Source organism: Gossypium arboreum, chromosome 6, assembly GCF_025698485.1.
Source record: "Gossypium arboreum isolate Shixiya-1 chromosome 6, ASM2569848v2, whole genome shotgun sequence".
Lineage (NCBI taxonomy): Eukaryota > Viridiplantae > Streptophyta > Magnoliopsida > Malvales > Malvaceae > Gossypium > Gossypium arboreum.
In genome coordinates, this window is record NC_069075.1 from 80,194,068 (window position 1) to 80,266,156 (window position 72,089).

A 72,089-nucleotide genomic window follows, 5' to 3' on the forward strand; every position below is an offset into this window, starting at 1 on the left:
ACTCACCATTGCCATGCCATGGCATGGTCTTACATGGGATCTTTGCCTTATAGTAGTTTATCAATGCCATGTCTTGACATGGTCTTACATGATTTCCTTGCATTTTAAAACTTACCAATGTCATGCCTTGGCATGGTCTTACTTGGTATCTTTAAACCCTAATGTCATTACATTTGTATCCTACACATTCCTAAGGTTTAACCAAAACTTTTAAGTATCATTTCTCCATTAATTCTTACTTGAATCATCAAGAAATAAATTTTCAAAATAAATATATAAATGCTGAAAAATAACATCATTAATTGTAAATAATAAAACATTGCATTTATTTAACGCAAACTTACCTCGATACAAAATACAATCAAATATTTTGATTTAGTCCTCAACCTTTTTCTTTCCTCGATCTAACCCCGTATTTCGTTCTTCTTGATCTATAATAGCAAATTTAACTTATTTAATATTCAGATTTATCAAAACAATCCTTAACTCTAACTTTGTAAAAATTACAATTTTGCCCCTAAACTTTTGCTTATTTACACTTTTTTCCCAAGGCTCGGAAATGAAACTTTATCCCTAATTTTTATGTTTTATGACATGCTGATCATTTATTTACCTACAGCAACATCAAATTCCCACTCTAACATGTACTTATGACCATTAGGTATTTTTACCAATTATGTCGTTTTACTCATTTTCGCTTAAAATCGCTTAGCTCAAATCGTTTAACATAATTTCAAGCTTCATATTCTACCATAAAACATCAAAATAAACACATTTCACCTATGGGTATTTTTCCAAATATGAACCCTAGGTTAAATTATTGCTAGAATAAGCTAAATCAAGTTACCGGGACTTCAATAACGTAAAGAACATTAAAAACGGGGCTTGGAGTCACTTACTATGAAGCTTGAAAGCTTGACAAAACCCTAGCTATGAATAACCCTTGAAATTTCGACCTAATTAAGAAGATGGGCACATTTTTCCATCTTTTTTCCCTTTTTTAATCTTTTAATTTCCCAATGACTAAAATACCCTTCATTAAAACTTTAGTTATTTTTATCTATGTATGTCCATTTTTTTCCATGAAAACCTAATGGTCTAATTACCATTTAAGGACCTCTACTTCAATTAGACTCTTCAATTTAATCCTTTAGCATCTAAAACTCATATTTATCAACTTTTGCAAATAAGCCCTAGTAGGCAAATTAAGCATGCTATCTATAAAATTTTCCATCAATACTCTAACACATGCATCTAATCACTCGAGAAATTATAAAAATTGATTAGAATAAACTTTTCTATCTCGAATTCGTGGTTTCACAACCACTATTCTGTTTAGGCCCTATTTTGGGATGTTACATTTCTCCCCCTTTAGGGATTTTCGTCCTCGAAAATCTTACTTGTGAAAATATTTGGATACTGTTTTCGCATAACCTCTTCAAGCTCCCATGTAGCCTCGTCTACCCCATGCCTATTCCATAATACTTTCACAAGTTCAATACTTTTGTTCCTTAGTTGCTTGACCTCTCGAGCTAAAATCTTTACAAGTTCTTCACCATAAGTCATATCTTGCTGAATCTCAACCTCTGTCTATGAAATCACATGTGAAGGATCAGAACAGTAACGACATAACATGGACACATCGAACACATCATGAATCTTCTCTAAATTTGGTGACAAAGCTAACCAATATGCTAATGGTCCAACTCTTTCAGTCACCTCAAACGGTCCAATAAAACGTGGACTTAGTTTGTCTTTCTTGCCAAATCTAAAGACTTTCTTCCACGGGGATACTTTCAAGAACACTTTGTCACCAACTTGATACTCAATCTCTTTTCTTTTCAAGTCTGCATAAGACTTCTGTCTATCTGAAGCTGCTTTCAAGCAATCTCTGATAACTTTCACTTTCTCTTCAATTTCTTTAACTAAATCACCCCGTAAATCTGATTTTTTTAAGCTCTGTCCAATACAAAGGTGTGCGACATTTAAGCATATCCTCAAGCATCTGAATAACTCTCTCTAACTGACCATCGGTCTAAGGATGGAAAGCTGTACTAAAACTCAACTTTGTGCCCAAAGCTTCCTGAAACTTCTTCCAAAACTATAAAGTGAATCTCGGGTCTCTATCTGAAATAATCGATAATGGTACTCCATGAAGTCTAGCTATCTCTGAAATATATAACTCAACCAAGTTTTCAAGTGAATAATCCATATGAACTGGAATAAAATTAGCTGACTTCGTTAGCTTATCAATCACAACCCATACTGCATCTTTCTTTCTCGGTGTCAATGGCAATCCTGTCACAAAATCCATGGCAACTCGGTCCCATTTCCACTCAAGAACTAACACAGGCTGCAATAAACCTGAAGGTACCTGATGTTTGGCTTTTACCTGCTAACAGATCAAGCATCTAGAAACAAACTCTGAGATATCTCTTTTCATTCCTACCCACCAATACATTTTCTTCAAATCATTATACATCTTTGTACTACCTGGATGAATAGACAAAGAACTGCTATGTGCTTCCTCTAAAATCTTTTGAATAAGCTTATCATTATTTGGTACACATATTCGATTTTTAAACATTAAACAACTATCAGAATTGATCTAAAAATCTAACTCTATACCTGACTCACACTGAGCTCTTTTGGCTTGCAACTCACTATCATCTTTCTGAACATCACAAATTTCTTCAAGAAACATTAGCTTAGCTCTTAATTCGGCTAAGATAGAACCATCATCCGATAAGATTAAACTAGTGTTCAAAGCTCTTAATGCAAATAAAGTTTTTCTACTCAAAGCATCAGCAACTATGTTTACCTTACCTGGGTGATAATCGATCACTAGTTCATAATCTTTAATCAACTCTAGCCATCTTCTTTGCCTCAAGTTCAAATCTTTCTGAGTCATCAAGTATTTCAAAATTTTATGATCAGTAAATATTCGGCACTTCTCACCATACACAAGTGATGTCTCCAAATTTTCAACGTAAATACAATGGCAGCTAGTTCTAAATCATGTATCGAATAATTTTTCTCGTGTGGCTTTAGATGTCTAGAGGCATAAGCAATTACCTTTCATTCTTGCATAAGTACACAACCTAGTCCATTCAAGGACGCATCATTGTAAATCACAAACTCTTTACCCAGTTCTGGTTGTTCTAAGATAGGAGCTTCAGTCAACAATGCCTTTAACTTGTTAAAACTTTGCTGACACATTTCAGTCCACTCAAACTTGACATCTTTCTATAGCAATCTTGTCAATAGAGTAGCTATCATAGAAAATCCCTCTACAAATCGTATGTAATAACCGGTGAGACCAAGAAAACTTCCAACCTCTGATACATTTTTGGGAGGCTTCCAATCAACCATGGCTGAAATATTGCTTGAATCAACTCTAATACCTTCACCTGAGACTATATGTCCAAGAAAACCAACTTTCCATAACCAGAACTCGTTTTTCTTAAACTTGGCATAAAGCTGATTATCTCTCAAAGTCTATAAAGCTGTTCTCAAATGCTTTGAATGCTCAGTCTTATCATGAGAATAAATCAAGATATCATCAATGAACACAACTACAAATTTATCCAAGTAAGGTTTAAAAATTTGATTCATTAAGTCCACGAAAATGGTAGGAGCATTAGTCAAGCCAAATGGCATCACAAGGAACTCATAGTGGCCATACCTAGTCCGGAAAGTAGTCTCTGGAACATCTGACTCTGTAACTCGCAACTGATAATATCCAGATCTCAAATCTATCTTGGAGAACACAGTACTCCCATCAATTGATCAAACAAATTGGTAATTCTAGGTAGTGGATACTTGTTCTTAATAGTCACCTTGTTAAGTTGCTGATAATCTATGTATAATCTCATCGAACCATCTTTCTTTTTCACAAAGAGTCCTGGTGCACCCCATGATGAACAATTAGGTCTTGCAAAGCCTTTCTCTGTTAGTTTCTACAACTGAACTTTCAATTCTATCAATCCCATTGGAGTCATTCTATAAGGAGCAATAGAAATTAGTGTCGTACCTGGAACCAATTCAATACCAAACTCAACTTCTCTGATAGGAGGCAAATGTGGTAGTTCTTCTGAAAACACATCAGAAAACTCACATACCATAGGTAGTAATTCAATTTTCAACTCTGGATCTTTAGTATTCAACACAAAAGCAAGATAAGCTTCATATCCTTTTCTCAAGTATTTCTGAGCGGACATAACAGAAATCATGGCAATTGAACTATCCAAAGAATTTCACCATTTTCGCATTTCAACTCAATAAATTTCTTTCCACAATTCACTATCACGTCATGCGCAGTCAACCAATCCATACCAAGAATCACATCAAACTTATCAAATGGCAATAGCATGAGACCGACCGAAAAACAGTAACCTCTAATAATCAAAGGGCAATTTTTACATACTTTGTCTACTAATACATACTGATCCAATGGATTCGATACTTTAATCACAAATCCCGTAAACTCTATGGACATGTTCATACTAGGCATCAATTTCATGCAAACATAGGAATGGGTCGAACCCGGATCAATCAAAGCAATAACATTAACATCATGAAGAGAAAATGTACCCGTAATTACATCGGGGGAGGATGCCTTTTCACGAGCACGGATAGCAAAGGTCCTTGCAGGTACTCTAACATCGGGTCTCACTACTGAATCTCTAGATGCACCTCTACCTGCCCCTATTCCAGAACTTTTTCTGATGTTTGCCTCTAACGGGGGTATTGCCTGATCTTACACTCGGTATTACTTCTCTTTTAACCATCTCAAGACACTTCCGAATGAAATGATCCGAGCACCACATCAAAAACAACTAGTCTCAATTGCTCGACACTGACCTGGATGACGTCGATCACATTGAGGACATTCAGGTCTATTAGGCTGAATACTGCTAACACTCGCAATTGAAGTGGTCTGAGCTTTGTGACCCATAAATATTCTACCTCTATTTCGGCTAGAATACCTTGTTGAAAAATTAGAACTCATAGAGAACTCTCTAAGCCTCTTGGATGTAGACTGAAATGACTTGCTCATCTGTCTTTTCTTTGTGTCTTGCATCTTAATTTTAGCTTTACCCTTTCCTTTCAGCAACTCCTCTGCCTTACAAGCTCTTTCAACTAAAATGACAAACTCTTTTATTTCTAAAACACTGATTGACAGTCGAATATCATCATTAATGAGCCTATCTTCAAAATTCTTGCACATAATAGCTTCAGTAGACACACACTCTCGAGCATAATTACTGAGTCTAACAAATTCACGTTCATATTCAGTCACTGTCATCTTACCCTGCTTTAGTTCAAGGAATTCTTTTCTTTTCTGGTCGATGAACCTCTGACTAATGTATTTCTTACAAAACTCCTCCTAAAAGAAATCCCAAGTAACCCTCTTTTTCGGTACTACTAACACAAGTGTCTTCCACCAATGGTAGGTCGAGTCTCATAAAAGTGATACAACACACTTTATGCACTCTTCAGTTGTGCAGGATAACTCATCAAAGACCCTGATAGTATTCTCGAGCCAAAATTCAGCTTTCTCTGCATCGTTATCTTTAGTAGCTCGAAACTCTTCAGCCCCTTGTTTTCTAATTTTATCAAATGGTGACTTCTCTCTTCTGACTGTATCTATGACTGGGGACGCTACATGGGTAGTCTGAGAATCATGAGGGGTTGGAGGTCTAATAGCTGGATTCATACAAACAAACTCGGCAAACCATTCATTCATAGCTTGAAAGAAGGCTTCTCGAGCCCCTCTTCCCTGACTAACTATAACGGGCCTTTCACTACTATCTGGTGGCACTGTCCCTTCTACAGGAGCGAGAGTGTTACTTTCCACATCATCTGCACCAACTCATTCGGAATCCATAACTATAAAAGAAAAACATTTTAAAATCGCCAGGAGTTGTCACACTATCAAAATATAAGTATGGCTTGTATAGCTAAACTCTTACGAATACTGAATATTCTGAGAACCAACTAAAATCTTGCTTTGATACCAATAAATGTAACACCCCTTACTCGAGACCGTCGCTGGGGTCGAGCACGAGGCGTTACCAGACTTATCTTACTTATTCAGGGTATAAAAAAAATTTACTTTAAAAAAATTAATTCACTCACATTCATCTAATAAATCCATAAAAAGTGCCCTGGAGGCCCTATAATGTGCAATTGGAATGGTTCGGGACCAAACCGGGAACATTAAAAATTTTTTGATTACTTACACAAATCAAAACAATTTATTTCACTATTCATAATAAAACTGTCCATCTACATAACAGTCACTAAATTAATTATAACTTGAGCTACAAAACTCAAAATTTAAATCTGTAAATTTTCCCTGAAACTAGACTCATATCTTCTTACAATAATTTTTATAGAATTTTTGGTTTGGTCAATTAGTACAGTTTATTCATTAAATTTTCCCCTATTTCGTAGTTCATCAGACTTGACCTCTTTTCACTAAAAATTGATTATGTCATTATACAGAAATTGGATAATGTTCCATTTGTTTCTCATGAAAATAGACTAACTAAATAATCTATACATATAAATTTTACTTATAATTTTTTTTTACAATTTCTAGTGATTTTCCAAAGTTGGAACAGGGGATCACAAAGTCACCCTGAACCAGTCTTACAGAAATTTAAATATCTCAGAATATAGACTTCCTTTGCTTGCTTTGTTTCTTTCTTATGAAAATACACTCAATACGCTTTAATTATATATCTCATTCACCATTTAGTTCCATTTTTACAATTTTTAGAGATTTTTTAAATCCACATCACTGCTACTATTTCCTAACCGTTTCATGGTCAACTCTTACTCTTTCATAGTTTCTTTGCATCAAAACTCATTTAGGCATACATAATACGAGAACATGTTCTTATTAGCTATATCATATGCTAATCATTACCAAGTATTCACATACCATTCTTTAATCAAATCATAAGGACATACACACAAAATAACCAAGTCCCTATACATGCCATAACTTAAAATATTTCTAGTCACAAAATACCGAGATAACTCGTTGATAGTGTGAGGCGATCTCCGACATCCTTACGATGTTCAGAGTTGGCTTTACGATACTACAAAAAAGAGAGAAAAGAAAGGGAGTAAGCCTCAAGCTTAGTAAGTTTGCATGTAAATAAATAACAACATTCTAAACGAATTATCAAGATAACCTGAACCTTTCGAACATGGACTTATCTTACCTTCCCTTTCGTACACTCTTTGAATTTTTCGTTGAACCATTTGAAATACTAAGGATACACAGGTAACTTTCCTTTTTAAACTTACCATTGCCATGTCTTGACATGGTCTTACGTGGTATCCTTGCCTTATGAACTCACCATTGCCATGTCTTGGCATGGTCTTACATGGGATCTTTGCCTTATATTAGTTTATCAATGTCATGTCTTGACATGGTCTTACATGATTTCCTTGCCTTGTAAAACTTATCAATGTCATGCCTTGGCATGATCTTACTTGGTATCCTAAATCCTAATATTGTGACATTTGTATCCTACACATTCCTAAGGTTCAACCGGAACTTTTAAGTATCATTTCTCCGTCAATTCTTACTTGAATCATCAAGGAATAAATTTAAAAAATAAATATATAAATGCTGAAAAATAACATCATTAATTATAAATAATAAAACATTGCATTTATTTACCGCAAACTTACCTCGATACAAAATACTATCAAATATTTTGATTTAGTCCTCAACCTTTTTCTTTCTTCGGTCTAACCCTAAATTTCATTCTTCTTGAACTATAATAGCAAATTTAACTTATTTAATATTCACATTTATCAAAGCAGTCCTTAACTCTAACTTTGGTAAAATTATAATTTTGCCCCTAAACTTTTACATATTTACACTTTTGCCCCAAGGCTCGGAAATGAAACTTTATCCCTAATTCTTATGTTTTATGACATGCTGATCATTTATTTATCTACGGAAACATCAAATTCCCACTCTAACATGTACTTATGACCATTAGGTATTTTTACCAATTATGTCGTTTTACTCGTTTTCGCTTAAAATCGCTTAGCTCAAGTCATTTAACATAATTTCAAGCTTCATATTCTACCATAAAACATTAAAATAAACACATTTCACCTATGGGTATTTTTCCAAATATAAACCCTAGGTTAAATTATTGCTAGAATAAGCTAAATCAAGTTACCGGGACTACAAAAATGTAAAGAACATTAAAAACGGGGCTTGGAATCACTTACTATGAAGCGTGAAAGCTTGACAAAACCCTAGCTATGAAGAACCTTTGAAATTTCAGCCTAATGAAGAAGATGGGCACATTTTGCCATCTTTTTCCATTTTTTAATCTTTTAGTTACCAAACGACTAAAATGCCCTTCATTAAAACTTTAGTTATTTTTATCTATGTATGTCCATTTTTGTCCATGAAAACCTAATGGTCTAATTATCATTTAAAGACCTCTACTTCAATTAAGCCCTAGTAGGCAAATTAAGCATGCTATCTATAAAATTTTCCATCGATACTTTAACACATGCATCTAATCACTCGGTAAATTATAAAAATTAATCGGAATAAACTTTTCTATCTCAGATTCATGGTTTTGCAACCCTTTTTCCGTTTAGGCCCTATTCTGGGATGTTACATTTTGTTTTAGGCACTTTTGTGTTTGTTCGGGTTGTTCTCTTTTGACGTTTTAGTCACCAATCTCTTATGCTCTTTTTCTCTCTTTTGTGTCAGGTCTCTCTGGCCGAATATCCTCCTTTCTTCCTCTCCATCTCTTCAATGTTACCTCTCTTGACTGAAGAAACTTTCTTTCTTTCATATTTTCCTGTCTCCTTCTCCCTTTGACTGATTATACCATCTCCCATCTTTCGAATCTCGTATTTATCGAAGTGTGTTTCTGATTATCTAGCTATAGAGACCAAATACTCCATCCTCTTTTGGTTGCGGTTTGGTGTTGTTCATCAACAAGTCGGTAAGTACTCTTGCACTGCTAAAGCCGAGTGTGATTCCCTTCTTGTTGTTTCTTACTCTCTTTTTCCCTAGGTGTGGTGTATCTTGCAGTTTCTTGAGTTTCTTGGAAGGTGAAGGAGTTGCTAGTGAGTACTGAGCAGTCGAACGTTTCCCTTTTTACTCGATCAAGTTAATTCTATTTACGATTATGGTGTTCAATTGGTGCATGTTTTGTTTAGGAAGGTGTTGGTCGATTGCCTACCTTCTCTTATCCATGGGTTGTATTTTCTTTAAACCGTATTTTAGTCTCATGTCATGTATTCATTTTGTGGCCATTGTTAATGGGTTTCGCTGACAATGCAGCTATCCGATTAGGAGAGTAAACCAACCTTCATCAACGGTTCGAGCAGGGTTAATCACTCTTGCGATCAAGGCAAGATCAAATGTTATTATGAGTTGGGAATATAGAAGGCTGATTAACCCTAGTAATAATTGACTAATGGATTATCGTGGTTGAATGTAGGTTTAGGGAACTCTTGGGCTAGACGGACGTTTCGCAACAGGTGTGTAACCACACTACAAAAACTGTTAATCGGCAAAAGCCGAAAAACTTGTCCATAGACACTATACGAGCATGCGCTTGTTCATATGGTAATTCGAACGTATAACCGTGGGCGTTAGACAGTAGAGGCCATGTTGGGCCTAAATAAGCCGTGTGGGCCCAAATAAGCTGTGTGGGCCCCACGATCTCGTGGGCCCTACATGGGTAAATCACACCGACGCATGGGATTATTGGGCCTGGCTGTGCAGTTCACATGGCCAAGGCCTTTTATGGGCTTATTAAGCCACATGAGTGTGTGGGCCCACATGGGTCGTATTATGGGCTGGGGCCCATTTTCATTGTTTGACTGCTAAGGTCGCATGGGTCGCCTAAGACGACTATGGGCCTACTAATGGATCGGTAAGTACACTTAGACCCCATACTGATGAAATGACTGTTATACCCCTATGCTATATTTGACTGTATTCGAGCATGACATTTTGCATACATGTATATATTATGACATGACATGTTGCATGAGGGTGGGTTTGATATATATATATTGGAGGAAGTGTACTATCTTGGCAAATTGTCTTTGCAATTCTTGTGACTTCTCTTTGCAATCATCGATTAGTGTCGCAACCGGTGCTATATTTAGAGTGTAGGGATGGGTGGGTCAATTTTATCCCCACATGAAGTGTAAGGATGGACGGAGTGGAGTGTAGAGGATGGATAGGTAGAATCTCTGTTGCATTTCCTAATATTGCTATTGTAATGGGCTAAGGCCCATACTAATACTGAACTGTAACTAAAATGGTCTTAAGCCCAACCTATTTTGCCTACCGATTGTTTGTTTATTAAAAAGGGATTACACACTGAGTTTTCATAAACTCACCCCTCTGCTTTCCTATGCAGGTAATCCTTAGATGGGCCGGTGCTGCGAGGGACTCGATGGGGGCCACACAACTGATTTTAACTACTGTTTCGATTTTATCCTTAAGTTAATTAATTTGGATTTTTGGTTATGTAATAAGGCCTCTTAAAGTTTCATTTTTAAATTTTGGAATTTCTAAATCTTTTATTATATCTGCTAGCTTTAGGATACATTTTTTCAAAAGGATATATGTTTTCAAAACACCACGAATACGCAAATGTGTTTCTCTAGCTTCTGCAAAAAGAACGTTTTCAAAAACTAATAACAATTCAACATACTTTGTCTATACAAATTAAGTTTTTATCAACAAACATGATACTTAGAGTTTTGTTGAAAGATCACCACAAGGGTTTTAATATTGTACGAACTTTTGTTTGAACAAAATGATGCTTTCCAAAACACATTTCAATGTGACATTGCAGATTCGACCATAACGTCTAGGCCGGGTTTTGGGTGTTACAAAAGGCGTATAAAAATTTTGATAAGAAAATTTTATCGATTTCATGTTTAATTATGGAAATGACCAAACTGTATAAAATGAAAAAGTTGAGTTCTAGTAGCTATAAGAATCAAATAGCTATAGAATTCAAAACTTGAGGTCCTTATATGGTAATTAGACCATTAAGAAAAGTTAGTAGATATTTTTGATGATTCATCCATGGAAATTTAGAAAAAGAAAAGGATTAAATTGGAAATAGACATAAATAAAATATAATAAATAAAATAAATGTTTCTTCATGCCCAAATTCTATGGAAACCCTAGGAAAGAGAAAGAAATCAACCAAGCCTAATTGGGTAAGCATTCATATCTCGTTTTTAGTAATTTTTATATTTTTGAGATCGAAATTCCTAATCTATCTAATTTGGGGATCAATTTGAAAAGATATTAAAGTATTGAAATTTTTCCATGGATGAATATGCTAAAAATTTGAAATTTATGGTAGAAAATGAAAGATTGTTGATAGATAAACAAATTTTATAAAGTGAATTTTCATAAAATTTTGATTTAGGGACTACATTGTAAAGATGTAAAATTCGTGGAAAATTTTTGATTTTTATGAAATATATGTGCTGTAAATATTATATGAAAATTTTAGTTAGGCTTGGAATATGGATTAAATTGCATGAAATTCATTTTCGGAGCCTAGGGACGAAATCATCATTTATGGAAAGTATAAGGGCATAATGGTAATTTTCCCTAGGATGTGAATTGAATTAAATTGAATATGAAATGGATTAAATTGACGTTAAATTCATTTATATAGATCTGGATAACTCAAATATGATGTTAGATCGAGGAAAAGAAAGTGTTTGATTAGTATGTTTCTGTATACAAACAAGTGACGAGGTAAGTTCGTGTAACTAAATTGTGTACTTATATGTTTGATTTGAGTGTGGTAGATGTGAATTGTATAAATTCATTATATATGAAATTGATCACATGTCCAATTATGCTCGATAAATAATGAGTCTCGTTTGAATAGAGGGAATTCAATTGATACAGGATTTCCCGATTGGTTGTAGTCTTGCATATGTTGTAGACACACCACAGCTCTTACGAGCATCCTGTTATAAGTTCTCTTGAGCTTCTCGATACATGGTTCCTGTGAGCATCTTGATTAATAGTGATCCTGCATGTGTTGCGGACTACCGCAGCTCTTTGTGAGCGTCCTGTTATATGATCGGTTGTGATCCTACTTATATTGCGGACACAAAGGTAGCTCTTTATGAGCATCCTGATATAGGATCTTTAAGAGCATCCTAACATGGTAGTTTTAACATCCTATTATATGGCTATCTGGAGCTCCCTGATAATAACTCTTCGAAGTTACCTGTTAAGCTCAATGAGATTCTTGTTCTAAACTTTTATGAGTTTCCTGATTTAGCCTGGGTAAGCTTCCTGTTACATGGCTCACATGAGCATCCTATTATATGGCCCGAGAGAGTGTTTCTTGATTATGTTCCCTGATCGGGTACCCGTGAATATGAGTTGATGGTTTACAGCGAAGTGTACTACATGTGTATCCATCGATGTTTCAAATAAATTCAACGAGAACAGTTTTGAATGGTTGAATTGAAGCTAAGATGAGTGATTATGGAAATGAACATGTTATATGGAAATATGATATGGAAAGCACATGTTTATGAAAGTTATTACATGATAAGCTCATCTTTGATTTTTGATGTTTACATGACTAACAAGTTTCTTGAGATCATATGTGTTTAGGCAAATGGACATAATGATTTTAATGCATGTTCGTATACTTATTTTGAATGTACATGATTGGTAAGTTAAATTCTTGTTATACGAACTTACTAAGCATTTGAAATTCTTACTCAGTTTTCTTTTCTCTATTTTATAGTGCTCGGAAGCTCGTAAAGGTTGGAATCAGTCGAAGCATCATCACACTATCCTTTAGCTCATTTTGGTATAAATAGTAAACTTGTTTTGGTATAATGGCATGTATAGGTTAACTTGGCCAATGTTGGCATGTAAATGGTTGTTTGTAATCTTGCCATTGGAATGGCTAGTATTGGTATATGCAGTGAATAAATTCTTGAGGTTATAATATGATTAATATATGTATGCTTGGTATGGTTAGATTGAATTATGGTAAACATATATGTCTTTTAAAAAGGTAAGTTTGAATACATGTGATGATATATCAAGTATAATGTTAATGTTGGCCTAGTTTTAACATCTTGAATTGGTTCGTATATGTATGCAAGTATTAATATAGGTACAAGGAAAAATTTGGGTGAGAAATAAGGCTTATAAATGACCTTGTTTTTGTCCACACGGGTAGACACACGGGCATGTGTCTCATCTGTGTGTTACACACAGCCATGAGCATAGAAAGGTGGTTTGGCCGTGTATCCCCTACATCTTAAAAATTGAGAAATAGAATGCTCAGAATTGGTCACACGGACAGAGACACGGGTGTGTATCTCAGCTGTGTGAAACACACGACTCAACACATAGGTGTTTGTCTTGGCCGAGTGAATCTTGCACCTAATTTTCAAAAATTAAATTGTCCACACGGCCTAGCACACAGGTGTGTGGTTGGCCATATGACCCAATTCAGAGAGTTACACGGGTATGAGCACGGGCTGGGATACGGCTGTGTGCCTCATATCGAATGCCCATTCGGCTTAAGACACGGGCGTGTCACTTGGCCTTGTGAACCACATGACCTAATCACACGGGCGTGTATCCCTTACACCTAAGAAAAATTTTGAAATTTCGCAAAAATTTTTTTGAGTTCCTGATTTAGTCACAACTTGTTTGTAATGTATAAATAGGACCTCGAGGGTCCATTGAAGGGAAAATAAGATTGAATTATGATTTGATTCAGATACGAATAGTAAAAGATATGAATTAACTCTATTTTTTCTATAAACTCTGGTAATGCTCTATAACCTTCTTCCAGCGACGGATATAGGGTAAGGGTGTTACATCAGCAACTTCCACTAGTCTCGCTCCATCTAGCTCCAAAGTATCAATAGTTGCACTTACAGTCTCGGGTGAGGTAACAATGTTCACGACATAATCTTCCATTTTTCTTTCTTTTTCATTTTTAGCAACTTCTGCTTCTTCAGCAACAACTTCCTCTTCCGCAGTAGTAACTTCCTTCTCAACAATAGTGTCCTCTTGATCAATAAAAATACCATCCTCAAACAAGCTATTAATCTTTCATAGGCATTCTTCAATTTCCCTAGATTCCTCTTCTTTCTCATTATTAGAGACCTACACAATGGGTGGGGATGCCACCGATCTGTCTCAGTGTTCGAAGTCGTCATCTATGGAAGAGATGTAACACCCCAAACCTGGCCCGGACGTTATGGCCAGATCCAGCATGTCACATTGAAGAGTTTATCGAAAACCTTATTTTCATTTAAAACCCTTCTTTAAAATAAAAACCTTGAGTAAAATCCCAGCTTGTATTTGTTGCTTTCAAAGTGAGGTGTATTTTAAAATAACTATTCCTTCTTGTATGATAATAATTACTTTGTAAAATCTCTTTTCAGTTGCGAAAGCTTTATTTAAAACAGATGATCTATGAAAACTTGTCATTTAAAAAATTGGGTTGCAGAAACGTAGTATTTAAAAACAGTTATGGTTTTAAGAGAACCATGTTCTACTTCTAGCAAATATAAATCATAATAATAATAAATATAATCCTAATTTGAATAATAACCAAAGGAAAGGCCTTATTACATTCTGAACTGAAATAACTTTAAATACTAGAAATTATAGGCTTAAGAAAACAAGTCCAAGTCGTCTTGCTAGCTGGTCACCTCGGAGTCCCTCCAACCGTCGAACCACCTACTGAGGATCACTTGAGAAAAATAAAAGAGGGGTGAGTTTACGAAAACTCAATGTTTACAACCCTCATCAATCGTAAAGCATGCATCACATCAATTTGGGCCTAAGCCCATTACAATAACGGTGGCACTTGGGCCTTAGCCCATGGTAGCCTCAGTTGGGCCTGAGCCCATGTCACAATCAGAATCAATTTATGCAATGCACAAATGCCAATCTAACCCTACACTCCATATCCCGTCCAACCCTACACTCCGGTGGGGATTTAATCGACCCAACCATCCCTACACTCCTGATGTAGCACCGATTGCGGCACTAACCAATATCGCAGCAAAGCTGGCAATCACATAATCGACTTAAAGCCATCGGTGGATCGACAGTTGTCAAGGAACCATGCGATCCTCAATTCTATCTCTGCTCCATAATTCCCAACCCATATGCAACACAGGACAATATGAATGCAGCACGTATACATGCAACACACTTGAATCCTACATTTAACGCATAGCGGTATTTTAGTTATTTTTTTCCTTAAAGGAATTTTGGTCATTTCTCATTATCAGGGGTCTAATTACCTACCCTGGCCCGTTAACAAGTCCTCGTTGGCTATAGTGAACAGATACTATGCACCAGGTAGGATTCTAGAGAAGGGGAGGTGAGTCAATAAGACCGCTTAAGTACCAAGATCTCCCTAGATCCAATCCTAGACATGCATATACCCATTGCCACACCTTAACCTTATGACTTGTCCACGGTCACAATTAATTAATTATTTATGTTTTATGCCTGATTGAGTAGTTACCAAAAACTGGGTCCACAACCCCTTACTAAACACTAACAGATCCATACTTATTCATTTGGCCCCTTTAGGCCCAATCTCATTCATATGGCCTATCGGGCCCAATCATAGTCATATGGCCGATCAGGCCCAATCACTTTCATATGGCCCGTCAGGCCCAATCACTTTCATAGTTATGCAATCATATGATTTTTCATCACATAGTATCAAATTGCCAATTTTACCTATTATGGGCCCTATAGCCCATCTGGCCCATTTAGCCCATACTGGCCAGGTCGGCCAATACACGGCCCAAGTCCATGGAATCACTCATGTGGCCTTTGATAACCTATTGGTTTCCCACCTTACGAGTGTTCGCACACTCGTAAGATTATTGTAGCCAAACTTTCGGCATTTCGGCATTTCGAGATTTACCGGTCTACTATGTGTGTGCAGTGTATGTACACACCTGGTACTAAATGTGTTACGATCTCATTAGCCACGAACCTTGAACGATATGCCTTATAGCCCTTCCTTGATCACTATTCACGAGTATTTCTTAAATCTAACCCCAAAACGCTTAAGGAGCAATTCGGCGTAGATCTGAAATCCTAGTTTCGATACTAATCCCACAAGAATCGGGCGAAGTAAAGGGAGTATTGGCGGCACAGAGGGTCTTCAGCCAAAGAGGTATTCGGCTTTTGAGATTTGTATGGTGAAAGGGGTTATTCGGCACAAATAAGAAAAAGAGAAGAAGGAATCGGCTAAAACCAAAGGTGAGTCAAAAGAGAATTTGATAAGGGAAAGAATGGAAAATCGGCAAGAAAGGAATAAGGAATTCGGCTTCTGAGCACATTAGAGAGAAAAGTTTTCGACAAAAAAAAAAAAAGGAATTCGGCTAAAGAAAGAGAAGCAATTTCAGCATTACCTTAGAATCCCCAAAATTGGCACCTATATATACTATAGTCGAATTTACCTATCCCTAAATTCCTTATTCGGCTCCACTTCTCTACACCCTTCATCTCCTAACTTTTCTCCCTAATAACTCCTTAATCCCTTCCTTAAATTTCTCCTCTGATCACTCCCTTCAGATTTCACATTCAACGCCACTACTGGCCATTTATTGAGCAAAAAAATAAATCCTTCTTTTGAGCAAGGAGGGATCTGAACCCCAAACCTCCTTGCCATGTATGTGACGCCACCTCTAAGCCCCACATGTGACGCTACTTGCCACTCCAACACAAGGCTCCTTGTGTCCAGATCCTCCTTCATTTATTTAAAACCCAAGCTACTTGCCATTAAGGTTCTTTTAATTATTAAACTATATTTTCCTTCACCCCAAAGTTCGAACTCAAAACTTAACCAAGGCCTATTATCAATTAAATATCACTTGACTAGGAATATTAAGAACAACTTTTATAAAAACTGAAAAAAAAAAGTTCGAGATTTTTAGGGCGTTACAAGAGAGGTCAAAATTTTGAATGATTGGTGGAAACATTGGAAATTCTGGTAGTGGGGATGGGCTCTGTTGGCCTAATGTGGCTACAATAGAACTGTTCCAGGCTTTAGTATAAGCATAAAATAAATTTTGGGATTTCTCCATATCCTCTACTATAGCGACAAGCCTGATCTACCTATTTGAAACAGTCCGATTTAGACCCTATTCAGAATAGTGGTTTCAGACCACAAATCCGAGTCAAAAAATATTTTAATATTATTTTTCGTGCTTATAATATGTGATTAGCATGTGTAAAAGTTTTGTATGAAAATTTGATCATTTCTGTGTTTAATTTTGAAAAAGGACTTAATCGTTGAAAGTGTAAAAGATGTGTTCTATTTGCTAAAGTGCCTATTTACTATGTCTTTATAATTGAGAGGTCCTTATGTTGTTATTTGACCATTGAACATATGAGTGGACATTAATGGCCTTGATATTAATGTTTTAAATGTTCATAATGTAAGGGTAAATTGGTAATTGGTGTATTAATGTTAATTAAATTAAACAAAACATGAAAATAGTTCATTATATGTTCATCTTGTAGAAAATTGAAGAACAAATGAAAGAATAAAAGCTCTTAGGGTTTCGGCACTCGTGATTGTGGATTAAGGTATGTGTTTTGATCGGTTTTTGATAATTTCTACATTTTTGTAATCGTTGCTTAGTAATCTATCAAGCCCATGCCCTCATTTTTCATTTTTTTTGACGATTTTGAGTTATGCCATTGTTGATAATATGAGCTTTATGAAGTTTGATGATGGTAAATTAAAGATATGTGTCAGATTACTAAGTTTTGTCGTTGATTTTTTGATGTATTTGAGTAATTTGGGCTAGATTGTGAAATTTGTAAATTGAGGGACTAAAATTAGAAATAAATGAAATATATGGACTTATATGAATACTATGAAAATTTGGCTAAGTATATGTGTAAGAAAATTTTGTGTATTTTGTAATTTTGTGAATTAGGGACTAAAGTGTCAAAATGTGAAAATGTGAGGGCTAATTTGTAAAATTCCCTAAATGTGTGTTTGTGGATTTAATTGAATGATTTGGTGAATAAAATGGTTAAATTTGAATGTGTTTAGATCATAAACCAAAGGAAACAGATTTAGATTGAGGAAAGTTGAAAGTCGTCGAGTAGTCGACTTAGTTTGCCCAAATCTGTATGAAATAAGTCAATATACAAATAAATGTGTTTGAATTGCATTATTATTTCTTATATGGTATTGAATTGTGATGAATGACTATTCGAGCTCAATAAGTGTTATCCAAGAAATCTTCGATAATGTGACAACGTCCGAAAAGCCCCGTATGAGCCATAGGAATAGTTAGGATACATATGTCATGACATAGGATCTGATATGTGTTATTGTGTAAGACCACATCTGGGATGTTGGCATCGACTTATGATTTACGTGTAAGACCATGTCTGGGGCATTGGCATCGTATTTGATTTCATGTCAGACCCTATTTGGGACAGTGGCATCGATATTTGATTACATGTAAGACCACGTCTGGGACATTGGCATTGTATGAGCTTTCTAAGCTATCCGCGTATCCTTATGATTCCAAACAATTCAACGGGCATTTTGAGAAACAAATGATTCTATGAAATGTGTATCCGATTCAGGTACGTTTGACATTGAGTATCACATTTGATGTTGAAAGGTAAGTATATGTATCTTTGTGATCAAGTGATTATATGTGACAAAAGTATGAGAAAATATGCTAAATGTGCAAATGAATGGGGAATATATGAAATGTATTTGAGCTATGTGGTTTGTGATAGCATTTGGTTAAGGAGTATATAGATATTATGATGATTATATGTTTATATTGTTAAGCTTATTTGTAGATGGCTTACTAAGCTTTTGAAAGCTTACTTTGTGTGTCTTTCAACTGTTTTATAGATATCGTAGCTACTGGGAGCTCGAGGATCATCGAGGATCATCATCACACTATCAAATACCATTTGAAAATGTGTATATTGAAGTATGGCATGTATAGGCTAGAAGTAATTGTATATGTTTTGGTAATGTGTATATCTAGCCTTGTGATTTGGCTTGGTTTTAGTAATAAATATGAATGAGTTTTTGGTATGAATTATGTGATGCAATGTTGTCTTTATGATATGTTCTTGAATGGCCAAAAGAATTGGTCAATTTGGTAAGTTTTGATATGTGCCTATTATGGAATTTGGTAAGAATTTGGCATGAGATTTGATTGTGTGATTAGAGATTATGAAACCTATGTTTTGGTATAATTTTGGCTTAGGGTTTGGGTATGTTTTGGTTTATATATTGAGCATGAAATTGATGAAAAATGTTATGGCATGAATGGTATATGTTTTGTTTGAGAAATAGTTGAGAATTTGGTATAAAATGATGTTGTTTTGATGCCTATAGGGAGGACCCTTAAAGGGGTGGCAAATTGGCCCGTAAATGGCCTCTTTTTTCCCACACGAGTAGGGACATAGGTGTATGTCACAGCCGTGTTGCTCGAAGGCCATTACGAAATGAGCCTGGGCAGACCACACGGTCACACATACATAGGCATGTGCTAGGCCATGTGGCCAAGTCATTTTTGACAACGGGCTAGACACACAGGTGTGTGGTCAGCCGTGTGACCCAAGTCAATAGCCTCCCTAATTTTCAGACGGCCTGGCACACGGGGGTGTCTAAAGCTATGTGAGGCACATGGCCTGTTCACACAACCGTGTGACCTGTACAACTTTGAAAAATGTTTAAGTTTAGAAAAATTTTGTATGCATTCGGTTTAGTCCCGACCCTTTTCTAAAGCATGTTCAACGTCTCGTTGACCTAAGTAAAGGACTTCGTAATGATATATGAATATGTTTGAATGATGCTTGTGAATTTATTTGTGAAATGTTTCGATTTGTCCAGTAATGCCTCTTAACCCTAGTCCAGCAATGGATACGGGTTAGGGGTGTTACACTATTGTTGATGGAATTGACTATTTTTTTGACATCCTTCAGTTTGCGCCACAATGATGTCTCTAAATTCATGTTTGTTCCTTTACTGTTGGCTTTTGCTTTGTCCTTCCTTGTCTTGCTGGCTTCTGCCTCCTTCAATATCGACGTGTCCTTGCCACGAGTCATTCTTTCTATAGAGGATTCATTGATTAGGCCCTTATTTTCCAAGACTTCCTCACCAGCACCGGGTACGATTCCTCTTTGCTGGCACAATAACATCACCAATGACGGGAAAACCAAGATTCCAGTTTGCCTTACAACGCAGTAAGCAATGTCCTGGTGAAGTATTGCACCTATATTAATCTTTTTGCCCTTGACAATGGAATGTATTAGACACATTCTATCGAGGGTGACTGTGGTGCTGTGAGTAGAGGGCTTTAGCCTTCAGTTGACAAAATGAAATCAGATTATGCCTTGTAGCGTTAGGAAGTGACGATGCATCGTATAATTCTTTTGATGGGACCCCATCCACACTGCTAACTCCACACCGTATAATTTTTTTATCTATGATGTCATCAATGAACTTGGAGTGTTCATCAACATCGACCTTGGTGTTGTACAGCTTGTTGATTTTTTCAGCGTCCTATGGTATTAAGCCTTTACGAACAACAATGAACTCTAACTCTTGATCATACAGGTTAGCATAAAACTCACGTACTAGTGAATGAAAGTAGCTTCAAGGATAGGTGCAAAAAGTTTCCCACTTTAACTTCGAGATGGTTTTGTAGACTTGCATACCCAAGTTGTAACATCCTGATTTTCGGGTTTATTCGCGATTTTCAATATTTTGTAAAGATTTTTAAAATTTTGTATTTGGATGTGGAATTAGTATTTTGAGTAGGTAAATGGGCTTATAGAAGGCCCATGAGTTGGCCAAAACCCAGTTGAATTTTTGGAATTTTAGACTTAGGAGTTAGGGGTTACGGCTAAGTGGCCTTAAGTGGAGTGATGGGTAAATTGCATCACAAATGAGCCTTTGGTAAAGTGGCTAAGTGGCGCCACTAGGGAGCTATGAAGGTGGCGTGTAAGTGTTGGGGAAGACACAGGTTCGATTCCTTTGTTGGCAAATAGATGCATTTATTTTTTAGTGCGGGAGGGTAAGTGTTGGAGTTCGTGGATTCGCTAGAGGAGAGTTGGATCGGTTTAAATGCTTGGATTAAGGAGTGATAAGGGAGAGATTTAAGGGATTGGGATGAGGCTAGGAGTTAGCCGAATGGGGGAATTGAAGAGGAAAATCGGCGGGGGATTATGAGGTAGTATTTGACACTTAGGGTATTGTTGGTGTCGTTTTCTTACGCTTTTACACCTTAGGATTGTTCTTTTCTCTCTTTTCCTCTCTAGCCAAACTACCACCTCCCTATTCTTCTTCTTCTATTTTTTTCTTCTTCAAACTATTCATCATACCTACTATTCATCAACACTTTTGCGAATCCATAAAAGCCGAAATCACAGGATCCTTTGCTTGTGCCGATTTCTTCAAAGCCGTGTTCTCCTATGTTCTTTTGCTTTTATTAATTTACAAATTATCTTTTCTTAATCCTGGATTCTCGACCGCAATTCTACTTCAAGGTTGTAACCTGCATTATCATTTCCTTCATCACACAAAAGCGAAAACCATAGAATTGGGGGCTTATAGCGAAACTTCGAACTCCGGAGTCGAGTTTTTACCATCGCTTGAAAGATAAATCGCACTGATTGCATGGAGATCAAAAAGGAGTAAGGGTAAGTGTTCATCATCTCGGATCTGGTTATATTTTACAAAGTTAGGAAAAGCCAAGTCCCTAAAATATAGAGAGGCTGTCGAATTGGGCATGTGGCTCTAAAGGTTGGTGTCTTCTTAAGTGTTGGATTAAAGGCGTGGGTTGTTGGAGCAATCGGATTCGGAGCTAGCTACCGTTTTTGGCAAAGAAGGTAAGGTTTCAAAGGCTTTTAGGGATATGGTTTGAGCATGGATGAGTAAGTTTGGGGTTTAGTGATTATGGTTTGTAAATAAGAACTGTGATAATCAAGCTGTAGGATATCGGAAGGGATCTCGATGGCGATCGTCGCAAATCGGTGTGTCTTAACACCCTTCTTTAGTTCAATTCAAAAGCCGAAATGCCAAATCCGGCGAGTTCATGGTCATGTGGGTATGCAAATGCTCTCAAGTCATAGAATAATTGTTAGATCTGGCACCGCAAGGTGGTAAGCACGTTCAGCGTGAAGTTTTAGCGTATTTTCGGAAAAAGGGGCTCGATGGGCCAAAAGCGGGCCCAATGGGCTTATAGACCAATATGGGTAAGAGATGGGCAAATTAGCACATTAGGTAGATGGTGGAATCAAATTGCATAAAACCGATAAAATTATGAATTAGCTTGTGCAAGAACGTGATCACGAAATTACCCTAAAGAGCAAAATTACCAAATTACCCTAAAGAGCAAAATTACGATATACCCTAGGGTTTTAAATTGGTGAACCTTGATTGATTACTACTATATTTTGCATGATATGCATTTATTAATATCTGTTGCATGGGATTGGGGTATTAATAGAGGAAGTGCTGAAAGTGGTTCATCCACGTACTGGAGGCTTTGCCTCAATCGACCGAATTTGTCTGACGTTCTTTGCCACTGTGGTGTGTAGAAATTTGGGTGGGTTGAGATATTCCCACATGGTGTGTAGGGTTGGTACGGGCAGTGTAGCGGTTGGTGGGTTGAGTAGTCTCCCCAGATGGGCTTGCATTCATTATTACTGTTGTTACTCATGCTACTAAACTGGGCCTATGGGCCACACTGTTATGTAAAAGGGGCTAAGGCCTTGCTATCAGATTCGAAAAGGGCTTGACCTCTGTATCTTGTTATCTGAATAGGGCTCAGCCCAATGGGCTCGAGCTGAATTGGGCTTTGGATGGGTTTCTCAGATACACCGAGTTTTCCCAAACTCACCCCTTCCTCTTCCATCCTTGCGGTGAGCCCTAGAATTGGTGGACTTGGAGTCAAGGGGATTCAGAGTGGCCATGAAGATTGATTGCCGATTTTAAATAAGTTTAGCATTTATTTTGGATTATTTTTATTATGTTTAAAGTTGTAATAAGGTCGCTCTTTTAATTACTTATATTTTGGGGATTATTAAACTGGCTAGCACTAGGGTTCGTTTTATAAAATCTACTTGTTTTAAAAAGATCACGATGACGCATAAAGTTTCCATAAAGTAAATGTTTTCCCAAGAAAAATAAATATTTTTAAGCAAACGATTTGCAACCTTAATCATTTTCTTAAGTGGTCATAATCAAACGGTTTTCTCAAAATTATACGAGATGTTAGAGTGTGGCAATGGCGGTGTGCATGTCTAGGATTGGATCGAAGAGAGCTTGGTACTTAAGCGGTCAAGCGGACTCACCTCCTCTTCTTCCTGGTTTTCCTACAGTGCGCACTTCCATTCACTTTAACTTACTTTTAAAAGTGTCTTTTACAACACCAACTCAGCTTTTCCAAACTAAGTGTTTTGAACGCATCAATGTGGCGATCGATCCGGTCATAACATCCAGGCCGGGTTTGGGGTGTTACATTTAGTGGTATCGAGCACAGTTGCAACAACTCGGTACGTGGATCGGGTCCAAAATCTTTTCAAAAACTTGGGCCTAAGAAGGGTACTTTTGGAAATAGTAAGTTTTTCGAAGATGTTCAAGTTTTTCTATTTGTTAAATGGGGTTAAATCAATAGTTTTAAAATAAAAGTGTTTTCAAATGAAATCTTTTTATTTTCTAAACAAAAACATGGTTTTAATTTTACATGGACCGATAAGGAAGTGGCACACCAATCCCGGCACCAAGTCGTAAGTGATCTTTTTACGCTTTAAGTATTTATATGGAACTGTCTTCGTAAATAATCTGCAGATAGTATTGAGCCTTAGAGATAGAGCTATTGATGATGTAGTATTAGGACTACAAGACTGAAATCGTAGCTAAATTATGATTGCGCGAAATAACTCTAAAACTCTATCTGCTCATAAGATATTCGTAATAAACAAAGAAACCAATAAACTAATGTCATAAAATTCGTGTCGATAAATCGTTATGAGTACAAGGGCTACCCGAGAAAAGGCCGTGGTCGAGGCCGAGGTAGCACTCAAGCTGGATCTGCGTCATCCGAACACATGCCGACTAGCGGGTACGTCCACCACCGATTAATGAAAATGGGCCGTATGACCGGCTGCAGGGATGACGCTTTGTCTCGAGCCATGTTGAGGGTTTTGGAAAGGGTGGCCGAGCTAACGTCGGCCCATGAATAGGGGTCCATTTCAACGACTTGAACCAACGGAATTTGAGATTTTTAGGGCGTGTCTGGAGTGGCCCCAAATGTGGTGAAATCTTGGTTGGAAGCCACGAGTGGATCATGGACGACTGGACCGCTCGGAGAGCGAAGTTGAAAGGGCGATGTCGTTCTTTGCGGGATGAAGCGTGTCGGTGGTGGATTCTTGTGAGAGAAGGTACCCCACCGAGAGGGTAACATGGGAGCTGTTCAAACAGACCTTTAAGGCAAAATATGTTGGAGCTAGCTATGTAGATGCACGCAGAAAGGAGTTCCTGAATCTGACTCAGGGAAATAAGACCATTGCTGAATATGAGGCAGAGTTTCTACGATTGAGTCGGTATGCTAATGGCATCATTTTCACTTGAGTCTGCGCAACAGTCGCTTTGAGGATGGCCTTAGAGATGAGTTAAGGGTGCTCATAGCTCATGAGGGAGCGAGATTTCACTTGCACTAGTAGAGAAGGCTAAGATAGCCGAGGAAGTGAAGCAAACCGAGCGGAGGAATCGTGATAAGGATCGGAATCGGTTTAGGAGGGATCTTTGGACCAATGTGTGTCTTTAATCGAAATGTTAAGAGAGCTAGGATGGAGGAACCAGTTCGAGCGCCCGGTGAACACGGTAGACCGCAAGCTTGTGGAGATTGCGGTAGAATGCATCAAGGTGAGTGCTGGAAGCGTTCTAGGGCTTGTTTTCGTTGTGGGTCTAAGGAGCATAGGATTAAGGATTGTCCTAGGAGGGCCACTCGTGCTCGTGTGGCGAACAAGGGGGAAGTGAGCGACCGGCTCAACTCAGGAGGGAGGGACCGCCACGCCAAGAGGTCGTGGACAAGGTCAGCGGTGGTAATGGCCGTGGACGTAGGGCACCCGGCGGGGTATTGGTAACGCGGATGCTCGTCGGCCCACTTTGGTGTATCTTGCTCATCGCCATGAGGAGGGTGACGACTTTTGATGTCATAACTGGTATGTTTTTTATCTATGGTGTACCTTATACTGCTCTGATTGATGTGGGATCAACCCATTCATATGTGGCATATAACATTTCTGGGGCACTAGGCGTGCACTTCGAGGAGACTGTATGTGGGGTGTCTGTGATAAGTCCTTTAGGTCATTCGGTTAAGGTAGAGAAACTCTTCAAGGAGGTGCCTCTGGAGATTCAAGGCAGGGTTTTCTGTGGGGATTTGATGGAGTTACCGTTTGAGGAATTCGATTTGATACTAGGGATGGATTGGTTGACCAAGCATAAGGCAACTTTGGATTGTGCAGCTAAGAGGATGGTGTTAAGAACTATCAATGATGAAAAGGTTATGATTATTGGAGAACGAAGGGATTACTTATCCAATGTAGTATCGGCGTTGAGGGCTGAGAAACTGATGCGCAAGGGATGCGAGGCATATCGGCTTTGGTAAGTCAAGTGGCCGAGGATCCGATTGTGGAGACCATCGAATCTGTTAGGGAATTCGGGATGTTTTTCCTAAGAGCTTCTGGATTACCTCCCAATCGGGAAGTTGAGTTTGGAATCGATTTATTCACGAACGACTCCGATATCTATTGCACCCTATAGGATGGCACCAAGGAGTTGGTGGAACGAAGGCTCAAATTCAAGAGCTATTAGATAGAGGCTTCATTAGGCCTAGTGTGTCTCCTTGGGGAGCACCGGTCTGTTGTGAAGAAGAAAGACGGAACGATGCGCATGTGCATCGATTATCGCCAGCTTGAACAAACCGGCGATTAAGAATAAGTATCCACTACCAAGGATTGATGACTGTTCGATCAACTTAGGGAGCTTCGATATTCTCCAAAATCGATCTTCGCTCGGATACCATCACTAAGGGTAAAGAAGGGGATATTCATAAGACAGCCTTTCGAACTCGTTATGGACATTATGAGTTTGTGGTCATGCCGTTTGGGCTGACGAACGCACCTGCAGCTTTTATGGATCTGATGAATCGAGTATTCCAACCTTACTTGGATCGGTTTGTAGTCGTCTTTATCGACGATATCTTGGTATACGCTGAAACGGAGGCGAAGCATGATGAGCATCTCCGTATTGTGCTGCAAGTGTTAAGGGAAAAGGAGCTCTATGCGAAATTTAGCAAGTGTGAATTCTGGTTGAGGGAGGTAACCTTCCTAGGACATGTGGTCTTTGCCGAGGGGATTAAGGTGGATCCTCGTAAAATTGAAGCGATTCTGGAATGGAAGCCACCTAGGTCAGTATCAGAAATTCGGAGTTTCCTAGGGTTGGTAGGTTACTACAGAAGGTTTGTGGAGGGTTTCTCGGTGATGGCGCGCTTTGACAAAGCTCATAAGGAAAGGAGTACCATTTGTCTGGACCGAGAAACAAAAAAAAGCTTTTGAGCGGTTGAAAAAGGTATTGACCAAACGCCGGTGTTGATTCAACCGGTGTCCGGGAAGGACTTCACCATATATAGCGATCGTCGCATGTGGGGTTAGGTTGCGTCTTGATGCAAGAGGGCAAGGTGGTCGCTATGCATCACGACGACTTAAGGCTCATGAGGTGAATTACCCTACACATGATTTGGAGCTAGCGGCGTGATTTTTATGTTAAAATTTGGAGACATTATTTATATGGGGAGAAGTGCATCATATACACCGATCATAAGAGCTTAAAGTATTTGTTGACTCAGAAGGAGTTGAACCTTAGGCAACGAAGGTGGGTGGAGTTGCTTAAAGACTACGACTGTTCGATAGAGTACCACCCAGGAAAGGCTAATGTGGTGGCGGATGCATTGAGTCGAAGGGTTGTTACGGATTTGAGAGCCTTGTTCGCACGATTAAGTCTATACGATAATGGAAGCTTGTTGGCAGAACTGCAAATAAGGCCTACTTAGACTGAGTAGATTAAGGAAAAACAGTTGAAGGACGATTCATTAGCTCTTCGGTTCCAGCAAATTAAGAGTGGTGAGAATAAGGATTTTGGGTTGAACAGTGAAGGAGTTCTGTTTTTCGTGGAAGGGTTTGTATTCCAAAGGACCACGAATTGAGGCGATTAATTCTAAAAGAGGCTCATGGTGGACTCATGCCATGCATCTGGAGGGAATAAGTTATCTTGAGACTTGCGAGAGGTGTCTTGGTGGCCGGATTAAAGCGAGAGGTGACCGAATTTGTGGGAAATGTCGACGTGCCCGGAGAGTTAAGTTTGAGTACCAACCGCCGTCGGGATTATTACAACCAAAGGAAAATTCCACTATGGAAGTGTCAAAGAGTAACAATGGACTTTGTGAGTGGGTTACCTTTGACACCCACCAAGAAAGATTCGGTGTGGGTAGTTGTGGATAGGTTAACAAAATCGCTCATTTCATACTGTTCGCACCGACTACTCATCGCAAAAGTTGGCCAAGTTATACGTGGCGGAGGTAGTCTTGTTGCATGGTGTGCCGTGTCAATAATTTCGATCGAGACCCTAGGTTCACGTCTAGGTTTTAGCGGAAGTTGCAAGAAGCGTTGGGAACACGATTGGATTTTAGCACCGCTTTTCACCCACAGACAGATGGACAGTCAGAAAGGGTTATTCAGGTTCTAGAAGATATGTTGAGAGGTTGTATCATCGATTTTCGTGGAAGTTGGGAGGACTACTTACCATTGTCGGAGTTTGCGTACAATAACAGCTATCAAGCAAGTATTCAGATGGCACCATATGAAGCGCTTTATGGGCGAAGATGTCGTACGCCGACGTGTTGGACAGAGTTAGGTGAACGACGAGTGCTTGGACCGGAATTGGTGGCGGAAATCGAAAGCAAGGTTAAGGCGATAAGGGTCGGTTAAAGGAGGCATCCGATGACGTAAGTCGATATCTGATTTGAAGCGCAAAGAGATTGAGTTATTTGTGGGGATATGGTTTTCTTGAAGGTTTCCCTTGGAAGAAAATTTTGAGATTTGGTAAGAAGGGTAAGTTGAGCCCACGGTTTATTGGGCCTTACCGGATTGTTAAGCGGGTTGGACCGGTGGCTTATCACCTAGAGTTACCACCGAACTCCATCATATCCACGACGTTTTCCATGTATCCATCTTTGGCAGTGTCGATCGACCCAACTCATATCATACCGATTCTTTGAAATCGAGGTACAGTCGGTTTAACTTTCGAGGAGGAACTCGTGCAAATACTTGATCGTGACGTCAAGATGTTGAGAAGGAAATCAGTTCCACTAGTGAAAGTACTTTGGAGAAACCATGGCAAGGAAGAAGCTACTTGGGAGGCGAGGAGGCGATCGTCAACAAGACCCTCAAGCTGATACGATAAGGTAAAATTTCGAGGTCGAAATTTCTTTAAGGAGGGTAGAGTTGTGACATCCTAATTTTCGGGTTTATTCGCGATTTTCAATATTGTGTAAAGATTTTTAAAATTTTGTATTTGAATGTGGAATTAGTATTTTGAGTAGGTAAATGGGCTTATAGAAGGCCCATGAGTTGGCCAAAACCCAGTTGAATTTTTGGACTTTTAGACTTAAGAGTTAGGGATTCTGGCTAAGTGGCCTTAAGTGGAGTGATGGGTAAATTGCATCACAAATGAGCCTTTGGTAAAGTGGCTAAGTGACGCCACTAGGGAGCTATGAAGGTGGCGTGTAAGTGTTGGGGGAAGACCTGGGTTCGATTCCCTTTGTTGGCAAATAGATGCATTTATTTTTTAGTGCAGGAGGGGTAAGTGTTGGAGTTCGGTGGATTCTGCTAGAGGAGATTTGGATCAGTTTAAATGCTTGGATTAAGGAGTGATAAGGGGAGATATTTAAGGGATTGGGATGAGGCTAGGAGTTAGCCGAATGGGGGAATTGAAGAGGGAAAATCGGCGGGGGATTATGAGGTAGTATTTCGGCACTTAGGGTATTGTTGGTGCCGTTTTCTTCTTTTTACACCTTAGGATTGTTCTTTTCTCTCTTTTCCTCTCTAGCAAAACTACCACCTCCCTATTCTTCTTCTTCTATTTTTTCTTCTTCAAACTATTCATCATACCTACTATTCATCAACACTTTTGCGAATCCATAAAAGCGAAATCACAGGATCCTTTGCTTGTGCCGATTTCTTCAAAGCCGTGTTCTCCTATGTTCTTTTGCTTTTATTAATTTACAAATTATCTTTTCTTAATCTGGATTCGACCTCAATTCTACTTCAAGGTTGTAGCCCCGCATTATCATCTCCTTCATCACACAAAAGCCGAAAAACCATAGAATTGGGGGCTTATAGCCGAAACTTCAGAACTCCGGGAGTCGAGTTTTTACCATCGTTTGAAAGATAAATCGCACTGTTGCGTGGAGATCAAAAAGGAGTAAGGGGTAAGTGTTCATCATCTCAGATCTGGTTATATTTTACAAAGTTAGGAAAAGCCGAAGTCCCTAAAATATAGAGAGGCTGTCGAATTGGGCATGTGGCTCTAAAGGTTTTTAACTGACATTTTCTATCAATGATTAGTGTCTTCTTAAGTGTTGGATTAAAGGCGTGGGTTGTTGGAGCAATCGGATTCGGAGCTAGCTACCGTTTTTGGCAAAGAAGGTAAGGTTTCAAAGGCTTTTAGGGATATGGTTTGAGCATGGATGAGTAAGTTTGGGGTTTAGTGATTATGGTTTGTAAATAAGAACTGTGCTAATCAACTGTAGGATATCGGAAGGGATCTCAGTAGCAGTCGTCGCAAATCAGGTGTGTACCGAACACCCTTATTTAGTCCAATTCGGCAAAAGCCGAAATGCCGAAATTCCGGCATTTCATGGTCATGTGGGTATGCGAATGCTCTCAAGTCATAGAATAATTGTTAGATCTGGCACCGCAAGGTGGTAAGCACGTTCGCGTGACGTTTTAGCCTATTTTCGAAAAAAGAGGCTCGATGGGCCAAAAGCGGGCCCAATGGGCTTACTGGACCAATATGGGTAAGAGATGGGCAAATTAGCACATTAGGTAGATGGTGGAATCAAATTGCATAAAACTGATAAAATTATGAATTAGCTTGTGCAAAGAACGTAGATCACGAAATTACCCTAAAGAGCAAAATTACCAAATTACCCTAAAGAGCAAAATTATCGATATACCCTAGGGTTTTAAATTGGCTGAACTGCTTGATTGATTACTACTGTATTTCGCATGATATGCATTTATTAATATCTGTTGCATGGGATTGGGGTATTAATAGAGGAAGTACTAAAAGTGGTTCATCCACGTACTGGAGGCTTTGCCTCAACTGACTGAAATTTGAGTGCGTTCTTTGCAACTGTGGTGTGTAGGGCTGGGTGGGTTGAGATATTCCCCACATGGTGTGTAGGGTTGGTGCAGGCGGTGTAGCGGTTGGTGGGTTGAGTAGTCTCTCGGATGGGCTTGCATTCATTATTACTGTTGTTACTCATGCTCTTCGAATCGGGCCTATGGGCCACATTGTTATGTAAAAGGGGCTAAGGCCTTGCTATGTGATTCGAAAAGGGCTTGACCTCTCGTGTCTTGTTATCTGAATAGGGCTCGGCCCAATGGGCTCGAGCTGAATTGGGCTTTGGATGGGTTTCTGTATACACTGAGTTTTCCCAAACTCACCCTCCTTCCTCTTCCATCCTTGCAGGTGAGCCCTAGAATTGGTGGACTTGGAGCTGGGCGGGATTCAGAGTGGCCATGAAGATTGATTGCCGATTTTAAATAAGTTTAGCATTTATTTTGGATTATTTTTATTATGTTTAAAGTTGTAATAAGGTCGCTCTTTTTAATTACTTATATTTTGGGATTATTAAACTGGCTAGCACTAGGGTTCGTTTTATAAAATCTACTTGTTTTAAAAAAGATCACGATGACGCGCAAAGTTTCCGCAAAGTAAATGTTTTCCCAAGAAAAATAAATATTTTTAAGCAAACGATTTGCAACCTTAATCATTTTCTTAAGCTGGTCATAATCAAACGGTTTTCTCAAAATTATACGAGATGTTAGAGTGTGCCAATGGCGGTGTGCATGTCTAAGATTGGATCCGAAGAGAGCTTGGTACTTAAGCAGTCCGACAGACTCACCTCCTCTTCTTCCTGGTTTTCCTACCTGGTGCGCAGCTTCCATTCACTTTAACTTACTTTTAAAAGTGTCTTTTACAACACCAACTCAGCTTTTCCAAACTAAGTGTTTTGAACGCATCAATGTGGCGCATCAGATCCGGTCATAACATCCAGGCTGGGTTTAGGGTGTTACACAAGTCTTGTTGTTGCAAAAGGGAAATACCCTGTTCAGGATGGAAGTTTTGATTCAACATTTTGTCTTGAAATCGTTCCTTTGTCACTTTATTCAAAAAGATTATTGGTTCATTTCTCTTCTCTGACCTAAGGGATTCTGATTCGCGAACTGTGGTAGCAGAGGCTGGAGAACCAGAGGATGCATGTTCTCCAGCAGTTTTGGTGGCTTTCTTGATCGAGCCTCTTGTTTTTGCCATCTTTTGTTGAGGGAAAATAGTTTAACATTAAAAAGATATGATCTTGAGGAGAGAAAAGAAATAAAAATGGTTGCTTGAATGCATTACAGTTGGTACAATGGAGGAAGATTTATAGTGAGTGAAAGAGGAAGATGGAGAGGCATATTATTTTGTTGAGAGATATAAGGCTGGCGGGAATAGTTGTATCGAATAGAAATTGAGCCCACTCAGAAGGATCAAACGGCTGAGTGATTTTTGATTCAACGGTGGAATCTAAATTTCCCTGAATTCTGATGAGTTATAAATGGTAGTACAAACTTATCGAATGCGTTGACAGTAAGATTTCAATGCGTCAACAATGGTACCTAATTATTCTGCAAAAAGGAAGGAAAGCAAACTTTAACAAAACATAAAAAAAATAAACCAAAATTATGGAGTAGTAATTAAAAATTAAAACTTTTCTACCAAATTAATGGTCTCTACCTGCTTTTGATTACTATTGCCAAAATAGTGTTTCAGCCTCTGTCCATTTACTTTAAATTGGTGTCCATTACGTAAATCGTGAATTGCGACTGTACCATGAGGAAATACATCGACAACTTCAAAATGTCCAAACCAACATGAAAGCAATTTACTTAGGTGCAATTTGAGTCTAGAATTTAATAATAAAACATGTTAACCCGCGATAAATTGTCATTGTAAAATAATCTTATCATGCCATGGTTTGGTCTTTTCCTTGTAAATTGCATCGTTTTCATAAGCATTTTTCCTAATCTTCTCTAGTTCAATGATATCCAACAATCGTTTCTTTCCAGCTACTTCATAGTCCATGTTCACTTGCTTAATTGCCCATATTGCTTTGTGCTCCAGTTCAACTGGCAAGTGACATGCTTTCCCAAACACCAATTGATACGGTGACATCCCTAATGGAATTTTGTATGCTATCTGCAATGCCCATAAAGGGTCATCCAATCGGAAAGACCAATCTTTCCTCGAAGGGTTTACAACCTTTTCAAGAATGTTCTTAATCTGTAGATTCGATACTTCAGCTTGTCCATTGGTTTGTGGATGATAAGTAGTAGCCATTCTATGATTAACTTCATATCTCTTTAGTGCGGTTGTCACTTGGTTGCAATGAAAGTGTGTACCTTGATCACTAATCAATGCCTTTGGTGTGCCAATGCGGGTGAATACATGCTTGTGAAAAAATTTCAACCAACTTCAAGACGTAGTCAAAAGGTACTAATATATAAATATTTCCAGATGAACTGAAAAACGGTCCCATACAATCCATACCCCAAACATCTAATAATTTAACCTCCATAATTGCTGCTGCAACATTTTATTGCATCGGGATATAGAACCGATGTACTGAAACCTATCGCATTGATTCACAAAATTGTGGGCATCTTTGAATAATGTCAGCCAGTAGAATTTTGATCGGAGAACCTTAGCAGCAGTTCTCATACCACTAAAATGACCTCCATAAGGAGCATCATGACAATGCTTCAGGATTGAAAGCATCTCTTCCTCCAGAACACATAATCGAATGATGTTGTCATTGCATACCTTGAATAAATACAACTCGTTCCAATGATACTTCACGATTTCATGAAAAATCTTTCTTTTTTTATGGCCTATGACACCCAATGGGTGTTTTCCACACACTAAATAATTAACAAAATTTGCATACCAAGGAATTGCATCTACAGTAAATTACTTCTCATCTGGGAATACCTTGACAATTTGAAGTATGTTTCCATCTTTGCTACCAACTTCCAATTAAGACAGATGGTCTTCAACTTGATTCTCTAAACCCTTACGGTCTTTTATCTTGATGTCAAATTCTTGAAACAGTAATATCCAGCGTATCAGTTGTGGTTTATCTCTAATAAACCTTCATTAAAAACCCGCATGTCCAAGAAAACTATGAATACCCCTCACATTTGTTGGTGGAGGTAATTTCTCAATTATTTCCATATTAGCTTTGTCTACTTTAATGCCTTAACTAGATATGCGATGCCCTAACACAATGCCTTCAGCTGCCGTGAAATGACATTTTTCTAAATTCAGAACAAGATGTGTGTTCTTACATCGCTTCAGTACTTTATCCAAATTGTCAACGCAATGCTCAAAAGAATTCTCATAGATTGAGAAATCATCCATAAATATCTCTAAAGATTCTTCAATCATATATGAGAATATTCCCATCATGCACCTTTGAAATGTGGTGGTGCATTGCAAATACCAAAAGGCATACGGCGAAAAGCGAAAGTACCAAAGGGGCAGGTGAAGGTTGTTTTCTCCTGATCTTCCGGTGCAATAGAATTTGATTATATCCATAATAGTAGCCTAAAAAGTAATAATAGGCCTTTCCAGCAAGCCGATCCAATATTCAGTCGATGAAAAGAAGTGGGAAGTGATCCTTCTTTGTGGCCACATTCAATTTACGATAATCTGTACAAACTTGCCATCCCGTGGGAATACGTGTAGGAATCAATTCATCCTTATCATTGTGAACCACAATGATGCAACTCTTTTTAGGTACGTATTGTACTGGACTTACCCAATTGCTATCAGAAATTGGGTAAATAATTCCAACATCAAGCCATTTTATGATTTCCTTCTTAACAACTTCCTTCATCTTCTCATTTAATCTTCATTGTTATTCAATTGATTACTTGCCTTCATCTTCCATCTTGATCTTGTGCATGCAAAAAGAAGGACCAATACCTTGAATATTGGCAATACTCCAAACAATAACTCATTTATGTTGCTTGAGAATATGGATCAATTTGTCTTTTTGAGTTACATCCAGTGTTGTGAAGACAATAAATGGGAGAGTATTGTGATCACCTAGAACGACATATTTAAGATGAAGAGGTAGTGGTTTTAATTCCAGAGTAGAAGCTTCTTCAATAGATGGTTTGAAATTTGGGGTTGTTTTGTTGGATAGGTCTAAAGATTCAGTCTGCCATCCATGCTTGAGTTTAAGATTATTAGCTTCAACAATGCTGTCACAATTGTCTAAAGATTCGGCATCAGATGTCACTACAAACTCTTCATAAAGTATTGTGCTTTGGTCATTGAATTCTTCCTCAATTAGATCATATAGCACATCGACAGTATAGCATTCTTCTTTGTCCTTGCATTGAATAGATTCAAAAACACTGAAGGTGACTTGCTCATCATTAAGTCGCATGGTTAGTTCACTTTTATAAACATCAAGATTTTGGCCAGTGGCTAAAAATGGTCGTCCCAAGATTATGGGAACCTCCTTGTCTACCTCGCAATCAAGTATGACAAAATCAGTCGAAAAATAAATTTATCCACACGAACTAAGACATCTTTTATTTGCCCTTCAAGTTGAGCCAAGGATCGATCGACTAGTTGTAATATCACTGTAGTAGATTTCATGTGACCAATCCAAACTTTCTAAAAGTGGATAGTGGCATTAGGTTAATGCTAGCTCCCAAGTCGCATAAAGCCTTGCCCAAATAATGATTGTCAATTGAACATGGGATGGTAAAACTCCCAGGATCTTTCAATTTAGGGGGCAACTTCTTTGTCCAAATAGTACTACAGCCTTCTTTGAGTGCAATAGTTTCAATATCAGTGAGGTTCTTCTTCTTGGACAAGAGGTCTTTCATAAATTTCCCATAACTCTGAATTTGTACCAAAGCGTCTACTAAAGGAATGTTGATCTGCAGTTGCTTTAGTGTGTCCAGGAACTACTAATACTGCTTGTCATGCTTATTATTCCTAAATCTTTGTGGGAAGGGTAAATATATAGATATATTTTCTTGCACCGACACCTTTGATTGCATTGACAGTTTCGAAGGTCAAACATTAAGCATATGAGTGACAATTTGTGGAACTTCTTTGTTTGATGCATCGGTAAACTCTTTAGATTCAACCTTTGATACGTGATATTTGCGACAGGTTTTAAATATTTATAACAAATCATTCTTGGAACTAACTAATATCATGATGAAGGCAAGTTTACCAATCGAATAGTAGTATAGCTTTAGCAAGACTGGATTATCGAACCCAAAGGAACTAAAAGTACTAGTATCAACTTTCTTTTTATAATCTAGCCTAAAAACTAAAAGGGTTTTGTTTATCTAACTAATTAATTAAACTAAGAAATCACAGAAAAGAAATTTGGGGAAAATAATTTTTGGAAAACTCGATTGATTAAGACAATACCTAAGGAAAAATCCACCTAGACTTCACTTGTTATTTGATTCTGAATCAGAAGATTTATTCATTCAACTTGTTCCGTAGAGATCCCTAAGTTATATTATTATCTCTCTCGAGACTAACAACGTCTAACTCTAGATTGAATAATTGAAATCTCTTTCTAATTAACACCCTAGGGTTGCATTAACCCGATCTATGGATTCCCTTATTACGTTTCACCCTAATCCAGCAAAATCTTTTCACCCTATCTCTAGGCGCGCAACCAACTCTACTTAATTATGACAAATTTACTCTTAGACAGGGTCTATTCCTCCTCTGAATAAGAGCTTAACTTGAATCAATATCCTGGAATATTAAAACAAGAATTAAGAACACATAATTAAGAACAAGTCAAATATTTATCATACAATTCAAATAATAATAACAAGATCTTTCTTAGGTTTCATTCCCCTTAGGTATTTAGGGGTTTTAGTTCATACTAATGAAAGAACATATCTCAAAAGAATAAAAATAAAAAAACATAAGAAAACCCAAAACTTCTGAGGGAATCTGAAAGGAAATCTTCAGTCTTGATGGTGAATCTTGCTTCTGAGATGGATTGATCAGCTTTCCTTGAGCAATTCCTTGCTTCCTCCTGTACGTCCCCCTGTCTAAGTGCCTCCTCAGGTGTTTAAATAGGCTTTGGAATGCCTAAGAGCCCTCAAAATTGGCCTTTTTCGAACTAGACTAAACTTGGGCTCGGCAGGGACACGCCCGTGTGCCATGCCCGTGTGTGATTACTTAAGGCCATGGTCAAGGTTGTTAAATGGGCACGGGCGTGTGATATACCCATGTAAATCCTGCTTTGACCTTGCCAAAGGGACACAACCGTGTGGTCTGCCCGTGTGAGGAAGTCCAGGCCATGTTGATTTTGTACGCTAGCCCATTTTCTTCGTTTTTGGCCTGTTTCTCATTCCTTTCACTCTCCTATGCTCACCTAAGTATAAAACATGAAATTAAGGCATTAGGAGCATCGAATTCACCAATTTTAAGGAAAAATCATCCATAAAATGTGCTAAGCATGGGATAGAAATATGTATAAATTATGGTTTATCAACCTTCTCACCAGTGATCACTCCATCCATATCTTGAGGTGCTACAATAGATTCTATAAACAGTTCGCTAGTTTGTTTACCACTCTTAAGAGTGATAGCCTTACAATGTTCTTTCCGCCTCAGACTAGAATTTTCCATGTCACTAGGTAAGGAGCCTGGTGGTCGAGTATTTAGATTTGAAGCAAGTTGTCCTAATTTTGCTTCCAATGCTCAAATGAAAGATGAATTCCCTTGTACGATAGCTTCTGTGTGAGTAATATGCTCCCACATTAACGCTTCAAGAGTTACGAACGGGTCAAAAGTAGAAGCTTGAGTGTAGGTTGCTGTCGATGTCATTGAACATGTTGATTCGATATTGAAGACTGTTGTGGTTGCATCGAATTTTGGTGTGGATCTGTCTAGCCTTGTTGTTGATGCATCTGAGTTTGCTGATTGTAGTTCTTTTGTTGTTGCTTGTAATTCCCTTGTCTGGGATTATAATTGCCCTCAGTAGATGTATTCCCATATCTGAATGTTGCAACATCTTTTCCACAATTCTGAGTTCCCAAAAATTGTTGGTTACGTGCAGAGTTATTATAAGAGTTACCATAAGAATTGTTGCAAATGTTACTAATATAATAGGCATTCTTTTCATGTTGTAGACAATCTTCATAGCTATGGTTGTCACTACAAATCTCACAGCAAAAGGCAGGAACATCAACTTGTTGAGCGATTTGCATAGGTGCAACGTCACTAGTCCATTGCATATTTTAATCATGTTTGTGAGAGAAGAAACTTGAGCACTTAGTGTGGTTATTGTATCCAATTCAGTAACTCCTGGAGTAGTTTTTTCTTGTGCAGCTCTGGAGATAGGGTATTGATAATTATTCTGAGCAGTTCTCTCAAGAATTCTCACAGCATCATTATAAGTACAATCTAGTAGAGGTCCATTGGCTAATGTGTCGACAAAATTCCTTGTATGTGAATTCAGCCCATTATAAAAAATCTTAATTTGTGTTTCTAGTTGAATGTCGTGCATGGGACAATGTCAAAGTAAAGATTTATAACGTTTCCATGTGGTGTGAAGATTTTCATCATCCAGCTGATGATAAGCAGTAATATCATTTCGAAGACAAGCATTCATTGTCGGCGGATAAAATCACAAAACAAACTGTGTTGCTAGTGCATCCCAAGAAGTAACTGATTCGGTAAGTAGCCCAAAAAACCAAGTACGGGCTCTTTCCTGTAATGAATAAGGAAATAACTGCTTCTTCAAAGCATCATCAGGAACGCCTTGTTGACTAAAGGAAGCATAGATCAATAAAAAGGATTTAAGGTGTTCTCTCGCATCTTCATATGGTAGTCTAGTATATTGTACATTAGAATTCAGCATTTGAAACATTACTGGCAGTGACAATTCAAGCCAACAAGTGCACTTTCCAATGTCAGTGATTGCAATAACACTTTTGTGTTAAGAAACATTCAAACCCCAAGATTAAACAATAAAAGCAAGATTGAATAAGATAAAATTTAACCAAGAATTCATGTGTACTTCCATACAAATAGAAAATAGAGAATAATCACCAGTATTTAGAAAGAAATAAGAAAGAATCGAGTAGAGAATACTATTCCTAGACAACTCCACTGAATCTCTCTATTCCCTCTTGTCTCACACTTAGATCTCCTCGTCAAAAGTTGGTTTTCATGTTGGCTCACCTGTGAGAGGCTTAAGTTGCCATGGCCACAAACTTCAAGGGAGGATAATGAAGATGATGAAAAAAAAAAAAGCTCCCATTTTCTTCTCACGTCCACCTTTTATGTACTCCTCCAACAGTACAGGTGTCCTTTCCTCAGAATTATTCTATCCTTGTACGTACAGGTTGGGTATACTAGATTGGACATCTCATGTAATTTTAGTTCTTACTCGGATAGCTGTTAGGTGCGGCGACAATTCTGGATGCAATCTAGAATTAACTTATGTAGCGACATTAATGCAATAAGATAGCAAAATTAAGGATAAAAAAGGCTAGGATTCACTGAGTTATAAAATGCAATTTACTAAACTGAAAATGCTAAAATATATGCTAAAGATAACTAAATGGGAATAATTTAACTAATAAGTAAGTGGAAAAACCTATGTTCTTTCTAGTGCTATCACTAGTGTAACACCCCGAATTTGGGCCTAGAAGTATTGGGCCTTTAGTATGGGTCCATAAGAAGGTTGTATATAAGCATTTAATTGTACAAGGAAAGGACACAATTAAATGTCTGCTTTAGTGGTTAATGGCCCTGAGAAGTGTTGGAGAAATCTTGGGTTCAAACCTGGGCTTTAGCAAAAATTTTGGTAATAAGTGAATAAAACCCTGGGTGCTTGGATGAAGGCCTTTTAAAGTATTGTGGTAAATAAATGACACAAGGAAGCATGTGGTCTAGTGGTTGTGGTATCATTAAGGTTGTAAAGGAGCCTGGGTTCAAGTCTTGGCTCTTGTAATTTAATTTGGTTTTTCTTTTAAAGGAACCTGGACTTTGGCCTATAGACCTTTTATTTAATTGAGGATAAAATATGACATAGACAGAGCCTGTGGTGGAGTGGCAATGTGGCGTGTTATATAACTGTGAGGTCTAAGGTTCAAGTCTTGAGATGCGCAATGGAGTATTTATTTTGCTGTTTGAGCTGTGTAGGAGGTGGAGTTGTACTGGAACTCTATGGTTGAGGTGGTCATATGAAAATAAGGAATTTCCCTAATGGTTGAAAGTAATCCCACATCGAAAAGCTAACATGGGAATTCGTGAGAAGCTGGCTTTAAATAGAGTGAACTAGATGAATTGGTGAAAAAGAAAAAGGTGATTAAGACCCAATGCAGGATGTGCCAAGGTTGGTGATCGTGGACTTCGGCGCGTTCTCATAAACAGGTGTGTATTCACGCCCTTCTTCGTTAGAAATCGGCAAAAGCTGAAAGCAGCCACGAGCGTTCTCGTGTGCTGGGGCTATTCTGGGCATCGATGGGCCGAATGGGCCCGTGGGCCTACTTGTGTAAATCTAACTGTTAGGTGGGAAGTAGTTGGGCCTGATGGGCCATATGAATGTGATTGGGCCTGATGGGCCATGTGAACGAGCTTGGGCCTAAAGTAGCCAAATGAATAAGTGCGGATCTATTAGTGTTTAGTAAAAGGGTTGTAGACCTAGTTTTTGGTAACTACTCAAGCAGACATAAAACTTAAATAATTAATTAATCGCGACTGTGGACGAGTCATAAGGTTAAGGTGTGGCAATGGGTGTATGCATGTCTAGGATTGGATCTAGGGAGAGCTTGGTACTTAGGCGGTCTTAATGACTCACCTCCTCTTCTATGGAATCCTACCTGGTGCATAGTATCTGTTTACTTTAGCCAACGAGAACTTGTTAACGGGCCAAGGTCAGTAATAAACCCATAATAAAGAGAAATTACTAAAATACCCTCAATTTGTAAAATTACCGAAATACCCCGATTTGTAAAATTACTGAAATACCCTCGATTGTGAAATTATTGAAATATCCCCAATTTGTAAAATAATCGAAATACCTTCGATTGTGAAATTACCGAAATACCCCTGATTTATAAAATTACCAAAATACCCTCGATTGTGAAATTACTAAAATACCCTTGATTTGTAAAATTACTGAAATACCCCTGATTTGTGAAATTACCGAAACACCCTCAATTTGTAAAATTACTTAAATACCCTCGATTTGTAAAATTACTAAAATACCTTTGATTTTTAAAATTACTAAAATACCCTCGGTTTGTAAAATTACCGAAACACCCCCAATTTGTAAAATTATCGAAGTACCATTGTAGTGTAAAATTACCGAAATACCCTTGTAATGTAAAATGACCGACATACCCCTGTAGGGTAAAATGACTGTTTTGCCCTTGAGGGTAAAAGACTGATTTAGACTTCGAATTTGACTGATTTGATTATGAATGTATGACTGCATTTTAATTGACTTGACTGTGGTTGTATGACTGATATGCTCTTAATATATGTTTAAAATACTGTTACTGAGCATGGCCATTCTGCATACACGTGTGATGATTGTGCATGACACACACGACATATTGCATGGGTTGGGAATTATGGAACGGAGGAAGTATATGAGGATCGCATGGTTGCTTGACGATCGTGGATCCACCGATGGCTATTAAGCCTAGTATTTGATTAGCAGCTTGCTCCAATGAAGGTATACCGCAATCGTGCTACCACTGATGTGTATCGAATGAGTGGGTCGATATTTATATCCCCACATAATGTGTATCGGGGGACAGAGTTGGTGTATAGCGGTTGGATTATTGGGGCGAGTTGCACAGTATTGCATGTATGATATTATTGTGATATTATTGCGATGTGGGCTTTAGCCCAACTGAGGCTAAGATGGCTAGGCCCATTAATTCTGTTATGGGCTGTGACCCAAATGATATTATAACGGGCTTTAGCCCATGTATGCTCTAAATTGACCTGTCATCATTCGTAATGTGCTCCATTGCATCGATTCTCAATTACATTTGTTTATTGACTGTTACTCTAGTAAGGGGATTACACACTAAATTTTCGTAAACTCACCCCGTTTATTAACTGTGCAGGTAATCCCCAGCGTTAGGTGGATCGATGTCGCAGAGGGACTTGGAGACAACCACACAACTGCACATGTTTTTCTATTTCGTTTATTTAGTTAAGCACGTTGGTTTTTTATTTGGGTTGTATTAAGGCCTCTTTATTTTCTTAACCTTTTATTTGGGAAATTTATTTAGTATGCTTAATATCTGTTAGAAGTAGGGCACGATTTTCCAAAACAACAACGAGTTTTCAAAATATCTCGTTTCTACAACTGTTTAAAAGTAAGCTTCCGTAGCAAGTAAGGTTTTAAGGGAATTAATGTTTCATAAGTTTTAAAATGGCCAGAGGTTTTGAGTAGTAAGAAGGGTTTTCAATGAGAACATTATTTTCAAAAAATACTTCAATGTGACACGCCAGATTTGGGCCTAACTTCTAAGCCGGGTTTGGGGTGTTACATTTAACATTTCCTAGTCGTCTGCCTCTCTCTGATTTTCTTTAGGCTTGTTTGTTTGATTGAAAAAATCATTCTGCCTTTTTGGACAATCACAAGAAAAGTGGTCAGTAGATCATAATGGAAACAAGCTCTCGACTTTGCTCAACACTCACCAAAATTCTTTTTGTTGCAATAATCACAAACAAGAACGATTCTTTCAACATTTTCTTACACTCCCACACTGGCCGTTGGAGAATTTACAGACTTAAAATTGCTTTGCCTCGGTTTATCTTTGTAAGTGAAATATGAAGGGGCAGCCAATTGACTTGTCTAATTTCTAAATTTTTTTAATGGAGACATTTGAGTAGGCTTGAACGACCCTCTTTTGTTAAAATCTATAAATTTCAAATTTGATTGTCGCTTACTTTTGCAAATTTCTTCAATTTTCTGAGCTCGCTCCGAAAGTTCTACAAATTCCTGTAACTTTAATGTTGCCATAGACATACGAATATCATCATTTTCCTCCTCATTTGATACTATATTACGAGTATACTTGCTTAACTACACGTATTCCCGTTCATACTCAGTTACAGCCCGATTCTCTTATTTCAACTCAAGAAATTCTTTCTTTTTCTTGTCATAAGCAACTAACTAACATACTTCTTCTTGAGTTCAGTTTGAAAGAAATCCCAATTAATACAATCATTTGATGTCATCGGGCTCAATGTGTCACACCATAAGTATGCTTCATCTTTTAGTAACGATACATCACATCTCAAACAATCTTTAGGAGTGCAAATCAATTCTGCGAAGACTTTCTTTGAATTCATTAACCAGTACTTAGCTTTTTGCAGGATCATCATCGACTTTGCCATTGAATTCTTCCGCTTCACATTTCTTAATTTTATCTACAGATACTCAAGTAAGTATCACAGGTACAGGATTTTGAAGACTCAAGGGTGCTAGAGGAGGCACAGTAAGGGGTGGAGGTGGCGGAGTTGCAAGATTTGCTTGTTTGAATTCATTGAACCACTGGTTCAACATTCTGAAAAACACATTTTTCGCTTCATCTCCAAGGACTGCGGAATTGATGCACTACTACTTGCTTCAAGGTTCGAAGCCTGAACATTACTTTCAGATTCGTTAACTACAACCCGGTTCGATTCAACTGACATCTTGAATCTATAAGAAAATACAATATTTGAACAGATCAAAAGCATCACACTATCACAGGTTATATGTGGCATGTATATACTAAACTCTACTCCACTACGTTAGTCCTAGAATCGATTAAACCTAGCTTTGATACCACAAATGTAATACCCCTAACCCGTCTCTGTTTCCAAATTAGGGTTACGAAGCATTACCATACAATTAGAAATATTTAAACATCATAACATTTAACAATTTAAATATATCACAAACCATTCATTCTCATACATTTTGTCACTAAATTGAGCCATTGAGGCCTTAAAAATAGCTTTGAGGCAATTTAGGACTAATTTGAAACAAATCAAAAAGTTTAGGAAAAAGTAACAAAAATTGGAAATAGAGGTCACACGGCCATACGGCCCGGTCGTATGACATCACCCCAGGCCGTGTAAATTTTAAATAAGGGACACACGGTCGTGTCACAGCCCATGTATTCACCAATGTAACTCCCTTAGTAAGGTTAAACGGCCATGTCACACATTCGTGTGTCAAGCCGCATAACTCTCTAAGTTGCCCCACACACCTGTGTGCCAGGCCATGTGCTAGGCTGTGTACCTCACTGACTTGAACCTTAAGAAATTCTCAGATGACACATGGTCATGTCGTCAGGCTGTATGCCTCACACGGCCGTGTTACACGGCCTGGCAATAGCCCATGTCCCAGGTCGTATGGACCTAAAATTTTACTTAAAAGCAAGCCATTTCTTAACCAATTCATGCATACCTAACCCATTCATTTATGTACACTTTCAAACAATTTGATTCATCTAACCAATATGTCATTCAAAGGCATCACAAATATATCAAAACATTACATACCTAAACAAGCCAACAATACTTTAATTCATGCATATAATCTAGTTCTAACACTTACCAAAACTCATCTTAAATAACCATTTTCAGGTCATCATAAAATACCAAAAAGGAACATTATACAAAAGCACTTGAAAGTGCCAAAAATGACAAAACTTGGTGAAGCATTAAAGTACACCAACCCAAACATAATCTTCAAAGCATAAACATACCAAAACACCATTACAATACATCCTATACATTTCAACCATATATTCATCTATATATATATGCCACTACCCTAGGAGATACAAAAACTACCAACTTAGGTGGATAATGTGATTCGATTGATTGATCCTTCCAAAATGTCAGCAATAATTATCGAACAAACAATCAACAAGAACTAGTAGGCTTACACAACTTTGTAAGGACATAGTACAAGATTTAACCTAAATACAATTAAATACAATTCACATTCTATTTGATTTAGTGTTACTAGAGTATAAGCAGGGGCACGTAACTTCATTCAGAGGTACTAAAGTACAAACAGGGGCACATATTTGCAATCACGGGTACCGAAGTACAAACTGGGGAATGTATGTAACAGCCCGATTTAGACCTTAATCAGAATGGTGGTTTCGGGACCACGAATCCGAGTCAAAAAATATTTAAAAATTATTTTCTGTGTTTATTTTGTGTGAATTTATATCTGTGAAAATTTTGTGCTTTAATTTTATCGTTTGAGTGTCTGATTGAATAAAGGACTTAATTGCGTAAAATGAAAATTTGGTGATTAAATGTGAAAGTACTTAATTATTGTTGTCTTTATTAATGGAGGCACTTATAATACAATTATACCCTTGGATGTTTGCATGGACACATTCGGTCATAGGAAGGTGAAATATGAATGATTTAAAACAAGGTTAAAATGGTAAATTATGTGATAATATGTTTATAATATAAAACATATCATAAAAATAAAATAAACATTAGTGCTCATACTTTTTCTCATTGCCGAAATAACAAAATAACAAAAGAAAAAGAAAAGAAGCTAGGGTTCGGTTGATTCTAAGCTTAATCAAAGTACGAAACTAGATCAGTTTTTTATAATTTCTACGTTTTTGAGATCATTGCTTCGAGTATTACAAAACCCATGCTTGAATTTTTGTTTTTGGTGAATATATTGAGTTATGCCATTGTTGAGAGCTTGTGATTTTTGTTGTTTGATGATGAAATATGAAAGATATATTTAAGATTAACATGTTTTGTATTGGAGTTTTTGATGATTTTGAGAAATTAGGACTAAATTGAAAAAATAATAATTTGAGGGACTAAATAGGTATATTGAAATTTTGTATATTTTGTGTTTTGTGCAATAGGGACTAAATTGTAAAAACTGTAAATGTCAAGGGTAAAATGGTAATTTTCCCATTTATGTGTTTTTGGGTTAAATTGAATGAAAATATGTTTGAATGAGCTTAATTTGAATACGTGTAGATCAAGAACCAAAGAAATCGGATTTGGATCAGGAGAAAACGAAAGTTGTCGACTAGCTGCCCTATTTCGTTTTGTATTGTCCGAGGTAAGTTTATAATCAAATATACGTACTTAACTATAATTATGTGCAAATTATACTTGCTGAAATGAAATATGTGATTTTAATTATGCATTGGCAGAATGTGAATAAGCTTGCATAATATGTTTTCGAGTTCGTTTCGACCGAGTTACGACGTTTGAAAGCCCCGTATGAACCTTAGGAATAGCTAGGATACATATGTCATGCCATAGGATTCCGATATATGTGTACGAGTAAGACCATGGCATCGATATGTGTTTCTAATATATGTGTACGACTAAGACCCTGTCTGGGACAGTGGCATCGATATGTGACTACATATAAGACCACGCCCGGGACGTTGGCATTGTACGATATGTGTGATTATCCGAGTGTCCTATCCAATTCCGAATGGTTCATCGGGCAAAGGTCAATTGAGTTCGAATGTGTAAAACGAGTTATATGCCATGTATGAATTAACTTGTTTCCTATTTGAGGTAAGGTAAGTAAGTATCTTGGTTATTTGTTGTAAATCTTAAGATGCAAATAAAGAAAATATGTGATATGTGTATTTGGCCTTGTGAATGAGTAACTTGTATGTTATGAATAATCCTTAAGTATGTGTATATATGATGTGGTATATTCGGTTACATAACTAATATATGTATATGAAATTATATTGTGACACATGAAATTATGAAATTGTGAGTATGTGAACTAGGATGTAATGTTTATTTGGCTTGGTAGTTAAATGATAATATGTAAATTTGGTTGTGTAAGCAATCGGCCAAGGTGACATATATTAATGAATACATATTTATATATAATATAAACTTATTATGTTTGGATCTAAATGTATTAAGATAATATAATTTGGTTTTGTTAATTAATTTGTTAATAACATTGGGACATACATTTGCTTATGACTTACTGAGCTATGATAGCTTACTCTATGTGTACATGTTTATTTTGTTTTATAGATTTTGGATTCACGTTACAAGATCGGGGATCGTTAGCAAAGTTCATCACACTATCTACTGCTTTGGTATTTAAGTATTTGAACTCAAATTATGACATGTATAGGCTAGACATATTTTTTTGAAATGTTGGGTTTTGTTCATGTATAATTAAAGCCATGCGAAAACTGCTTAATTTCTAAGCTTGGGTTTGTTTATGTTTAGTCATAGTTTAATCTATTTTGGCTATTATAAAATATATCATAAATTATATGATATTTGTGTTAAATGTGATATGTTTGGGAATTGATTTGATAGTGATGTTAGTTAAAAGGTGTAAACGATTGTGTATTAGTTCACTTTATAGATTATATATATTATATGTAAGTGTTGTACTTGACTAAACAAATCGGTTTGAGTAATGCATAGGTTGGTGAATGTGAACTTGCTAAATATATATATATGCATATACTTGAGTGATACTTGTCACTATAGTTCGGTTATGTCTTGAAATGATGGAAACATGAAATGTGATATAGTTAAAGCGATGGATAAATGGTATTTATTGTTGGTATTATAGGAATAATTTGGTCGATTGTTTTGGTATAAATTTATTCAATGTTAAGAGTGACCCTTATTTCTGGGTAATTTTTGTAATATGCTATGTACATTATTAGCATGCTTGGCCATGGTATAATTTATTAGAAATACATATGTAATTTGCTTATTAAATTATATGATGTGATTGTATGCTTAAACATGGTTATTATGAATTTGCTATTTTAGTTAGAACAAGAATGATAATAAGTGGTTAAAAGTTAAGATGTCCGAATAATGACTAATATTTTGTATTGAATAAGTAATTTTAGACATATTAACTAGTATATGTAATAAGTGTACCTTTAAATGGTGCATGCATAAAATAGTTAAATTTACTAAGGCCAAATGCATATAACCTAATGATTAGATACTATGTATAATCTTTAATGATTACTCACTTTAAATAAAGTATATAGAAATGCATTTTTATTTCCATATAAATGTTTTAATTTGTAGTAAAGTGAAAGGCATGCATGTTTAATTTGCATATGTCCTAAGCCATATAGGTAAGTATCTTAATATGTGTATTATGGCTCGTTAAGTTATGAGGATATGAACATGATTTGGTAGCTACACGCATAATTACATAAGTGGTATTAGAAATATATTCAACCATGCTGATAATAGTTTAAGCTGTGCATATAGATACATTATATGTTCTGTTAGTAATAAATTGAATTTGGTTGTGACTCGTATATGCAAGGTGTAAATTGATAATATTTTTAATTATAAATGAATCAGACTTGAGTGAATATATATATAAATGTTTGGAATTGTGCCTTGGATCGGAAATGCCTCGTAACCCTGATCTGACGATGGATACAGGTTAGGATTGTTACATTTTGTTGGTATTAGAGCTACGGTTGAGTTGGTTTTAGGACTAACGCAGCGTGTTGGAGTTTAGTTATACATGCATTTATATACTGCAATAGTGTTGAAAATGTGTTTTCATATTGTAAATGGATCCCGACAGAGCTGTAGCTGATGATGTCGAGAGTGTAGCACCTGCTCCCGCGTAAGGGACAGCGCCGACTGATTCTCGACTGATTTCGAGTAACCAGAAAGGAGAAGCTAGACAAGCCTTTTACCAAATGATGAATGACTGGTTTACTCAATATATCCGGACTAACCCAGCTGCACAACAACCTCTACCCCCGACAAATCCATCTTCGATGCTTGTTGTACCTCAAGTAAGTGATCCGTTGAGATTGTATAAGCTACCTATTGATAAAATCAGAAAACATGGGGTCGAAGAATTTAAAGCTACTGATGATGATGATGCTGAGCAGGCTGAGTTTTGGCTTGATAATACTATTCGTGTGTTTGATGAGTTGTCCTATACCCCGGATGAATGTTTAAAATGTGCCATATCTTTGCTTCGAGACACAGCATATCACTGGTGGAATAATCTAGTATCAGTGGTTCCAAAAGAGCGGGTTACTTGGGAGTTCTTTTAGACTGATTTTCGTAAGAAATATATCAGCCAGAGATTTATAGACCAGAAGTACAAAGAATTTCTAGAGATGAAATAGGGTAGGATGACCGTGACAGAGTATGAGCGAAAATTTGTGAAACTCAGTCGGTATGCCCAAGAGTGTGTTTCTACTGAAGCCATAATGTGTGAAAGATTTGAAGATGGGCTGAACGAAGACATTAAACTGTTAGTTGGCATACTTGAGATAAAAGAGTTCGTAGTACTGGTTGAGCGAGCTGCAAAGCTAAAGAGCTTGGGAAAGTGAAAAGAAAAGCTGACTTTGAAGCTATAGATGCACGTAAAAGAACATTTGGTAAGTCATTCCAGTTGGCACCAAAGAAGTTCCGAGATGATTTCAGTTGTTTCAAAGACACTTCGGGTTATTCTGGACAAGATTAGAGTAGACCACCTTTGAGCTCGAGAGCTACCTTAATAGCTAGCTTGGGGAATGTCAGATCAAATCAACCTGAGTGTAAACATTGCAACAAACGACATCTCGGCAGTTGTAGGTTGCATGATCGGGCCTATTTTAAATGTGGATTGATGGATCATTAAATTCGTGATTACCCAGTGTTAGCTGAAGAAAATCCAGTGCAGAATATGAGATCAAGTAATACTGCAGCTCGAGGTAGACCACCCAGAAATGCGGGTAATGTGAGTGGCAGCCAGAAAGGGACTAAAGATATAGCAGTCAGATCTGAGGCTCGTGCACCTACAAGAGCCTATGCTATTCGCACATGAGAGGAGGCTTCATTCCCATATGTCATTATTGGTACATTCACTCTTTAAGATACTAATGTAATTGAATTGATCGATCCTGGTTCTACTCATTCTTATGTGTGTGAGACATTAGTATTCAGTAAGACTTTACCTGTTGAGTCTACTGATTTTGTGATTAAAGTGTTAAACCCCTTGGGTCGGTGTGTTATGGTTGAAAAAATGTGTAAGAATTGTCCTTTGATGGTTCGAGATTCGTGCTTTTCGGTTGATTTGATGTTGTTGCCATTTGATGAGTTTGACATAATTTTGCGTATGGATTGGTTGACTTTGCATGATGCTGTTGTAAACTAAAAAAGAAAGACTATTGATTTACGGTGCCAAAATGATGAGATTATTCAGATTGAATCTAATGATTTGAATGGGTTACCAGCAGTGATTTCTTTGATGTTAGTTCAGAAATATTTGAGAAAAGGTTGCGAAGCTTACTTGGTGGCTGAAAGAAACATTAAATCAGTACTTGTTGTGTGTGAGTATCCAGATGTGTTTCCTAAAGAATTACTGGGTTTGCCATCTATTCGAGAATTAGAGTTTGGTATTGACTTAATGCCTAGAACGACTCCAATATTCATAGCTTCGTACAAAATGGAACCTATAGAATTAAAAGAATTGAAATCTCAGTTGCAAGAGTTGACTGATAGAGGTTTCGCGCGACTAAGTTTCTCTTATTGGGGTGCACCAGTACTGTTTGTGAAAAAGAAAGATGGAACTATGAGAATGTACATTGATTATAGACAGCTCAATAAGGTGACTATAAAGAATAAGTATCCATTGCCACGGATTGTTGATCTGTTTGATCAACTGAAAAGGACTACAGTGTTTTCAAAGATAGATTTGAGATAAGGCTACTATCAGTTGCGAGTTAAAGACTCTGAGGTGCCAAAGACTACTTTTAGAACGAGGTACAGACACTATGAGTTTTTGGTTATGCCTTTAGGACTTACTAATGCACCTACTATTTTTATGGATTTGATGAATCGGATCTTCAGACAATATTTGGATCAATTTGTGGTTGTATTCATAGATGACATTTTGATCTACTCTCGTGATGAAACCAAACATGCTGAACATCTAAGACTTGTGTTACAAACTCTGCGCGATAAACAGTTGTATGCAAAGTTCAGTAAATGTGAATTCTGGTTAAACGAAGTCAATTTTCTAGGTCATGTTGTATCAGCATCAGGTATTCTGGTTGATCCGAGTAAAATTTCAGCTATACTTGATTGGAAACCTCCTAAGAATGTTTCTGAAGTCCAAAGTTTTCTGGGACTTGCTGGTTATTATAGACGTTTCGTGAAAGGCTTCTCGATGATTTCAGCCCCAATGACAAGGCTATTACAGAAAGATGATAAGTTTAAGTGGTCAGAAAATTGCCAGAAAAGCTTTGATCAGTTGAAAGCCCTTTTCACCGAAGCTCCAATGCTAGTTTAGCCAGAATCGGGTAAAGAATTTGTTATCTATAGTGATGCATCTTTAAATGGTTTGGGCTGTGTTTTGATGCAGGAAGGCAGAGTTATAGCTTATGCCTCGAGATAGTTAAATCCACATGAAAAGAACTATCTGACACACGACCTTGAATTGGCAGCTATCGTGTTTACATTGAAAATTTGGCATCACTATCTGTTCGGTGAGAAATTTCATGTTTATTCTAATCACAAAAGCCTAAAATACTTGATGACTCAGAAAGATATGAATTTGAGACAACGCCAATGGTTAGAATTGCTAAAAGACTATGAGCTTGTGATTAACTATCACCCGGGAAAGGCTAATGTTGTTGCTGATCCTTTAAGCGAAAAATCACCATTTTCTTTGCATACAATGAATCCGCATATGGCCATGTCTGATGATGGTTTGATATTAGCTGAATTGAAAGCAAGACTATTATTTTTTCAACAAATTGGTTATGCCCAGAAGATTGATAATGAGTTGATAGCAAAACGTGCTCAATGTGATTTAAATGCTGATTCAGAGTTTCGAGTTGATGCTGATGACTGATTGAGATTTAGAGACTGAATATGTGTCTCGAGGAATTCAGAGTTGATTTAGATGATTTTGAATAAAGCTCACAGTAGTCGGTTATCTGTTCACCCAAGTAGTACAAAGATGTATAATGATATAAAACAGCTCTATTGGTGGCATGGTATGAAACGAGACATTTCTGACTTTGTTTTAAAATGTTTAGCCTGCCAACAAGTAAAAGCTGAGCATCAGGTACCTTTTGGTTTGCTTCAGCTGATTATGATACCTGAGTGGAAATGGGAAAGAGTTACTATGGATTTTGTATCTGGTTTGCTGTTGACACCGAGCAAGAAAGATGCAATCTGGGTTATTGTGGATAGATTAACTAAATCGGCTCATTTTGTTTCGATTCGTATAGACTACTCGCTTGATAAGCTAGCTGAATTGTATGTGTCTCAGATTGTGAGATAACATGGCGTGCCTATGTCTATTGTTTTGGATAGAGATCCGAGGTTTACATCGCAGTTTTGGAAGAAATTGTAAGATGCATTAGGTATGAAATTGCATTTTAGCACTACTTTCTATCTGCAACAGATGTCTAGTCTGAGCGAATCATTCAGATACTTGAGGATAAGTTGAGGTGTTGCATTCTCGAGTTTGAAAGTACGTAGGAATGATATCTACCTCTGATTGAATTTGAGTACAATAATATTGAGCTCAGTGAAAATAAGATATATGGGGTCAATATGATCAGAGAGACTGAGCAGAAAGTGAAAGTAATCCGAGAAAGTCTGAATGCAGCATCAGATAATCAGAAATCATATACAGACTTGAAACAAAAAGATATAGATTTTCAGATTGGAGATAAAGTCTTTTTGAAAGTCTTACCGTGGAAAAAAATACTCAGGTTCAGTCGTAAAGGCCAATTGAGCCTGAGGTTTATTGGACCGTATGAAATTATAGAACGCATTGGCCCGGCTACTTATAGACTGTTGTTGCCACCTGAGTTAGAAAAGATCCACAATGTATTCCATGTTTTGATGCTTCATAGATATCGATCTAATCTTTCACATGTGATTAGTCCATCTAAGATTGAAATTAGGTCCGATATGACATATGAGGAAAAACCGATTTGCATTTTGGCTCATGAGATTAAAGAGTTCCGAAATAAGAAAATTCCATTGGTTAAAGTATTGTGGCATAAACACAGAGTTGAGGAAGCAACTTGGGAGCCAGAAGATGCAATGAGAGAACACTATCCAAACCTATTCACCAGTAAGATTTTCGGGGACGAAAATCCCTAAGGGGGAGAGTTGTAACAGCCCGATTTAGACCCTAACCGGAATAGTGGATTCAGGACCACGAATTTGAGTCAAAAAAATATTTAAAAATTATTTTCTGTGTTTATTTTGTGTGAATTTATATCTGTGAAAATTTCGTGCTTTAATTTTATCGTTTGAGTGTCTGATTGAATAAAGGACTTAATCGCGTAAAATGAAAATTTGGTGATTAAATGTGAAAGTACTTAATTGTTGCTGTCTTTATTAATGGAGGAACTTATAATGCAATTATACCCTTGGATGTTTGCATGGACACATTCGGTCATAGGAAGGTGAAATATGAATGATTTAAAACAAGGTTAAAATGGTAAATTATGTGATAATATGTTTATAATATAAAACATATCATAAAAATAAAACAAACATTAGTGCTCATACTTTCTCTCATTGCTAAAATAACAAATAACAAAAGAAAAAAAGGAAGGTAGGGTTTGGTTGATTCTAAGCTCAATCAAGGTACGAAACTAGTTCGACTTTTGATAATTTCTACTTTTTTGAGATTGTTGCTTCGAGTATTACAAAACCCATGCTTGAATTTTTGTTTTTGGTGAATATATTGAGTTATGCCATTGTTGAGAGCTTGTGATTTTTGTTGTTTGATAATGAAATATGAAAGATATGCTCTAGATTAACATGTTTTGTATTGGAGTTTTTGATGATTTTGAGAAATTAGGACTAAATTGAAAAAATAATAATTTGAGGGATTAAATGTGAAATAAATGAAATATATGGACTTATATGAGTATGGGTAAAATTTAGCCCAACATGGGTATATTGAAATTTTGTATATTTTGTGTTATGTGCAATAGGGACTAAATTGTAAAAGGTGTAAATGTTAGGGGTAAAATGGTAATTTTCCCATTTATGTGTTTTTGGATAAAATTGAATGAAAATATGTTTGAATGAGCTTAATTTTAATATGTTTAGCTCAAGAACTAAAGAAATTAGATTTGGATCGGAGGAAAACGAAAGTTGTCGATTAGCTGCCATGTTCCGTTTTGTATTGTCCGAGATAAGTTGATAAGCAAATAGATGTACTTAACTATAATTATGTGCAAATTATACTTGCTGAAATGAAATATGTGATTTTAATTATGCATTGGTTGAATGTGAATAAGCTTGAATAATATGTTTCTGAATTCATTTCGATTGAGTTACGACGTCCGAAAGCCTCGTATGAAACCTAGGAATAGCGAGGATACTTATGTCATGACATAGGATTCCAATATATGTGTACGAGTAAGACCATGGCATCGATATGTGGTTCCGATATATGTGTACGAGTAAGACCCTGTCTGGGACAGTGGCATTGATATGTGACTACATGTAAGACCACGTCCGGGACATTGGCATTGTATGATATGTGTGATTATCCGAGTGTCCTATCCAATTCCAAATGGTTCATCAGGCAAAGGTCAATCGAGTTCAAATGTGTAAAATGAGTTATATGCCAGGTATGAATTAACTTGTTTCCTATTTGAGGTAAGGTAAGTAAGTACCTTGGTTATTTGTTGTAAATCTTAAGATGCAAATGAAGAAAATATGTGTATGTTATATGTGTATTTGGCCTTGTGAATGAGTAACTTGTATGTTATGAATAATCTTTAAATATGTGCATATATGATGTGGTATATTTGGTTACATAACTAATATATGTATATGAAATTATATTGTGGCACATGAGCTTATGAAATTGTGAGTATGTGAACTAGGTTGTAATGTTTATTTGGCTTGGTAGTTAAATGATAATATGTAAATTTGGCTATGTAAGCAATCGGCCAAGGTGACATATATTAATGAATACATATTTATATAAAATATAAACTTATTATGTTTGGATATAAATGTATTAAGATAATATAATTTGGTTTAGTTAATTAAGTTGTTAATAACATTGGGACGTACATTTCCTGATGACTTACTAAGCTATGATAGCTTACTCTATGTGTACATGTTTATTTTGTTTTATAGATTTTGGATTCACATTACAAGCTCGGGGATCTTCAGCAAAGTTCATCACACTATCTACTGCTTCGATATTTAAATATTTGAACTCGAATTATGGCATGTATAGGCTGGACATATTTTTTTGAAATGTTGGGTTTTGGTCATGTATAATTAAAGCCATGTCAAAATGGCTTAATTTCTAAGCTTGGATTTGTTTATGTTTGGTCATAGTGTAATCTATTTTGGCTGTTATAAAATATATCATAAATATGATATTTGTGTTAAATGTGATATGTTTGGGAATTGATTTGATAGTGATGTTAGTTAAAAGGTGTAATCGATTGTGTATTAGTTCACTTTAGAGATTATATATATTATATGTGAGTGTTGTACTTGACTAAACAAATTGGTTTGAATAATGCATAGGTTGGTGAATGTGAACTTGCTAAATATATATATGTATATACTTTAGAGATACTTATCTCTATAGTTCAGTTATGTCTTGAAATGATGGAAACATGAAATGTGATATAGTTAAACCGATAAGTGGTATTTATTGTTGGTATTATAGGAATAATTTGGTCGATTGTCTTGGTATAAATTTATTCAATGTTAAGTGTGACCCTTATTTTGGGGTAATTTGTGTAATATGCACATGTACATTATTAGCATGCTTGGCCATGGTATAATTTATTAGAAATACATATGTAATTTTCTTATTAAATTATTTGATGTGATTGTATGCTTAAACATGGTTATTATGAACTTGCAATTTAAGTTAGAACAAGAATGATAATAAGTGACTAAATGTTAAGATGTCCAAATAATTACTAATATTTTGTATTGAATAAGTAATTTTAGACATATTAACTAGTATATGTAATAAGTGTACCTTTAAATGGTGTGTGCATAAAATAGTTAAATTTACTAAGGCCAAATGCATATAACCTAATGATTAGATAGTATGTATAATGTAACACCCCAAACCCGGCCTAGACGTTATGACCGAATCTAGTGTGTCACATTAAAATGCTTTTTCAAAAAACTGTCTTATTAATAAATCTCGCTTGAAAGAGAAAAAAAACCCCATTGTTTAATTCTAAAGTCAACTTAATTATTTGTTAACCATTTTAAACCAGCCTTACTTTTAAAAACATGTTTGTTGCGGAATCATTTCAACAATGTTGCGAAAATGTGATGTTATGAAAACATTTATCATTTTGGAAAATCGCAATTTACTTTTAACAGAAATAAATCATAACTATAAAAAAAACCCCAAATTAAAAGCTAGAAAGTTAGAAAAAACGCCTTATTACATCAAAAACCCAAAGTGAAAGTAATTTATGTAATGTAAAAGAAAATACGAAAATTTAAAGCCATTCGTAGTGTGGCCACCTCTGAGTCCTCCCATACGTCGAACCGCTTACTGAGGATTACTTGAAAATTTTAAAAGGGGGTGAGTTTACGAAAACTTTGTGTGTACAACCCTCATCGATCATAAACAAAGCGTCACATCAATATGGGCCTAAGCCTATTTCAATAACAGTGGCACTTGGCCTTAGCCCATAGTAGCCTCAGCTGGGCCTGAGCCCATGTCACAAACAGAATCAGATTATGCAATGCACAAATACCCAACCAACTCTGCACTCCGTACGTACCTGTAACACCACAAACCTAGCCTAGACGTTACGGCCGAATCCGGTGTGTCACATTAGCTACCACTAACCAAGTTACCTAGTTTACTAAAGTTTGGGTGAGCTTTGCAAAAACCATTAATGAAGTTTTAAGAGAAATGTTCCGATTCACTAGTGTGAGTCCTATCCATTATCGATTGTTAAGGGTTTAGAAAAACGTGACTTTTGTTGTACTTTGAAAAGTTTCGTTTCGAAGACGTTTGGTTGTTGTGTCGGTTTAAAACAAGTAATTTTTGATAAACCTAGAGTTAACCAATTTCAAGGAATCAATTTAAGTGATATGAATCTCAAGTAAAAAATGATTTAAGTAATTTAAAAACCCAAAATAAAAATAATAGAGCGGCCTTATTACAACTTTAACCAAAATAGAAATAATCAAAAATGAATGCGAAAATTAAAGAGGAAGCTACTTGAAACTTATTTAAAACCAGAAATTTAATCTTCGTGGCCACTCTGAATCCCGCCCAGCTCCAAGTCCACCAACTAGGGCTCACCTGCAAGGATGGAAGAGAAAGGGGGTGAGTTTGGAAAAATCAGTGTATATGGAAAACCCATCCAAAGCCCAAGTCAGCTCAAGCCCATTGGGCATAAGCCCTATTCAGATAACAGTTGGTACTGGGTCAAAGCCCTTTTCAGAATACAATAAACTGGGCCTTAGCCCCTTTTTAGATAACAGTATGGCCTATAGGCCCATTCCAGAACAGAACAGACATATTCGCGTATGCAAGACCAACACAGCCTATAACCAACCACTACACTCCACCCGTACCAGCCCTACATTCCATGTGGGGAATAGCTCAACCCACCCAGCCCTACACTCCACAGTTGCAACATTGCTGCTCAGATATCAGTAAGTTGAGGCAAAGCCTCCAGTACGTGGACAAGCCACTTTCAGTACTTCCTCCATCAATAACCCAGTCCCAAGCATCAGATAATAATAACATGGCATGCAGTAAATAGTAACAGTCAAACATGGATTCAGGTCAACCTTAACCCTAGGGGTATAACAGTAATTTTGCTCCTAGGGGTAAAACTATAAACTTTCCACCTATAAAGGTATTTCAGTAATTTTATCAGTTTTAAGGGTTCTCACGAATGTTACGATCCTTACTAGCCCATTTGTCATCGCAGTAATTTATTTATCTCAATTTCACAATTTTAGCCATTGGGCCCTAAAACCCCTAATGGGCCCTACAGTGTCCACTAGCAATTTAAGCCCATTTAATTCAAGTTTTATGACCAGTTTACCTGTTTAAGCAGTTTCGATTCCATAGTCTAACAGAACATACTTATTGCCTATTTTTTATTATCTTTTTTTTCTCGTATGGGCCCGTAAGCCCATTGGGCCTAGTTTTAGTATATCGATGCCCAATTACAAAAGTGCACGAAATTTCACACACGACTAACTTACCACTTTGTGATTTTCAGATCTAATGATTTCTAAATGTCTTGTGAGCACTCGCACACTCACAAGCCCACGAAATGCAGGAATTTCGGCATTTCGGCTTTTGCCGAATTGAACTATAAGAGGGTGTTCGATACACACCTATTTCGCGACGACTGCTACTGAGATCCCTTACGATGTCCTGCAATTAATTACCACAATTCTTAGATTTCAACCCACAACAACCAATCCCAATATTCAGCAACCCATATTCGAACCATTCCCCTAAAGCCTTTAGAATCTTACCTTTTTGCCGAAAACCGATGAGTAGATCTAAGTCTAGTTGTTCCAAAGATCCAAGCCTTCGATCAAACCTCTAGAAGACAGTAATCACCAAAAGAAATCGTCAGTTAAAGACCCTTAAAGCCCTATGCCCAAATCGACAGCCTCCCTAAATTTTAGGGACTTCGGCTTTTTCTAAATTGTAAAATAAGACTAGATCTGAGGTGATGAGCACTTACCACTTATTCCTCTTTGATTTCTACGCAAATCTGATGTAGATCTATCCTCTAAACGATAGTAGAACTCGAATCCAGGAGATCTGAAGTTTCGGCTATAAGTCCCTAAATCTATGGTATTTCGGCTTTTTAAGTGACGAAGAAGATGACGATTTGAGGCTATAACTTTGAAGCAATGTTGCCGACAGATACTAAGGGTTTAGAGAAGATGAAAGTTGATCAAAAAGAACAAAAATAACTTAAGGATTTTATCTTGGAGAAATCGGGACAAGAAGTGAGTTTTTGGGATTTCGGCTTTTATGGCAATCGGCTATGGAGGTTTTGTGGAGGATGGGATTGATAGAGGAGGTGAGTAAGGTGATCAGGAGGTTTCAGCTAGAAGAAAAAGAAAAAAGTAAGAAAGAAAATGAAGGAAAAAGAGAGGAAGAAGAAATCGGCACCAAGGAGAAGGAATTTGCGTTTTTGGCTTTTGTGAGAACTTAGAAAGGATGAATGATAGTGAATGTAACACCCCAAACCCGTGACCGTCACCGGATTCGACCACGAGGTGTTACCGGGCTTACTTCCCTTATTTCCCTCTTGGAAATTATGAAATTTTTGTTTCAGGCAGGCTAGCTAACTGCATCACTGTTACCTTAAAAATCATATCTCGAGTTCCAGAACTCGAAAACCAATTCTATAAATTTTCCCTGAAACTATACTCATATATCCATCCATGGATTTATTTCTAGAATTTTTGGTTGGGCCAATTGGTACAGTTTATTAGTTAAAGTCACCCATGTTACTGGGGTCGACTACACTGACCTTCGCACGTTACAACTTGAATATCTCTCTGTACAGGGCTTTAATACTGGTTCCGTTTGTTTCTAATAAAACTAGACTCAAAATGGAATCTGTACATATAAGGCATGACTTCTAATTCTTTCTGGATAATTTATAGTAAATTTTCAAAGTCGAGACAGGGGATCCAGAAACCGTTCTGGCCCTGTCTCACGAGAACTTTAATATCTCTCAGTATACTGCTCATATGGTCGTTTCGTTTCGTCCATATGAAAATAGATTCATCAAGGTTCAATTTCATAATTTATTCACTATTTAATTCTACTTCTACTATTTTTAGTGATTTTTCAATCTCATATCACTGCTGCTGTCCGCAACAGTTACTGCAGTAGACTATGCCAATTTCATGAATCTTTCCTTGACCTTACTAATCATCCATCATACATGACACAAATTATGGCCACCTTATCAAAATTAAAGTTTCTAAGACTCGTGGCTATAGGTTCTAGCATCCCACTCAACGACCACATAGGCCATTTTCACATGGCTTAAAGTTTACAACCCATAATTCAACAAAACATAATAGCCTATACATGCCAAATGTTCTCCTAGTTCAACTACGAAGACAATACCAAAAGATTTCCAGCCGGTGTGATGACTTCAATGACGGTTCCGAGCACGCAAACAATACGAGTCCAAGAGACCTAAAAGGGGTGACAAGAAAACACCGAGTGAGTTTATAACTCAGTAAGTCATAAGCATTCAACCACCATCCATTAATAAAGTTATCACAACATGAAACAATAAACGAGGCTAGGTACTCATCCATACCGAAAGTATACCATAATTCCTCGGACCTTTCGGTTCAATCTCATACCAAGTCATACATCCACATTTGATATTCTACACGATAAGATATTTGAGGCATTTTCACACACTAACTCATTTTCACCACAATCACACAATTGCAATCATCACATAGATTTAAAGCTTACCAAGCTCAACCCCGAGCATGAACATATTGCCTATTCGTCATGAGCTCAAGGTACTTACCCGATCCGCTGTCCGGGATTAACTCGATAATGTCGCACACTCAGTGCCAATTGTAATGCAAGAGCATATAGTGAATCCGCACACTTAGTGCTATAAAATCAGCTCGCACACATAGTGCTATATAATCAAATTCGCACACTTAGTGCTGTACAATTTTAAACCCGCACACGTAGTGCCAATCTTGTCACCGTGTCCATTTATACCCGCACACTTAGTGCCAATCTTATCACCGTGTCCATTTATACCCGCACACTTAGTGCCGAGACCAATACTTTATGCAATTTACCACCTTTATACATTCAACGATGGCATCATTCCATACACATACATTTCCATTTACACATCAACTCATTAAACACAATTGCATATATATTATGATCATTTAAATCAATACCAAATATATGCTTAATGACTTACCTCGGATGTTGTCGAATGTCTTCAACGGCTTTCAATTACTTTTTCTTTCCCCTTGTCCAACTTCAATCCTCTAAGCTCTTGGGCTAATTCAAACAAATTTATCTTATTAAAGTCCTATCATGCTAGCTTATGGCCGAATACCCATATCAAATAAGCAATTTACCTTAACTCGTAACCCACATAGCCAAGTTACACATATAACCCTTATGACCGAATATGAATATCACCAAAATCTCTATGACTTAACCTTCAGCCTTCATAGCCGAATATATATATAGCTTATCAAATAGACATTTATTCACCTTCCCTTAAGACATATTAATCAATTAGTCCATGCATTATCCCTTGACACACCCGGTCATTAAAGCAATAACCTATTAACATCCAAGCATATTATACTAAAATTTCTTCTAAGGCCGAATTCATGTACCATCCTTAATACTCATACAATTATTTTATTTTAAATAATTTACACACACCATTTACCTAACATCAATTAACTAGACACTTTAAGGATTTCTTCTTTGACTATACACACATTTGGCAACTATCCATACACACACAAGCCGATTTTTTTTTCCGATCACCCAAACCATCTACATGAACACTTAACTAACTCAAACTTCACCCATCCACAAATACTCATTACAACACAAAGACAACAATCCTTTTCCTCAATTTCTTCCATGGCCGATTACCCAATATTACCACACAACCAAGATTTTGACATGGCTAAGTAGGAAATTTTAGTAGCTAGCTTAAAGTATGCTAACCTTTCAAGAATTGACATGAACTCACTTACCTTAATTCAAGCTCAAGGGTGACCAAACCTTCTCTTGCTTTCTTCTTCAATTCGGCCAAGCATGTTCAAAGATGAACACTTTTTTTTCTTTTCTTTGTTCACTTCACGGCAAATGGGGAGGCATCCACACACTTTTTTTGCTATCATCATTTTCCTTTTTTCCCTTTCTTTATTACTAGCTTTTATTCTATTGTTTTCTACATACCCCACTAACATAACATGTTGGAAACATGTTTCCTTGCCCATAATTTTGTCATGGCGGCCACTATCCTTGTCAAATGGATTATTTGACATGCAACTCCATTTATTTTACTTCATTCCTTTATTAACCTCTTAAAATTAGCCACATATAATTGAATCCTTTCACATGAGTCCCTTTTCTTTCAATTCACATTCAAATTAACTAAATCAAAGAATTAAAAATTCACACATGCATTTTCACATATTTAGACAGTAACTATCATACTCAAATGATTTAGTGACTCGGTTTAGCAGTCCCGAAACCGCTTTTCGACTAGGGTCACTTTAGGGATGTCACAGTGAAAGCTTTCAGGTGGCTAACCCTAATTCTCCAAGACAGAAAGAGAAAAGAACCTAACCCTAATATCAACTAAAACAATCGGCCCAACCTCCCTAAGGCCCTTGCCGAAATTCACTTAAGTGATCACATGCCCGGCACATGCCTAAAAAAATAACAATATGCCTACCTTGCAACTTGAACCCTGGACCTTTAATTCCTTCCCAGACGCCATTTTTTTAGGAACTTAGTGGTGCTACCTTGCCATTTTACCAAGGCCTTATTTGTGTCCTATTTTACCACCTCAACTTTAAAAGCCCATATCGCCAGAACCCTCTCTCCCAAAATTAAAATTCAGGAATTGCCTCGAATTAAATTTACTCTTGGGCCTTTTTTTCCCACACCATAAGCCCTTCGTAATTTATTTAATTACTAAACTAAACATACGAAATAATAATAACATCCAAATTATTCGAGCCATTTTCCACCCGAACCCAAACTCAAGGCCCAATACTTCTAGGCCTAAAAATCGGGGCGTTAGAACTCTACTCCCCTTAAAGAAATTTCGTCCTCAAAATTTTCAAACTATCAACTAACCGTATTACTCAAGTCAAACCACTATGCTTCTGCTACGCACTCTAATTAAAAATAATTCTTAGTACGACCCAGAACGTCTAATTACCAAAGTAAAGAAACATCTATTAAGTACGCATATAACTCGTAACACACACTTAAATAAAATAAGCTTGGCAATCTTGAGCTCGATGCTCCTTGGACCCATATCAAAAGCATGCTCCTGTCTTCCTATGGCATTCACCCGGATGATGCCCGTTGCAATTCTTGCAGGTTGGAAAGTTTGGTCGTGTCTTAACATGTTTCACAGAACGAGGCTCTGTTCTCTAAGAACTAGGATCCTTCATTTTCTTACACTTCAAGCACCCTACTTGAAGCGTTTCCCTAATTTCCTTAATTTTGGTATCCAATACTTCCTATACCACTTTCCTTACTAACTCGGCCAGTGCCTCAGTACCAAGCTCCGAGTTACCGCTACCCGAAGTTGGCAGACTTTGCTTACCCTCAGAATCCATATCAATACTCTACATTACCAGTGCGCATATCTAATAACTACAAAGATCTCAAAAATTTTACTATTTATTCATATGTCTTATGCAGAGATAGTATTTTAGAGTTTTTTTTCTTATAGTATTTTAGAGTTTTTATTCTTTACAGAATCATAGCCTAGCTACAGTCTCAATCTTTTTGGGTTTTTAGTTCTACTGTCTCAGTCTCTATGGTTTCAGTATCAACCTAGCTACAGAATCATAATAAAGTCTCAATCCTATCTACAGTAAGGTTTTAGTACAGTACAGTATTTAAGGCAAAAGTACTTACAGACTTGGTGCCGGGGATTCAGTGTGCCACATCAGATTTCAGAAAACTTAGAAGAATCTAACCTCTTTAAAATCAAATTCTCAAAACATGTGTATTTTGAAGAAGACAAGTTTGAAAGAAAAAAAGTCTCTTTAAAATAAAAATTTTCCAAAAAATTAGATTTTTTCCAAAAATACCCTTCTTGGGTTTAAAAATTTTCGAAAGCCTTTTTGGACCCGATCAACAGCCGAGTTGTTGCAACTTGGCTCTGATACCACTAAATGTAACACCACAAACCCAAAACGATTTAAGTAATTTAAAAACCCAAAATAAAAATAATAGAGCGACCTTATTACAAATTTAACCAAAATAGAAATAATCAAAAATGAATGCAGAAATTAAAAAGGAAGCTACTTGAAACTTATTTAAAACCAGAAGTTTAATCTTCGTGGCCACTCTGAATCTCGCCCAGCTCCAAGTCTACCAACTAGGGCTCACCTGCAAGGATGGAAGAGAAAGGGGGTGAGTTTGGAAAACTCAGTGTATATGGAAAACCAATCCAAAGCCCAAGTCAGCTCAAGCCCATTGGGCCTAAGCCTTATTCAGATATAATGGTATCTTGGGTCAAGCCCTTTTCGAATACAATAAGCGGGACTTAGCCCTTTTTAGATAACAAGATGGCCCATAGGCCCATTCCGAATAGAACAGACATATTCGTATGCAAGCCCAACCCAAACCTATTACCAACCGTTACACTCCACCGTACTAGCCCTACACTCCATGTGGGAATAGCTCAACCCACCCAAATTTCACACTTCTGATTCTGAAGATTGTCGCTCAGATATCAGTAAGTTGAGGCAAAGCCTCCAGTACGTGGACAAGCCACTTTCAGTACTTCCTCCATCAATAACCCAGTCCCATGCATCAGATAATAATAACATGGCATGCAGTAATTAGTAGCAGTCAAACATGCATTCAGGTCAACCTTAACCCTAGGTATATAATAGTAATTTTGCTCCTAGGGGTAAAACTGTAAACTTTCCACCTATAAAGGTATTTCAGTAATTTTATCAGTTTTAAGGGTTCTCATGAATGTTACGGTCCTTACTAGCCCATTTGTCATCGCAGTAATTTATTTATCTCAATTTCACAATTTTAGCCATTGGGCCCTAAAACCCCTAATGGGCCCTATAGTGTCCACTAGCAATTTAAGCCCATTTAATTCAAGTTTTATGACCAGTTTACCGTTTTAAGCAGTTTCAATTCCACAGTCTAACAGAACATACTTATTTCCTATTTTTTTATTATCTTTTTTCTCGTATGGGCCCGTAAGCCCATTGGGCCCAGTTTTAGTCTATCAAGGCCCAATTACCAAAGTGCATGAAATTTCACACACGACTAACTTACCACTTTTCGATTTCAGATCTAATGATTTCTAAATGTCTTATGAGCACTCGCACACTCACAAGCCCATGAAATGCCAGAATTTTGGCATTTTGGCTTTTACCAAATTAAACTATGAGAAGGTGTTTGATACACACCTGTTTCGTGACGATTGCTACTGAGATCCCTTACGATGTCCTATAATTGATTACCACAATTCTTAGATTGCAACCCACAACAACCAATCCCAATATTTAGCAACCTATATTCGAACCATGCCCCTAAAGCCTTTAGAATCTTACCTTTTTACCGAAAACCGATGACTAGATCTAAGTCTAGTTGTTCCAAAGATCCAAGCCTTCGATCAAACCTCTAGAAGACACTAATCACCAAAAAAAATCGTCTATTAAAGACCCTTAAAGCCCTATGCCCAAATCGACAACCTCCCTAGATTTTAGAGACTTCGACTTTTTCTAAATTGTAAAATAAGACTAGATCTGAGGTGATGAGCACTTACCACTTATTCCTCCTTGATTTCTACGTAAATCTGATGCAGATCTATCCTCTAAAGGATAGTAGAACTCGAATCCAGGAGATCTGAAGTTTCAGCTATAAGTCCCTAAATCTATGATATTTCAGCATTTTAAGTGACGAAGAAGATGACAAATTGGGGCTATAACTTTGAAGCAATGTTGCCGACAGATACTAAGGGTTTAGAGAAGATGAAAGTTGATCAAAAAGAACAAAAATAACCGAAGGATTTTGGCTTGGAGAAATCGGCATAAGAAGTGAGTTTTTGGGATTTCGGCTTTTATGGCAATCGGTTATGGAGGTTTTGTAGAGGATGGGATTGACAGAGGAGGTGAGTAAGGTGATCAGGAGGTTCCAGCTAAAGAAAAAGTAAAAAGGAAGAAAGAAAATGAAGGAAAAAGAGAGGAAAAAGAAATCGGCACCAAGGAGAAGTAATTTGCGTTTTCGGCTTTTGTGAGAACTCAGAAAGGATGAATGATAGTGAAAGCTTTCAGGTGGCTAACCCTAATTCTCTAAGACAGAAAAAGAAAAGAACCTAACCCTAATATCAACTAAAACAATCAGCCCAACCTCCCAAGGCCCTTGCCGAAATTCACTTAAGTGATCACATGCCCGGCACATGCCTAAAAAAAATAACAATATGCCTACCTTGCAACTTGAACCCTAGACCTTTAATTCCTTCCCAAACGCCATTTTTTTTTAGAAACTTAGTGGCGCCACCTTGCCATTTTACCAAGACCTTATTTGTGTCCTATTTTACCACCTCAACTTTAAAAGCCCATATCGCCAGAACCCTCTCTCCCAAAATTAAAATTCAGGAATTGCCTCGAATTAAATTTACTCTTGGGCCTTTTTTTCCCACACCATAAACCCTTCGTAATTTATTTAATTACTAAACTAAACATACGAAATAATAATAACATCCAAATTATTCGGGCCATTTTCCACCCGAACCCAGACTCAAGGCCCAATACTTCCAGGCCTAAAAATCGGGGCGTTACAGTATCCTGTCCAACTCTACACTCCTGTGGGGATTTAATCGACCCACCCATCCCTACACTCATGTTGTAGCACTTATTGCGGCACTAACTAATTTCGTAGCAGAGCTGCCAATCACATAATGGCTTTAAGCCGTCGGTGGATCCATAGTCGTCAAGCGACCATGCGACCCTAACAAATCATATGCTTCCTCCAAATCAATGATCTTGTCCCCCATGTAGCATAATATCACATGAATGTAAACATATCATAAATGGCATACAATAACAATCATATAACATGTAAGGGCATTTTAGTCATTTTAATCTTTGGGGGCATAACGGTCATTTCATAAATCGGGGTTTAAGTACATTTACTGACTCATCAGTAGGTTCACAGTTGTCTTGCATGACCCATGCAACCTTTAGCAAACAAACAGTACGATTGGGCCTAAAGCCCATTTAAGCAAGCCCACAGGCCTTCACAACCTATTGGCCCTCCAAGCCCGAATTCGATCTAAGGCATGTGAGTAGCATGGCTGGTTCAACATTTTCCCACCTATTGTTGAGTTTTACACATCTAGGGCCTATGGGCCCATTGGTCCCAAACGGCCCAACTCGGCCTAACCTGGCCCATGACGGCCACAGCGAATGAGTTCGCTCATGGTGGCCTCTATTATTGGATTAGATTTTCCACACGTGCGTTCGCGCGCTCGTGTAGTACCCGTTGCTATTCTTTCAGCTTTTCTGCATTTTGGCATTTCAGGATTTGCTGATCTAGAGTTAAGGTGGTGTATGTACACACCTAGTTGCGAAAAAAAATAACTTAGCCCACGCACTCCACCTAACACAATAGAAAATTCGGTTAAAATCTAATATACGCGTTTAAAAAAACCCTAACTGAACTCGTTCCAAGAGACTATTTACTAACGCCTTGCTTGAACGAAAATGGTTACAGCCCGCTTAGAACGCTGACAAAAATCGATATTAGTCACTTGATGATTATCTGCATGACAGTAAACCCCTCAACATACTGCTTACACAAGGATTAAACATCGAACAACCACCCCAAGAGAAATGGACATTCGGCCAAGATCAAGAACCCCAAACCAAAGTGTCTCAATTAATAAAATACCAATGAGTAGTGTTACCTTAGAACGAGAGACGAGAGGAAGATTACGATTGTTCTTAGAATCCAAACAAACTCCCTCACTCCGCGAGCGATACTACAACCCAAAACAACAAGTACCATGATCAAAGGAAGAAGTGATAAAAATGGCATTTAGGGAGAAAAGGATAGAGACTTACCAACTGATGCCTTGCCAATGCCAAAGTGATTGAATGAAAGGGGGAGAGAGAGAAGTAGAAGAGAATCGGTAATAGAGACTAAGAAGAAGATTGATAGAACAACAACAATATTCAAGAGGAGAAGGATAGGGAAAAAGAGAAAAAGCCGCCTAAGAAAACACTATAAAGAAGAGGAATCCAAAATGCCCGAGTGGTCACAACTGATATTTGGCCACCAAAAGAACAATACCCGAAAAACAAAGAGCGGAAGATAATCATTCAGAGAACCCCTAAAACTACAACACTCTTACAGCACTAATAGCACAAGTGACTGAATTGTACACAAGAAAAAACCTATTTTCTGCAACCAACTCCCTCTTCCTTACTCCTTGATCCCCTCCATGAATTTCTCCTAAATTTCCTCCCGTCCACCAATTCAAACATTCAAACAATCCCCCTTTTTACTCCCCAAATTCGCCCAACAACAATACTATTCAAACCAGTTCAAATTCTTGGTGTTTCGGTCAAACACAACTTCCTCTCAAAGCCACCGAAAAAAATAATACCCATTTGCGCAAGCAGGGATTCAAACCTCAAACATCCTTGCCACACTTGTAACGCCACTTCCACTAGAACACATGCTTTATTGTGTCATACCTTGCCAAATTTTATTTATAACCCTACTGACCCAAGATAGGGGTTTTATCCTTAAAAACCAAAATTTTGTGGAAGCCAGGACTTGAACCCATGACTTCCTAGACACTTCCAGAGCACACAACCACTAAGCCAAACACTCAATTGTGTCACTTTCCTACACAATTAAATATTTATGTACAGTCTCCTAACTGCACCCCTACTCAAAACCTCATACTTCTAGGCCCAAATTCGGGGCGTTACATATAATCTTTAATGATTATTCACTTTAAATAAAGTATATAGAAATGCATGTTTATTACCATATAAATGTTTTAATTTGTATTAAAGTGAAAGGCATGCATGTTTAATTTGCATATGTCCTAAGCCATATAGGTAAGTATTTTAATATGTGTTTTATGGCTCTTTAAGTTATGAGGATATGAACATGATTTGGTAGCTACATGCATAATTACATAAGTGGTATTAGAAATATATTCAACCATGCTGATAATAGTTTAAGCCGTGCATATGTATACATTATATGTTCTATTAGTAATAAATCGAATTTGGTTGTGACTCGTATATGCAAGGTGTAAATTGATAATATTTTAATTATAAATGAATCGAACTTGAGTGAATATATATATAAATGTTTGGAATTATGCCTTGGATCGAAAATGCCTCCTAACCCTGATCTAGCGACGGATACGGGTTAAGGGTGTTACAATGTATGTGCAATCAGGGGTACCGAAGTACAAAAAGAGGCACGTATGTGCAATTAGGGGTACCGAAGTACAAAAAGAGGCACGTATGTGCAATTAGGGGTACCAAAGTACAAATAGGGGCACGTATGTGCAGTCATCAATAATTATTTATAAACATATCAATTAAAGGACAATAATATAATATTACAAGTAAAACTTTATTTACATATTAAAATACTATAGACTTACATACTATTCGATTGCGACCAACACGCGGGAACTAATAAACTATTTTTCCTCTTCCTCAGTTATTGTCTTTTTTAACCAAGTTTTGATATATATAATAATTAAATACAATATATCAACATCATATATATTTCACATTCCATTCACTGCATATGACCTTTAACTTTTCATTAATTATACATTTTCCGTAAACTTTTATAGCTTTTGCAATTTAGTCCTCTAACTCGATTTTCATGTAATTGACCATTTTCTAGGAACCAAATTACAATCCAATATTCTAGGCTCTTTAACAGTCCGTATTATACATCAAATTCACTATCAAACCTTGAAATTTTGACAGTTTAACAATTTAATCCTTAAATCAAAATCTAACAAAAACCACTTCACAAAACAACCAATTGCCACAATTAAAACTAAAAAAACATAGTTATCATAAAAAACATTCAAGATTCATCAATGGAAACTTCCAAAATTTATAACAGATTCAAAAATGAAGGTAGGGTTAGCTAAACCTAGTTGCAACGATCTCAAAAACATAAAATTCATTAAAAAAGGGGCTCAAAAACTTACTCATGCATAGAAATAGGCTAACTGAATCTCCAACTATGCTTCCAAGGTGTTTTCAGCAAGAATGAAGAGAAAAATGAAGAAGAAAATATATTTTTGAAATAATAAGCCATTAAACCAATTTTTATTTCAATTTTTTTCTTTAATTTCCACTCCAAAACTATAACACCCCCTACCCGTATCCGTCGCCAGAATAGAGTACGAGGCATTATCGAGAAGCATGAAACACTTACTAATAATTTAAATACATTTTCATAAGAATTTGTTTGGATTTCATACTATTTCATATTTAAGCTTTATTCACCAAAGTATTTGAAATATCATCTTTATGCAAATAGCACACATGAGGTATGTAATTCCATAATTATGAATGAACACATTTATCAAACATATTCCATGTTTTTATATATATCATAGTTTCATATTTCCATGTATCAATTACCATCACTTCCTCGTATTTCAGACAAATACGTGTAACAATTCATAAATATGCAATTCATTGACTCTTCCTACCAACCATGATTTAAATTGCCAAATCATTTATTGAGCCCAATTTCAATGTTCACTAAAATCTATCATATAAATTTGGATGTACGTATTCATCAATAAATTCCATGTACAGATATCATCATCTCATATTTCCACATACATTTACTTTCCACATTTATGAATTCAAATAGCATATACAAGACATAACAATGTATTTCAAGTACGTTTTCATGATATTTCATTTCGAACTCAGATTATTTCATACTAGAAGTTTTCTCATTAACTCATTTGGAATACCAATTCATATGGATAATACACTCAAGGCGTAGAAATAAATAATCACAAATGAACTCATTCATCAACCAAGTTTTATGCTCATGTCTCATCAACTCGTATTTCCTTATGTCACATAATTCCATGTAATACTTACCAAACTTCTTCAAATTAATGAACATCTTACGGAATTGAGTACTTCGTTTTCGCGATGTCATAGTTCAACTATGGTCTTACACATCTTCACATAATGATGCCATAGCCCAGCTATGGTCTTACACGTAATCACATATAACATATTGATGCCATAGCCTAGCTATGGTCTTACACGAATCACATATCTCACTGATGCCATATCCCGTATATGGTCTTATACAGTACCATATATCACACCGATGCTATATCCCAGATATGGTCTTATACGAAAATCACTTGTAACTTGTCACTTGTAGCCAAAGCTACCACTATTCATAGATCAGGTAGCTAGAGTGTAACACCCCCACGCCCGAAACCGTCATCGAAGTCAAGCTTGAGGTGTTACTAAACTTATCTTACCTTTTAAACAACTCTAAACCACTTATTTTAATATTCAGAATAAACTGTTTTTCTGTGTCATGATTGCTTAAAAATTCATTTCTCGAGTTTAAAAACTCAAAATTAAGATCCGTAAATTTTTCTGAAACTAGACTCATATATATATCTACTAATGTTTTTCTAAAATTTTTTACTTAGCCAATAGTACAGTTTATTAGTTAAAGTTATCCCTGTTTCAGAATTCGACTGCACTGACCTCTACTTACTACGAACCACTTTTCTCCCTATAAAAAATTCATATGATTATACCATTTGTTTCTGTTAAAACTAGATTCAATAAGTATTCTAACCATATAAAGTACACCACCTAATTATTTTTTAAACATTTATGGTGAATTTCCAAAGTTTGAACAGGGGATCCAGAAATCGCTTTGGCCCTATTTCACTAAAACTCAGATACCCTATAAAATACAAAATCTTTACCTGTTTTGCTAATAGACACAACGAGATTTAATTTCATATATTATTCACCATCAACCCATGTCTCTACAATTTCTTGTGATTTTTCAAAATCCCGTTATTTCGATACTTGAATGCATTTTAAGTTACTTTCACATTTTCTTAGTTTTCATGTGATAGTTACTACTTAATCATACATACTATTAAACATGTATATCATCAGCCACTCTATTAGCTAATCACTAGCAAGTATTTACACATCATTCATTGATCATATCATATCAAAAGAAACCAAGTTCTTATACATGCCATACACAAAACGAAACGTCTAACTATACCAATGTGATTTCTTCGATAGTGTGATCGGGTCTCGACGTTTCCTTCGATCCCGAGTGGCTTGATAAAACTATAAGAAAAGAAAATAAAGAGAGTAAGCACTAGGCTTAGTAAGCTTACAAGAAAATAAATTACAACATTCAACATAATGAATAATTATACATAATTTCACCTAGCCTCATAAACTTTCTTTACTTCTCATTTTCTACCTTTTTCTTTACTCACTTACCTTCTTTCTTACCTTACCTTTCACTATTCATAAATATAATCTACCTTCCCTTTTGCTGATAATTCACTGTAATTTAACGTGTACAATGACCCGTTGAACCACTCGGAATACTAAGGATACTAGGGTCGTTCCTGTCTATCAATATCCTGCCAATGCCATGTCTTCGACATGGACTTACATGAATTATTCCTGTCTCCAATGCCATATATATATCTAATATGGGCTTACATGGCTCATTCTTGTCTCCAAAGCCATATATCTGATATGGACTTAC